At 45.5% G+C, this 72,089-nt stretch overlaps 2 protein-coding genes across 2 annotated transcripts; one reads left to right on the top strand and one right to left on the bottom strand.

Annotated features, from left to right (window-relative positions):
* Window positions 1-15,318: 15,318 nt before the first annotated feature.
* On the top strand, window positions 15,319-40,919 carry LOC141126744 (uncharacterized). Its single transcript, XM_073612708.1, has 2 exons — window positions 15,319-15,430; window positions 38,507-40,919. Exon 2 carries the CDS (start codon window positions 38,530-38,532, stop codon window positions 39,655-39,657), a length of 1,128 nt encoding a protein of 375 aa, XP_073468809.1. The 5' UTR covers window positions 15,319-15,430; window positions 38,507-38,529; the 3' UTR covers window positions 39,658-40,919.
* HPX (hemopexin) lies at window positions 40,600-67,054 on the bottom strand. The gene is made up of 10 exons (XM_073612707.1): window positions 66,897-67,054; window positions 60,419-60,489; window positions 58,192-58,269; window positions 57,787-57,929; window positions 56,973-57,126; window positions 52,643-52,858; window positions 52,333-52,449; window positions 50,257-50,387; window positions 42,871-43,024; window positions 40,600-40,952 (listed from the first exon to the last, which is right to left on the bottom strand). Exons 1-10 carry the CDS (start codon window positions 66,986-66,988, stop codon window positions 40,735-40,737), a joined length of 1,374 nt encoding a protein of 457 aa, XP_073468808.1. The 5' UTR covers window positions 66,989-67,054; the 3' UTR covers window positions 40,600-40,734.
* Window positions 67,055-72,089: the final 5,035 nt, after the last annotated feature.

Here is a 72,089-nt window from a genome sequence, read left to right as displayed (position 1 = left end):
TGTGGCACCAGCACCAATGCCTAAGGCCCAATTTTTCAGCCCTTGTTTAACAGGGGCGTGTAATTACAATTTTTGATGCAATACTTTGCAGCAGGGCTCGTTCCTGCATTCCAACTAGAGTGTCTGTGAGGGGTTGCATTGTTGTGGCACCAGCACCAGTGCCTAAGGCCTAATTTTTCAGCTCCTGTTCAACAGGGGCATGTAATTACAATTCTTGATCTAATATTTCACAGCAGAGCCCTGTGAGGGCTTACAGTGTTGTGGCCACAGCAACACCTAAGGCCCAAATTTCTGCTGAGTATATAGGGCAGGACCCTACTTTCAAACAACTAACTTACAAACAACTCCTACTTGCAAACGGAAGGAGACAACAGGAAGTGAGAATAAATCTACCCCTAGGAAGGGAAATTCTCTCCTGTAAGAGTTAATATGGGAAAAACATTTCTCCTTTCCACTGATGCTTTCCAATCCATTGGGACAAAAAGTGAGGTGAAATCTTCTGAAGAGGAGGAAAGACAGCAAAACAAATGTCACAGGGGTGATAACCCTTCCCTATGTTTTCCAAAAAGCTTAAAAAAGATTTTTTGGCTGGAGCTAAACACGTTAAAAATGTACCCGTTCAAAATTACAAAGAGATTCTACTTAACAACAAACCTACAGCCTGTATACTGCTGTTCAGAGTATATAGGGCCTGGTGGCCCCACGCCTTTCCTTATTTTAATTTGGGTGCGGGGTTCCCCTTAATATCCATACAAGACCCAAAGGGCCTGGTAATGGACTGGGGGGTACCCATGCCGTTTGTCTCACTGATTTTCATCCATATTGCCAGGACCCGACATTACATTAAACCCGCAAGCAGTTTTAAATGAGATTTTTTCCTTTAAAAATGACATTTGGTGCAGGGACTGTTCTAAACACGGGAAACACGCGTCACTTTACAGGCATACTATAGACACCCCTCAGGTACGATATTTAAAGGAATATTTCACTTTTTTTTTTTTTTACTTTAAGCATCATTAAAATCACTGCTCCCGAAAAAACGTCCGTTTTTAAAAGTTTTTTTTGCATTGATACATGTCCCCTGGGGTAGGACCCGGGTCCCCAAACCCTTTTTAGGACAATACCATGCAAATTAGCCTTTAAAATGAGCACTTTTGATTTCGAACGTTCGAGTCCCATAGACGTCAATGGGGTTCTAACGTTCGTGCGAACTTTCGGTCCGTTCGCAGGTTCTGGTGCGAACTGAACCGGGGGGTGTTCGGCTCATCCCTAGTAGAGGGCTGGATCCTGTAGTCAGCAGGGAGGTGCACTGTAGTCCCGTAGCAGGATGCAGACAGCAGGGAGGTGCACTGTAGTCCCGTAGCAGGATGCAGACAGCAGGGAGGTGCACTGTAGTCCCGTAGCAGGATGCAGACAGCAGGGAGGTGCACTGTAGTCCCGTAGCAGGATGCAGACAGCAGAGAGGTGCCGTCAAGCCGGGTCAAGGTACTGGCGGGCAGATCAGGTACAGAAGGGCAAACCAAGAGAATAGTCAGAGCCCAAGCCGAGATCGGGGCAGGCAGCAAACAGGTAAGTCAGGAACAAGCCAAGTAGATACTGGATTCAGGAAAACTGGTAACAAGGCAGCAGGGGTATCAGGAAACGCTGTAGACAGCAAGGAGGCAAGGCATCAGTCTCTTTAAATAATCCCCTGTTGGCGCCAAGCATTTCACAAGGGGCGCACGTGCGCTCCCGCGCGTGCCTGTGCGCCACTATTCGCGCTACTGCGCATGCGTGTGTGCCGAACGGCTTTCCTATGCACAGGAATCTTCCTAGTAACAGGACGTCTGTTGGGAGGGATTTCCTGACATTGCCCCCCTCCAAAGGGCAGCCTCCGGATGCCCAACTGGGCCAATTTATTGGGGTGGGATCTTTTAAAGGCTAAGATTAGTCTTTTGGCATAAATATTAGTCTCTGGTTCCCAGGAGTTCCCCTCAGGGCCGTAACCCTTCCATTTCACCAGGTACTGAACCTGATTACGTCTCCTCTGGCAATCTATGATGGATTCAACCTCAAATTCTTCCTCGCCATTAATAAGTATAGGCTCAGGAGGACCAGTGTTTCGGTTAAGGAAGGGATCTGGGACTGAAGGTTTAAGTAAAGTCACGTGAAAGATTGGATGTACACGGAAGGACTCTGGTAACTTCAACTCATACGCCACACTGTTAATTTTCCTCAACACTGGGAAGGGACCCACAAACTTAGGGCCCAATTTCTTGGATGGACATGCCAGTTTCAGGTTCAGGGTGGACAACCAGACTTGGTCTCCAGGTTTCAGGTCAAGCTCCCCTCTTTTCTTTCTGTCAAACGTTTCCTTGTTATGCTCTTGGGTCTTTGCCATAGTCTCTTGAAGTAGCTTGTTGTTTGTGCTGAAGAAATTCAAGGTTTCTTGGGCTGCAGGTACTGCACACTCTGGAATGTTATTGGACAAAAACAAAGGATGGAACCCATAGTTCGCAAAAAATGGAGACTGGTTGGTTGCAGAATGGACAGAATTATTGTAGGCGAACTCAGCAAGAGGTAGCAGAGGCACCCAGTCATCTTGAGAGAAACAAGAATAGCATCGCAAGTACTGTTCAAGGGTCTGATTAGTTCGTTCAGTTTGACCATTAGTCTGGGGATGGTAGGCAGAAGAGAAGGAGAGGTCAATCTTCAGAGCTCCACACAGGGCTTTCCAGAATTTGGATGTAAATTGTACCCCCCGATCAGATACAATGTTAGCAGGTATACCATGGAGCCTTACAATGTCTTTAATAAAAATCTTTGCAGTTTCAGAGGCAGATGGGGTACCCTTCATAGACAGGAAGTGAGCCATTTTAGAAAGTCTGTCAACCACTACGAAGATAGTGGTGAAATCCTCTGATGGTGGTAATTCCACAATGAAATCCATGGAGATCATCCTCCATGGTCTTTCTGGTACGGGTAGAGGCCTTAACAGTCCCCAAGCCTTGGTCTTGCTGCCCTTGTTCTGGATGCAGGTAATACATCCTTCAACATAACGTCTGCAATCCTTTTGTAGCTGAGGCCACCAGAACATGCACTGCAGGAGTTCGGAAGTCTTGTGTATCCCGAAGTGGCCAGCTAGTTCGTGGTCATGGCAAGACTTGAGGATGGCAACCCGTGTCTGTTGTGGCACAAAAATTTTGTCCTTGTACCAAAGTAGATCATCTTTCCACTGTAAAGTGACGTCTGTTGGATGGGGAGCCAATGAGGAAGCTTGCTTGATTTGGGAGAGCAGATCTTCCTGAAGCATGATAAAATTTCCAGGAGCAAGGATGGTATCTGGAGGAGAAGGAACTTCAGGTTCGCTGAACATTCGAGAAAGTGCATCTGGTTTAGTATTCTTAGATCCCGGCCTGTAAGTGATGTGAAAGGCGAATCTAGTGAAGAAGAGTGCCCATCTGGCCTGTCGTAGTTTCAATCTCTTGGCAACTTTCAAGTACTCTAAGTTCTTGTGATCAGTGTACACCAGAATAGGATGGGCCACTCCTTCCAAGAGATAGCGCCATTCTTCTAGCGCAGCCTTGATTGCAAGTAGCTCCCTGTTCCCGACATCGTAATTTTTTTCAGCCTCGGGTAGCCTGCGGGAGAAGAATGCCACTGGGTGTAATAGAGCCTTGGATCCTTGTCTCTGTGAAAGAACTGCCCCTACTGCTATCTTGGAAGCATCCACTTCCAGTATGTAAGGTAAGGCTGGGTCAGGTCTGGTGCAAGGATTTTTGACACCCTAGGCGAAACCTAATTTTGCCACCCCCTCGGCTCCACCTCTGACTCCACCCCCTTTACCCTGCCCATGTATACCCCACTTTTTTAATGAAGCGCCCATCAAATGCAGCCTCACCAGTGCCCATCAAATGCAGCCTCACCAGCGCCCATCAATGTAGCCTACCAGTGCCCATCAATGAATGTTTGCTTGCTTCCATTCATTCGGGAGTCGGGACACAGACAAAGTCCTCCACCACTGCTGTGCCTCTGACACTATGTGCGAATGCTGATGCTGAGACTTGGTTTCTTTCTGCAAAGAGAAGAGAGTAGGAACACCAGTGGCCAGGCGCCCTAGGCAGCAGTGCGCCCTAGGCGGCTGCCTAGTTTGCCTAGTGGTCGCACCGGCCCTGGGCTGAGTCAGGATGTTTTAAGACGGAGGTGATACGAACTGTTCTTTCAAAGAAGTGAAGGCTGCTTGAGCTTCAGGAGACCATTGGAAACGGGTGCCTTGCCGAGTAAGACTTGTGATGGGGGAGATGATAGAAGAAAATCCTTTGATAAACTTGCGATAAAAATTTGCAAACCCCACAAATCGCTGGACTCCCCTCTTATCAGTCGGGGCTGGCCAATCCAGGATGGCAGAGACCTTCTGTGGATCCATCTTGATACCATCTATAGAAATGATTAGGTCCAGAAACTGGATGCTTTGGCATCCAAACTCACACTTCTCAGGTTTTGCATTCAAGCCGTGCTGGCGAAGGCGGGTTAGAACTTTTCGACGTGCTCCCAATGGGTAGACAGTGAGGAGGAAAAGATCAAGATGTCATCCCGGTATACTATGATGAACAAGTCAAGGTAGTCTCTAAAAATATTGTTAACAAAATGCTGGAAGGTGGCAGGAGCATTACATAAACCAAAGGGCATGACAAGATACTCAAAATGTCCGAAGCGGGTGCAGAAGGCTGTTTTCCATTCATCTCCGCTTCAAATCTGGACTAGGTTGTAGGCTCCGCGAAGGTCCAATTTGGTAAAGATGGATGCAGTTCCGAGTCACTGGAAGAGTTCAGGTACCAAGGGTAGAGGGTACAGATTCTTAATTGTAATCTTATTAAGGTCCCGATAATCTACGCAGGGGCGTAGAGAGTGGTCTTTCTTTTCTACGAAGAAAATCCCTGCTCCTGCTGGGGAGGTAGAAGGGCGTATAAACCCTTTTTTCAGATTGTCATCTATGTATTCTTTAAGAGTTCCAAGCTCGAGTTCGGTTAAGGGAAAAATTCTCCCAAAGGGAATTTCTGCTCCGGGGAGCAATTCAATCGTAAGGTCTATGGGGTGGCAGTGTCTCTGCCCCTTTCTTGCTGAACACATCCAGAAAGTTATGGTATGCCCTGGGAACTGCTTGGCAGGCTTCAGCATCGGTCTCCAGACACAGCAAAGAAGACGGGACGTTGTTAGTTTCCTGTAAACAATATTGATAGCAATAGGGGGAATGAAAACTGATTTTTCCAGTAGACCAGTCAATTTGTGGATTATGTGCCTTGAGCCAGGGCATTCCCAGTATGATGGGAAACAAGGGAGATTCAATGATGTCAAGACAGAGTAGTTCTTGGTGGTTGCCCGAAATGGTGGTCTTGAGAGGAACTGTTTCTTGTGTTACGGGCCCAGATTTTATAGCCGATCCGTCGGCCAGGTGTACAGACAGTCCCTGTGCTCTGGGTTGTAGAGGAATGCGGAGTTTGCGGGCAAAAGACAAGTCCACGAACCCAGGCTCCGGAATCAATGTTGGCGGTTGCTTGCGTATTCCCTTCTGGAAGCTGTAGAGAGATGGGGACAGACAAATGAGTAGCATTATCAAACACAGCAGGTGAAGAAGTAGAGGAGAGAGTAAAGTGCTTACGGGTCTTTGCGGGACAAGTCCTCACATAGTGTCCAGATTCTCCGCAATAAAGGCAAAGGTTATTCGCCCGCCGGCATTGACGTTCCTCCGGAGTCAGAGAGGGACGGATCAGGCCTAGCTGCATTGGTTCAGTGGAATCAGCAGAAGCGTGGACGGGAGGCTGTGGTACACGTGGAAGCATCCAGACTGGGCGAGCGGGGCCAGCAGTCCGTTCAGCTCTTCGTTCTCTTAGACGCCTGTCTATCTGGATGGCGAGGTTGATAAGAACTTCCAGTGTCGCCGGAATGCCAACCCGGGCCAACTCATCCTTTAGTGGCTCGGAGAGCCCCATGCGGAACTGGTGACATTGTTCCAGTTTGTGTCGGAACTCCAACGCTTGAACTCAGATACATAGTCCTCTGCCGCCCTACGGCCTTGCTGGAGAGAAAATAGAGCTGCTTCTGCGGTAGCTACTTGTTGCGGGTCCTCATAGAGAAGGGCCATGGCTTGGAAGAAAGTGTTCAGTTGGTTAAGGCAGCCATTATTTTGTTCCAGGAGTCGATGGGCCCATGCCTGGGGTTCCCCCAGCAGGATGGAAATGACGAACCCCACCTTAGTGGTTTCTAATGAAAAAGTTCTGGGTTGCAGTGCAAAGAAAAGTTCACAGGCATTACGGAATGCTCTAAACCTGCTGCGGTCCCCGGAGAATCTTTCTGGTGTGGGAACCTTAGGTTCTGGAGGCAACATTACTGCTGAAGGACCCGGGGAAGTACCTGGAGCTGAGGTAGAGAGAACTTGAACACGTTCTTCCAGACGTTTGTAACCGTCTTGCAGATCTTTAACAGCTTGTGTAAGTCCAGCCAGGTGATGGCATAAGTCTTCCATAGGCGACGTTCCCTGCGTGGGCTCGGACATGGCTGTCCGGTACTGTCACGTACCTGGTTGATGGAGCAGAGAACGGCCTGTCGTATACCTCTGACTCTGGAACCCCTGGAAGTGTGAACAGGGGCTCGGGAGCGCAAAAGGGCACAAGTGCCTGACTGGAACACTGGAGTAGAGAGCTGGATCCTGTAGTCAGCAGGGAGGTGCACTGTAGTCCTGTAGCAGGATGCAGACAGCAGGGAGGTGCGTTGTAGTCCCATAGCAGGATGCAGACAGCAGGGAGGTGCGCTGTAGTCCTGTAGCAGGATGCAGACAGCAGGGAGGTGCACTGTAGTCCCGTAGCAGGATGCAGACAGCAGGGAGGTGCACTGTAGTCCCGTAGCAGGATGCAGACAGCAGGGAAGTGCACTGTAGTCCCGTAGCAGGATGCAGACAGCAGGGAGGTGCACTGTAGTCCCGTAGCAGGATGCAGACAGCAGGGAGGTGCACTGTAGTCCCGTAGCAGGATGCAGACAGCAGGGAGGTGCACTGAAGTCCCGTAGCAGGATGCAGACAGCAGGGAGGTGCACTGTAGTCCCGTAGCAGGATGCAGACAGCAGGGAGGTGCAGACAAGCCGGGTCAAGGTACTGGCGGGCAGATCAGGTACAGAAGGGAAAAGCAAGAGAATAGTCAGAGTCCAAGCCGAGATCGGGGCAGGCAGCAAACAGGTAAGTCAGGAACAAGCCAAGTAGATATTGGATTCAGGAAAACTGGTAACAAGGCAGCAGGGGTCTCAGGAAATGCTGTAGACCGGACAGCAAGGAGGCAAGGCATCAGTCTCTTTAAACAATCCCCTGTTGGCACCAAGCGCTGTCACAAGGGGCGCGCGCGCGCTCCCGCGCATGCCTGTGCGCCGCTATTCGCGCTACTGCGCGTGCGCCGGACGGCTTTCCTATGCACAGGAATCTTCCTAGTAACAGGATGTCTGTTGGGAGGGATTTCCTGACAGACGCACAGTTGAGAGGACTGGGGAGACACACCTGAGAGGACTGATAGAGAGCAGTCTGAGATGGGCGCAGAACCAGGTGAGAGAACTGTGGAAGCATGAGCAGAGAAGAGAGGCAGTTGCAGCCAGGAGGGCTGGTAGGGTCTGAAGATATGGTACTGGGCTCAGTAGCCACATGGACAGCTAGCACTAAAGAACTATCTTATTTCTGTTGCTACACTAAAAGGGGGCCCGTGGTCCCTGCCTTCTAAGGGCATCTACCTTGGGCCTGGCTGAGCCAGTGTCAGGTCTACCAAATCAGTGCTAGCTGGTCTGGAGAGCAGAAGAGAGGAAGCAATGTGCAGGAGGAGTATGGAGTGATACTCAGAAGAGAGGAAGTGATGTGCCAGGAGGAGTATGGAGTGATACTCAGAAGAGAGGAAGTGATGTACAGGAGGAGTATGAAGTGATACTCAGAAGAGAGGAAGTGATGTACAGGAGGAGTATGGAGTTATTTTTAGAAGATAGGAAGCGATGTGCAGGAGGAATATAGAGTGATCCTCAGAACAGAGGAAGCAATAGGGATAAAACTTTTTCGCGGAAGGGAGTTTAATAAGACACGTAGCCACTCACTTAAATTAGAAGAAAAGAAAAAGCGGTTTAACCTGCGTAGAGGGTTCTTTACTTAGCAGCCCTCATGAGGGTACCGCTACAACCGCTTTAGGCTCCTTTCACACTTAGGAGATTTGAAGCAGGTGGAATCGCCATGTTTCTGCCTGTGTCTCCAGAATGTGGGGCGTGTTTTGCGATGTCATTATTTGTTAATGACACCCCAATTGCGGTGCAATTTTGCTGCGGTTAACGCAGGATAAATCGCGTTGCAATCACAGCAAAATCGCAATGCGCAAAGCTTGGTCACTCAAAAAGAAACAGAAGCTTCTTTTGGGGTGACAAAGTCATACATTGCGATTTTGCCACGATTGCAGCTAGATTTATCGCACGCCAACAACGGCAAAATTGCCCCACGATTGGAGTGGCATCAACAAGTAATGGCATTGCAAATGCGCCCCACGTTGTGCGATTCTGGAATTGCGGGTAGATTTGCAGTAATTCCGCCCGCGATTCAAAATGTGGTGTGAATGGAGCCTTAAGGACTTGGAACTCTCAGTCCCTTAGAAAGTAGCACAAAGTGTTGTAGGCTGCATACCGGAGTATCTCCAACGCCACTTTAGACACTGCTCCCAGGTCTACTGCCTGCTGGAACTACCAGCCCACCTGGCTGCTTTGAAGATCTCCCGGGGCAAGGGAAAGGACCTTGTTAACGAACCATTGTGGGATGTTTATTTGTTTATGTTAACTGTTCATTAGATATTCTGTTAGATGTACTGCTGATATTACTGTTTAAAGTTTGCATTGTTTCGGATAATGCGATCAAACTCTTATCTGATTTTGTGTGGTGTATATTATGTGTGAACTTACAATAAAGGGTCAGTTCCTGTTTGCACCTAATGCCCCGTACATACGATCGGAAATTCCGCCAGCAAAAGTCTGATGTGAGCTTTTAGTCAGAAATTCCGACCGTGTGCATGCTCCATCAGACTTTTGCTGGCGGAATTTCCGCCAGCAAAAGATTAAGAGCAGGTTCTCTATTTTTCCGTTGGAAAAAGTTCCTATTGGAAATTCTGTTCGTCTGTATGCAATTCCGACGCGCAAAAAAACATGCATGCTCAGAATCATCGCTTCGTATGGAACTTCCCTTTTCTAGTGCTGTCGTACGCATTGTACGTCACCGTGTTCTTGACGGTCGAAAGTTCCGAGAACTTTTGTGTGACCATGTGTATGCAAGCCAAGCTTGAGTGGAATTCTGTCGGAAAAACCATCCAAGGTTTTTCAGATGAAAATTCCGATCGTGTGTGCAGGGCATAAGCTAGTATTGTCTAGTTCTTGGGTGCAATTCTCAGCTATATTACCTTGTTCCTTGTTCTAGAGTAGATGAAGCTGTATCTTGGTGGAAGCACCCAGGCAGGGTGCCAGGCGATCTGTCACAGTGGTCTTGTCATATAGTTTTGGTAAATCTTAAACTGATAGTACAGAGATTGTACAGTCAGATTGTAACATATATGCTGATCCTAAAGCTCACCACACATACACACACGCACGTTACAATCTAAATTTACATCATCTTTAGATCTACCAACAAGTATGTAGTACTAGGGTCTACCTGACTGGATATAAATTGTTTGGATAGATTAGAAAGGTCCTCTTATTCCATAGTTTTGGTAGATTGCACGGTCAAATTGCAATGTGTATAATGAGTCTATACCCGACCATGCACTATACAATCTGATTGTAAAGTATCTTTTATATCTACCAACAACTATGTAGTACAAGAGCCTGCCTGGTTGGATACTAATTGAAAGGATTGTGCAGGATTGTCCTCATAATATACAACGATCAGTCATAACTTTATGACCACTCACGGGCAGTGAGTGAATAACATGAATTACCTTGTTAAAATGACATCTGAAAGACAGTGGGATATATTAGGCAGCAAGTAAACATGTTGTTCCTGCAGTAAATGTGTTGAAAGCAGAAAAAAATGTTCATTTCAGTTTGTTGTGTATGGGGCTGTGTAGCCATAAACAAGTCATGCTGACCCGTGTCCACAGCCAAAAGCACCTACAATGGGCATGTGAGCATCAGAACTGGACCATAGAGCAATAGAAAAGGTGGACTGGTCTGATGAATAACATTTTCTTTTAAATCATGTGTATGGTCAGGTGTGTGTGTCACTTACCTGGAGAAAAGAAGGCACCAGGATGCAGTATGGGAAGAAGGCAAGCCGGTGGAGGCAGTGTGATGTTTTGGGCAATGTTCTGCTTTCAAACCTTGTGTTTGATCTTTCATGTGGATGTCACTTGACACTTACCACCTACCTAAACACTGTTGGTGACTAAATACACCCCTTCATGGAAATGCTTTTTCTTGATGGCAGCCGCCTCTTTCAGCAGGATAATGTGCCCTGCCGCATTGCAAAAATGGTTCATGAATGGTTTGAGGAACATAATAAGTTCACAGAGGTGACTTGGCCTATAAATTCTTCAGATCTCAATCCAATCGAGCATCTGGGGGATGGGCTGGGAAAACAAGTCTGACCAATGGAGGCCTCACCCCACAACTTACAGGACTTAAAGGATCTGCTACTGGCGGCTTGGTGCCAAACACCACAGCACATCTTCAGAGGTCTAGTGGAGTCCATGCCTCATTGGGTCAGGGATGTTTTGGTGGCAAAAGAGGGGCCTCTTCAATATTAAATGGGTGTTCATAATGCAATGGCTGATGAGACCTTTATGACCAAGTCCAGGATTGGGTGAAATATGTTAAAAGGGGTGTGGTCTGGGCAGAGGATAAGCTGAAGCCCGTTTTGAAGTCTTATGCCGCGTACACACGAGCGGAATGTCCGACAGAAAAAGTCAGACGGAAGTTTTTCATCGTATATTCCGATCGTGTATATGCCTCATCTGACTATTTTTTTTAGAAAATTCTGACGGACCTAGAAATAGAACATGTTCTAAATATTTCCGACGGAACCAATTCCTATCGGGAAAACCGCTCGTCTGTACGCTGTTCCGACGGACCAAAAACGATGCATGCTCTGAAGCAAGTACGAGACGGAAGCTATTGGCTACTGGCTATTGAACTTCCTTTTTCTAGTCCCGTCGTACGTGTTGTACGTCACCGCGTTCTGGACGGTCGGACTTTGGTCGGACTTTGGTTTGACCGTGTGTAGGCAAGACCACTTGAATGGAGTTCCGTCGGAGTTCCGTCTGAGAAACTTTCAGAGTTTATTCTGATGGCAAAACCGGTCGTGTGTACAGGGCATTAGAATAGGGTGTGCGTTCCTATCTTCTGCTTGTTCTCTATGGCTGATTGGTGTCATTTTGGTAAAACTAAAGCCAGAATAATGTACAAAAAATCCCGCTTTCAATGAGATTGTGCGATAATCTGATTGTTAAATACAATACAAATACACTACAACACATTACATCACTTCCAGATTTTTACTGTGTCATACGAGAATTTTTGTACTTTAATAACCTATTCATTTTCGATGTGGAGTTTAACATCCAATAAAAAAACGGACGATCATTCGTCTGATAATCTCATCATGTGTACTAGGCTTAAAGGAGCTTGTCTAGAGATTGCATAGTGTGTGTCCATCCCTAAACGTGAGTACTGCTCAGTAGAGCATTCAGCTGCTGCATATTGCAGCCTGCCATAGACTTTGACGGTCTGCAGGCAGCACATGTGATTCCCGGACGCACTAAAACGCTGGGATTGCATCCACACAGGTTAAACGCCCACCATTCATGGGGCCTTATGTGTTTGGCTAGACATGATGAGATATCAATGTTCAGAAGCAGCCCACACTTGTAAACTGGTCACTGATAAGGCTGCAAACAACAACCTTCATAGAACATGGCCATGGAGTACGGTGCTGTTGGACACGCTGCATGCTCAAGGTGACAGTGAAGAGTTAAGATTAGAGTGTAATCTCCTCCACACTACAGGCAGGTTATCTTGTTGGCTTTGGCTGGTGCCAAGTGACATTGAGTACAAAGTCAGCACCGAGCACTTCCCCTTACTACACATTCACAACTTGTACACGAAGGCTAGGTTCACATTCATGTGATGCAGAAACACATACAAAATCACACATGTTCCTGCCATGCACAGAAAAGGCACATCCTTATTGCAGGTGCATGGCAGTGCCATTAATGCTTAAAGGCATCACAACGCACTTTGCTGACATGTGTGCAAATTTGCGAGCCAAAACACATTCTACAAAGTGTCATATACTGGATTGAGTACCGAACGATTAACAACCAGTGTCCTACTAGGGCTTCTCAACCTTTTAAAGTCAATGTCAAGGCACCCCAGTCTAAAATGTAAAAGCTGTAAATGCACTTATCAGTGGGAACACTGAGCCTGGGACAATGCACACAACCTCCATGATGAAATTAACTTCACATCAGAAGGCCCCTTAACATCAGAGGTCCCTCCATCACATCAGAGGTCCATCCATCACATCAGAGGTCTTCCTATCACATCAGCTGGCCTCCATTACATCAGAGGTCTTCCCATCCCTTCACGGTCCTCCAGTCACATCAGAGGTTCCCTCATCACATCAGAGGACCATCGATCACATCAAAGGTTCCCCTCTCACATCAGTGGTCCTCCATCACATCAGAGGTCCCCCCACATCACATCAGAGGTCCCCCATCACGTCAGAGGTCCCCCCTTCACATCAAAGGTTCCCCCATAATATCAGAGATCCTTCCATTACATCACAGGTCATTCCATCACATCAGAGGTTCCTCCATTACATCAGGGGTCCTTCCATCACATCAGAGGTTCCCGCATCACATCAGGGATACTTCTATTACATCAGAAGTTTCCTCATTACATCAGAGCCTCCCCCTCCCATCACATCAGAGGTCCTTCCATCACATCAGCAGTTCCTATCACATGAGAGGTCCCCTCATCATATCAGATATTCCCACTTGACATCAGAGATACCCCCATCACATAGGAATCTTTCCATCACATCAAAGGTTCCCCCATCACATCAAAGGTTCTCCCATAGCACCAGACATACTTGCCTCACATCAGAGGTCTTTCCATTATATTAGAGGTCATTTTATCACATTAGAGGTTCAGCCATCATATTGGAGGTCCCATCATCTCATGAGATGTTTCACATCACATCAGAGCCCATCATGACATTGTGTGTCCTGCCCTAAAGTGTCTGTTATGGTGTTGGCAGCCAGCCCATTCACACTATGGGAAATCATGATATTTATCCAGGGCAAATTGTGGGTCTAAACGGCCCCCCAAACATCACCCCAGTTGAGGAACACTTTACTAGGGAATAAGGATAATGGAATTTCTTATACTCAAGTCTGTGTTGCAGTGCGCAAACACCATTAGCAAACTAAAAAGTGCATATGAATGCACAAAAAAGGTCTTTTAGGGTGTGTCTATTAGTCCACACCGAAGAGGAAGGACCCTTCCCTGACCCCCTGGGGACCGAGGCCCCTGAAGGGGGTAACGCAAACTCAGGTCCACCTATCCAAAAGGCCTGGGGGACCCCACTCCTCATGATGATCCTGAAGCCGATCAACGAGTAGGTGAGGGGCTTTCCCAAAGACAGATCCCCCAGGGCAGGAGAGGAAGGAACCTGTCCACACGCCCTCCCCTTGACTTCACGGTAGGAGAATTACAATAAGTATGTGCTAATTGCTAGGGAATTTTCCTGACCTAACTTCATGGCAGCATACGAATGTAAGTATCTACCCTCATTCCTACCTCATGGGACCTCACTCCCATAAACATGGCTAATCCAAGCATTCCATAACTAGCCTACTCATCACACTGGGAGGGCATTCTATGTTGCCATGGAGTTAGGCCAGGAAAGGAAAATAAAGGTATGTATTTTATAAGGAACATCATGGCAGCATACAAATTGCTCTTCAGCTTTACTTTTTCTTCTTCTCATCCTTGTTCATGGCAAGTTATTTCCCATTCATATGCTGCCATGGTGTTAGGAAAATACTGTATATCCCAAGACCCATAAAAGCAACCGGTTACTCATACAGACACTATGGAGTAGACTTTTTACTGCTATTTTATGCCTATGAGTACATTTAGACCCTTGGCAGGTAACAGTAAAGTCCCAAGAGTTCTAAGTATGTGTCTGTTAACTCAACACTCAGCCCAAAACTTAGGGGCCTGCAGGATCTCTCATAGTCCGGCCCTGTCTGTTTTGCATTGCTCCCAGGGTTCACTTGGCTGTTCAACATTCTACCAGCACAAGGTAGCGGGAGTCAGTGAGATCCTCTTGTATCATTATCCCAGCTTGAAGAGAGGTCTGGGCTAAACATGTCAGGTCAATGTGCATCCAGATAGATTACCATCTTACTGTTTTATTACTGTATGCCTATGGGGACATTTAGAACCTTGGCTCGCCAGCGTAAAGTCCCAAGAAGTCTTAGTATGTGTCTGTTGACTCCATGCTCAACCCAAAACTTGGGGGCCTGCAGGATCTCTCTTGATTTGGTCCTGTCTGTTTTCCATTGCTCCAAGGGTCACTTGGCTGTGCAACATTCCACCAACAAACAGTGGTGGTGGTTCCGTCAGATCCCCATGGTGCATGGATCCAGTTCTCAAATTTTTCCTACAAAACTTATTTTTTCCATTTTTTTTTACTGGCTATCCTGTATCATTGCCTCAGCCTAAAAAAACATCCAGATGGGCCTCCATCTTAGTGTTATCCTATGCCTATGAGGCTATGAGTATATTGAGACCCTTGGCAGGCCAAAGTAAAGGCCCAAGTGTTCTAAGTATGTGTGTTGACTCAATGCTCTGCCCAAAACTTAGAAGCTTGCAGGATATCTCTTAGCCTGATCCCATTTGTTTTTCATTACTCCATGAAGGGTCACTTGGCCATGCAACATTCCACCAACATAAGGTGCTGGTGGTTGGTGGGTGCCTGATGTTGCATAGACCCAATTTTTAAATTTTCCATCCAAAACATATTTTTCCAAGTTTACTGGCTATCTTGTATCATCATTCCAGCCTGAAGAGAGGTCTGGATTGAACATGTCAAGGGAAGGGTCAATGTGCATCCAGATGGGTCACCTTCCTGTAGACTGGAAGTGGACCTTTACAGAGAGAAGGACCCATATAAAAGTATGACAAGGACAGTACCATATCCTGTGACTTTGTAGTGTCCTCCCCATTAGCTGAACATTGTGTGTCCCTGGGGCCACCATGGCCAATTGGAGCACAGGCTATTATTTGTGGCTGGTCACATGATACAGAGCTCTGATAAGATACAGATAAGAGTCAATCAGAGCTTAGAACAAGTCACAGAAGAGAGAAGGACGGACCTCTTACAATACAGGTACAAAGTGTCCAATACATTTTAACAATATAATACTATATCATATAATAATTTATATAATATAATAATAAGACTTCACTTGCAGAATGTTATAGGACTTATAGAGACGAGGACAGGGGATGTGTGATTGGAAATGTAGAGTGTATGTGAATTATTATAATTAAGACCATGTATTAAGACTGTATGTATTATGTTTGTAATGTATGTACCATAACAAAAAGCTATATTATAAACCAAAATAGAACATAACACAATATAACAATGCATAACATAATATATTAAAATGTATCATAGTGTCCAATTGATATAGCTCTGACATGTATCGCAGTGCTTTACAGAGAACATTGAGCCAGTCACATCAGTTTCCGTTCCAGAGGAGCTTACACTTTAATGTAACCCCCCCCCCAGTCACACACTATTATTAGTATACATTTATATAGCTCTGACATATACTGCAGTGCTGTACAGAGAACACTGAGCCACTCACACCAGTCTTCGTACCAAAGGAGCTTACACTCTAATGCCCCCCTCCCCCACACAGTCATACACTATTATTATTATACATTTATATAGCTCTGACATATACCACAGTGCTGTACAGAGAGCACTGAGCCAGTCACAACAGTGTTTGTACCAAAGAAGGTTACACTTTAATGCCCCACCACAGTCACACACTATTATTATACATTTATACAGCTCTGACATATACCGCAGTGCTGTACAGAGAACACTGAGCTAGTCACATCAGTTTCTGTTCCAGGGGAGCTTACACTCTAATGCCCCACCACAGTCACACACTATTATTATACATTTATATAGCTCTAACATATACCGCAGTGCTGTACAGAGAACACTGAGCTAGTCACATCAGTTTCTGTTCCAGGGGAGCTTACACTCTAATGCCCCACCACAGTCACACACTATTATTATACATTTATATAGCTCTAACATATACCGCAGTGCTGTACAGAGAACACTGAGCCAGTCACATCAGTTTCTGTTCCAGAGGAGCTTACACTCTAATGTCCACCCACAGTCACACACTATTATTATACATTTATATAGCTCTGACATATACCATAGTGCTGTACAGAGAACACCAAGCCAATCGCATAAATATCTGATCAAAGGAGCTTACACTCTAATGCCCCCCCCCCCCCCCCGCCCACACAGTCACATATTATTATTATTATTATACATTTATATAGCTCTGACATATACCGCAGTGCTGTACAGAGAACACTAAGCCAATCACATCAGTCTCTGTACCAAAGGAGCTGTACCCACAGTCACAAATGATTATTATTATACATTTATATAGCTCTGACATATACCACAGTGCTGTACAGAGAACATTGAAGCGTTAGAAGTATTTTTGATGTGGTCATATGTATTAAGCGATCTGATTCATTTTTATACATGCAGCAGTGAAAGTACTCGTCATGTGAGATGGTTTGCCCAGCTATCACTCCTCCCTGGTGTCTGTATGTAGGGTGTAGGCTGTACCAGTGAGACGTACTGTATGTGGGACATATGTTGAGAATTGCGCACAATGCGCTCATTTTATCACAGGGGAATTTCCTGGTCAGGTGGAGGTCACAGGGACACTGAGGTGACACATCATTTCCTTTCCTGTTATATAACACACAATTCCTAGTGGAACCAACAGTTTACTCTTAAGCTGGCTACACATTATACAATCTTTTTTGTTCAATTTCCTTTAGGTGTACCTTCAACGTTGTAGTGCAAGGACAGGCCTGATTGCATACAATTTGAAAGTGTTTAGGTGTGACCTCCTATTATATGGTTTTGGTAACTCTAAAGGAAAATTGTATAAAAGAGAGAGAATATTTTGCTTATCATCTAATAAGGATAAAGCATCACATCCCTTGAAGGATAATTAGAAATTTGAAGATGTATTTAGGATTTTTAAGGTGCAAAAGTATAACAAAATCATTTATAAAAAATGAGCTTTCTGTTTGGGTCGAACATTGGCTATTCGCCCGTTCGTTGAAAACCAAACATTATGGGCCGTTCGCGCCAAATTTGAGCAGCGCATAACGGCCCATAATGCACTGCGGGAGTGTACACAGTACCGTGCACCCCTAGTGCAGTTGCTACTACTTTCCTGGTGGTGTACACAATACACACAGTGCACCCATAGTTGTTGTTAAACTTTTGTTGGTGTACACAGTACCGTGCACCCCTAGTGCAGTTGCTACTACTTATCTGGTGGTGTACACAGTACACAATATATGCAGTACACCCATAGTTCTTATTACACTTCTGTTGGTGTACACAGTACTGTGCACCCCTAGTGCACTTGCTACTACTTTTCTGGTGATGTACACAGTACACAATACAGTGTAGTGTGGTTTTGCTAAATAAAATTTACAGCATGTCCAGAAGGCCATCAAGGAGAGGCAGACACTCACAGGCCACTAAAAGAGGGCAAGCAGGCTCTGTGTCTACAGTCATCAGGGCTGGTCATGGACACGGTGCATCCTCAGCACGTGGCCGTGGGGCACGCTAGTCCTTTTTTTCTGCATCTGGCTGTGTTATGGAGCCACAACATGCAGAACAGTTGGTGGAATGGATAACAAAGCCCTCCTCATCCTCCGTCACCCAGGCTCAGAGTAGTTTGCCTGCCAATGCAGCTGCCAAAGCGGCCTATTCCATCCGCTCCATGTCAACAGTGACTCCTTCTCTAGCCCCACCATCATGCACGGAGGAGTCCCCCGAACTATTCGACCACAGTGTCGGGTACATGCTGCAGGAGGATGCGCAGTGATTTGAAGGCTCCAATGATGGTACCTAGGTTGAGGAAGGGAGTAACGTGAGCCTAGAGAGAGGGGGTGCCCAAGAAGGTCAAGAAACTGGCAGTCATGTCAAGTGATACTGCCAAGTTTGCTCCAGTGACGATGAGGGAGGGGATGATGAGGTCACTGACTCTACTCGGGTGCCTGATAGAAGAGAGGAGGAGGAGTCACATCTCATAGTAGGTGAGGTTGAAAAAAGACACAAGTCCATCAAGTCCAACCTATGTGTGTGATTATGTGTCAGTATTGCATTGTATATCCCTGTATGTTGTGGTCATTCAAGTGCTTATCTAATAGTTTCTTGAAGCTATCAATGCTCCCCGCTGAGACCACCGCCTGTGGAAGGGAATTCCACATCCTTGCAGCTCTTACAGTAAAGAACCCTCTACATAGTTTAAGGTTAAACCTCTTTTCTTCTAATTTTAATGAGTGGCCACGAGTCTTGTTAAACTCTCTTCTGCGAAAAAGTTCTATCCCTATTGTGGGGTCACCAGTCCGGTATTTGTAAATTGAAATCATATCCCCTCTCAAGCGTCTCTTCTCCAGAGAGAATAAGTTCAGTGCTCGCAACCTTTCCTCATAACTAAGATCCTCCAGACCCTTTATTAGCTTTGTTGCCCTTCTTTGTACTCGCTCCATTTCCAGTACATCCTTCCGGAGGACTGGTGCCCAGAACTGGACCCCATACTCTAGGTGCGGCCGTACCAGAGTCTTGTAGAGTGGGAGAATTATCGTTTTATCTCTGGAGTTGATCCCCCTTTTAATGCATGCCAATATTCTGTTTGCTTTGTTAGCAGCAGCTTGGTATTGCATGCCATTGCTGAGCCTATCATCTACTAGGACCCCCAGGTCCTTTTCCATCCTAGATTCCCCCAGAGGTTCTCCCCCCAGTGTATAGATTGCATTCATATTTTTGCCACCCAAATGCATTATTTTACATTTTTCTACCTTGAACCTCATTTGCCATGTAGTTGCCCACCCCATTAATTTGTTCAGGTCTTTTTGCAAGGTTTCCACATCCTGCGGAGAAGTTATTTCCCTGCTTAGCTTAGTATCGTCTGCAAATACAGAGATTGAACTGTTTATCCCATCCTCCAGATCGTTTATGAACAAATTAAATAGGATTGGTCCCAGCACAGAACCCTGGGGAACCCCACTACCCACCCCTGACCATTCCGAGTACTCCCCATTTATCACCACCCTCTGAACTCGCCCTTGTAGTCAGTTTTCAATCCATGTACTCACCCTATGGTCCATGCCAACGGACCTTATCTTGTACAGTAAACGTTTATGGGGAACTGTGTCAAATGCTTTTGCAAAATCCAGATACACCACGTCTACGGACCTTCCTTTATCTAGATGGCAACTCACCTCCTCATAGAAGGTTAATAGATTGGTTTGGCACGAACGATTCTTCATGAATCCATGCTGATTACTGCTAATGATACCGTTCTTATTACTAAAATCTTGTATATAGTCCCTTATCATCCCCTCCAAGAGTTTACATACTATTGATGTTAGGCTAACTGGCCTGTAATTCCCAGGGATGTATTTTGGGCCCTTTTTAAATATTGGTGCTACATTGGCTTTTCTCCAATCAGCTGGTACCATTCCATTCAGTAGACTATCTGTAGAAATTAGGAACAACGGTCTGGCAATCACTTGACTGAGTTCCCTAAGTACCCTCGGATGCAAGCCATCTGGTCCCGGTGATTTATTAATGTTAAGTTTCTCAAGTCTAATTTTAATTCTGTCCTCTGTTAACCATGGAGGTGCTTCCTGTGTTGTGTCATGAGGATAAACACTGCAGTTTTGGTTACTGAAGCCCCCCGATTCACTCGTGAAGACTGAGGAGAAGAATAAATTCAATACCTTTGCCATCTCCCCATCCTTTGTAACCAGATGTCCTTCCTCATTCTTTATGGGGCCAATATGGTCTGTCCTCCCTTTTTTACTGTTTACATACTTAAAGAATTTCTTGGGATTTTTTTTGCTCTCCTCCGCTATGTGTCTTTCATGTTCTATCTTAGCTGTCCTAATTGCACCCTTACATTTCCTGTTGCATTCTTTATAAAGTCTGAATGCTGAGGATGATCCCTCAACCTTGTATTTTTTGAAGGCCTTCTCTTTTGCTTTTATATGCATTTTTACATACAGCCATCCAGGACTTTTGTTCGCTCTTTTAAATTTATTACCCAATGGGATACATTGGCTAATGCCCTTATTTAATATGCTCTTAAAGAAAACCCATCTCTCCTCCGTATTCTTTGTTCCTAATATTTTATCCCAATTTATGCCTTTTAGCAAGGTTTGTAGTTTAGGGAAGTTGGCTCTTTTGAAATTCAGTGTCTTTGTATTCCCTTTGTGTTTCCTGTTTGTGTGATTTATACTGAAACTAATTGACCTGTGATCGCTGTTACCTAAATTGCCCCGTATTTCCACATCCGTGATCAGGTCTGTATTGTTGGTAATCAGTAGATCCAGTAGTGTTTTATTTCTAGTTGGTGCGTCTACCATCTGACCCATAAAATTGTCCTGCAAGACATTAAGGAACTGGCGAGCCTTAAATGAATGCGCGGTTCCCTCCGCCCAGTCTATGTCTGGATAATTAAAATCTCCCATTATGATAACACTTCCCATCCTTGCTGCTAATCCAATTTGTGATAGGAGATCCGTCTCCACTTCCTCCCTCAGGTTAGGGGGCCTATAGCATACTCCCAGTATTATTTTCCCCTTAGCTTCATTCCTTTGGAGCTCTACCCATAAGGATTCCGCCTCCCCTCTAGCTCCCTCAGTGATGTCATCTCTCACATTCACTTGTACATTATTCTTGATATATAGGCATACCCCTCCCCCTTTTTTACCCTCTCTATCCTTGCGGTATAGGGTATACCCTTGAATGTTTGCCAGCCAATCATGAGAGCTGTTGAACCAGGTCTCTGAAATTCCCACAAAATCCAAATCCTCCTCGTACAACAGTATCTCTAGTTCACCCATCTTGTCCGCCATGCTCCTGGCATTGGTGAACATGCCATATAGTTTAGACCGGTCACATATTGTCCTCGTATTGGGTGTTTCGAGATTGCAACTAGGACTTGCTACTATACTCACCTTGTGTTTTTGTGCTTTGGTTAACCTACCACTAATGCCCCCAATACTACCCTCTGGAACATCTTCCGCGCTGGCTATCTCTGCCTCTGGACCCTCCCCCCCATCGCCTAGTTTAAAAACCCCTCTAACTTTTTGGCCATCTTCATTCCCAGCAGATCTGCACCCTCCTCATTTAGGTGCAGTCCGTCCCTTCTATAGTACTGGTTACCGACTGAGAAATCGGCCCAGTCCTCCAGGAACCCAAACCCCTCCTTACTACACCAGCTCTTCAGCCACTTGTTTACTTCCCTAATCTCCCTCTTCCTTTCTGGTGTGGCTCGATGTACCGGTAGTATTCCTGAGAATACTACCTTGGAGGTCCTTTTCCTCAATTTAGCTCCTAAGTCCCTAAAATCGTTCTTTAGGACACTCCATCTGCCTCTGACTTTGTCATTGGCGCCAACGTGCACCATGACAGCCGGGTCTTCCCCAGCCCCTCCCAGTAATCTGTCCACAAGATCCGTGATGTGCCGAACCCGAGCGCCCGGTAGACAACATACTGTTCGGCACTTCAGGTCTTGGTTACAGATTGCCCTCTCTGTCCTTCTAAGAATTGAGTCCCCTACCACCAGAATCTGTCTTTCCTTTCCCTTTGCTGCCCCCCCACTCTCACTGGAGGAGTTCTTCCCCCGGCAGCTAGGAGAGTCCCTCAGCTCCAGCAGTGCTGGTCCCTGACTGGTTTCACCAATATCACTCAAAGTAGCGTACTTATTGGGATGCTCCAGTCCTGGATCCGCCTCCCTGGCACTTCCCCCTCTACCCCTCCTGACTAGGGATGAGCTTCGAGTTCGAGTCGAACTCATGTTCGACTCGAACATTGGCTGTTCGCAAGTTCGCCGAACAGCGAACAATTTGGGGTGTTCGAGGCAAATTCGAATGCCGAGGAACACCCTTTAAAAGTCTATGGGAGAAATCAAAAGTGCTAATTTTAAAGGCTAATATGCAAGTTATTGTCATAAAAAGTGTTTGGGGACCCAGGTCCTGCCCCAGGGGACATGGATCAATGCAAAAAAAGTTTTAAAAACGGCCGTTTTTTCAGGAGCAGTGATTTTAATAATGCTTAAAGTCAAACAATAAAAGTGTAATATCCCTTTAAATTTCGTACCTGGGGGGTGTCTATAGTATGCCTGTAAAGGGGCGCATGTTTCCTGTGTTTAGAACAGTCTGACAGCAAAATGACATTTTGAAGGAAAAAACTCATTTAAAACTACCCGCGGCTATTGCATTGCCGATAATACACATAGAAGTTCATTGATAAAAACGGCATGGGAATTCCCCAAAGGGGAACCCCGAACCAAAATTAAAAAAAAAAAAATGACGTGGGAGTCCCCCTAAATTCCATACCAGGCCCTTCAGGTCTGATATGGATATTAAGGGGAACCCCGTCCAAAATTAAAAAAAAAAAATGACGTGGGGTTCCCCCTAAATTCCATACCAGACCCTTCAGGTCTGGTATGGATTTTAAGGGGAACCCCGCGCCAAAAAAAAAAAAAAAAAACGGCGTGGGGTCCCCCCAAAAATCCATACCAGACCCTTATCCGAGCATGCAACCTGGCAGGCCGCAGGAAAAGAGGGGGGGACGAGAGTACGGCCCCCCCCCTCCTGAACCGTACCAGGCCACATGCCCTCAACATTGGGAGGGTGCTTTGGGGTAGCCCCCCAAAACACCTTGTCCCCATGTTGATGAGGACAAGGGCCTCATCCCCACAACCCTGGCCGGTGGTTGTGGGGGTCTGCGGGCGGGGGACTTATCGGAATCTGGAAGCCCCCTTTAACAAGGGGACCCCCAGATCCCGGCCCCCCCCCCTGTGTGAAATGGTAAGGGGGTACAAAAGTACCCCTACCATTTCACTAAAAAACTGTCAAAAATGTTAAAAATGACAAGAGACAGTTTTTGACAATTCCTTTATTTAAATACTTCTTCTTTCTTCTATCTTCCTTCATCTTCTGGTTCTTCTGGTTCTTCTGGCTCTTCTTCCGGCGTTCTCGTCCAGCATCTCCTCCGCGGCGTCTTCTATCTTCTTCTCCTCGGGCCGCTCCGCACCCATGGCATGGGGGGAGGCTCCCGCTCTTCTTCTCTTCTCTTGTCATTTTTAACATTTTTGACAGTTTTTTAGTGAAATGGTAGGGATACAAAACCCTTACCATTTCACACAGGGGGGGGGGGCCGGGATCTGGGGGTCCCCTTGTTAAAGGGGGCTTCCAGATTCCGATAAGCCCCCCGCCCGCAGACCCCCATAACCACCGGCCAGGGTTGTGTGGATGAGGCCCTTGTCCTCATCAACATGGGGACAAGGTGTTTTGGGGGGCTACCCCAAAGCACCCTCCCAATGTTGAGGGCATGTGGCCTGGTACGGTTCAGGAGGGAGGGGGGGCCGCACTCTCGTCCCCCCCTCTTTTCCTGCGGCCTGCCAGGTTGCGTGCTCGGATAAGGGTCTGGTATGGATTTTTGGGGGGACCCCACGCCGTTTTTTTTTTTTTTTTTGGCGCGGGGTTCCCCTTAAAATCCATACCAGACCTGAAGGGCCTGGTATGGAATTTAGGGGGACTCCCACGTCATTTTTTTTTTTTAATTTTGGTTCGGGGTTCCCCTTTGGGGAATTCCCATGCCGTTTTTATCAATGAACTTCTATGTGTATTGTCGGCAATGCAATAGCCGCGGGTAGTTTTAAATGAGTTTTTTCCTTCAAAATGTCATTTTGCTGTCAGACTGTTCTAAACACAGGAAACATGCGCCCCTTTACAGGCATACTATAGACACCCCCCAGGTACGAAATTTAAAGGGATATTACACTTTTATTGTTTGACTTTAAGCATTATTAAAATCACTGCTCCTGAAAAAACGGCCGTTTTTAAAACTTTTTTTTGCATTGATCCATGTCCCCTGGGGCAGGACCCAGGTCCCCAAACACTTTTTATGACAATAACTTGCATATTAGCCTTTAAAATTAGCACTTTTGATTATTCATGTTCGTGTCCCATAGACTTTAACGGTGTTCGCGTGTTCGAACAAACTTTTTTCCTGTTCGCATGTTCTGGTGCGAACCGAACAGGGGGGTGTTCGGCTCATCCCTACTCCTGACTGTCACCCATCTACTCTTTGCTAGTGCCAGCACCTCTTTGTCTCCACCTGCCTCTGTGCTGGCCCCTGCCGGCACCTGCCTGCCGTGTATCTCCAACGAGGCAGGATGCCCCCCAGGGAGCAGCTTAAGGGCAGCCACCTTATTACATTACACCGCAGAGCTAAGCAGGTGCAGGGCGCTGCTGACTCCCCACATATTTTGAAAAGCAGATCGCACCGTTGCTGTTTGCAACATATGTCTGAATCGTATCAAGCGTGGCCAAAACAGCAGCCGCTTGGACACCACATGCTTGACCAGACATATGACGATCTCCCATGCAGTCCATTGGCAACACCACTTAAAAGACCCACATCAAATAACAAGGTGGACCTCTCCTTGTGCCTCATCAGCTGGGATCTCCAACCCCACTATACCTCCAGCCCTCTCAGAAACCTGCACTGAGAGGAATGGAGGTATGAAAAAGATCTGAACAAATTAATGGGGTGGGCAACTACATGGCAAATGAGGTTCAATGTAGAAAAATGTAAAATAATGCATTTGGGTGGCAAAAATATGAATGCAATCTATACACTCGGGGGAGAACCTCTGGGGGAATCTAGGATGGAAAGGGACCTGGGGGTCCTAGTAGATGATAGGCTTATCAATGGCATGCAATGCCAAGCTGCTGATAACAAAGCAAACAGAATATTGGTATGCATTAAAAAGGGGATCAACTCCAGGGATAAAACGACAATTCTCCCACTCTACAAGACTCTGGTCCGGCCGCACCTAGAGTATGGGGTCCAGTTCTGGGCACCAGTCCTCAGGAAGGATGTACTGGAAATGGAGCGAGTACAAAGAAGGGCAAGAAAGCTAATAAAGGGTTTGGAGGATCTTAGTTATGAGGAAAGATTGCGAGCACTGAACTTATTCTCTCTGGAGAAGAAACGCTTGAGAGGGGATATGATTTCAATATACAAATACCGTACTGGTGACACCACAATAGAAATAAAACTTTTTCGCAGAAGAGAGTTTAATAAGACTCGTGGCCACTCATTAAAATTAGAAGAAAAGAGGGTTAACCTTAAACTATGTAGAGGGTTCTTTACTGTAAGAGCAGCAAGGATGTGGAATTCCCTTCCACAGGCAGTGGTCTCAGTGGGGAGCATCGATAGCTTCAAAAAACTATTAGATAAGCACCTGAATGACCGCAACATACAGGGATATACAATGTAATACTGACACATAATCACACATAGGTTGGACTTGATGGACTTGTGTCTTTTTTCAACCTCACCTACTATAAAATAGGTGTCCCAAGTACTTGCGGCCAATCTGCTAGCAGTACACCAACATCGGATTTTACCAGGCAAATTTCCCTACCCCAGTTGCTAAACCTTCAAAAGAAGTTCGCTCCCAGCCATCCACATGCTCAGCGTCTGAATGCTAGCTTGGCCAAATTGCTAGCACTGCAACTGCTGCCTTTTCAGCTGGTAGACTCTGCCCCCTTTTGTGAATTTGTGGAATGTGCTGTACCTCCGTTGCAGGTTCCAAAATGCCATTTCTTTTCACGGAAGGCCATTCCAGCTCTCTACCGGCATGTGGAAGGCAATGATTTTGTCTTGTTGGACAGGGCGGTCAGCAGTAAGGTGTATATTACCGCAGACTCATGGTCTAGCAGGCATGGGCAGGGATGTTACCTTTCCTTCATGGCGCACTGGGTAACTCTGCTGGCAGCTGGGAAGGATGCAGGACAGGGTTCAGTATTGTTGGAGCTTGTTCCGCCACCACACCTCCAAAATGCTATTGGTGATTCTGCCACAGCTCCCTCCTCCACCACCTCCTCTTCTTCTTCCTCTATGGCCTCTTCCTCTGCAGATTTCTCCTCTGAACCAGCATTGCTCCGTAGGCATTCAAGGGGCTACGCGAGCACTCAGGCAAAAAGATGCAATGCAGTGCTTGAGTTGGTCTGCTTAGGGGACAGGAGCCACACTGGGGCAGAGATTCTGTCAGCTCTGCAGAGGCAGGCTCAGAGGTGGTTGACACCACGCCAGCTTCAGCCAGAAATGGTTGTATGCGACAATGGCACCAACCTCCTCTCTGCCCTCCAACAGGGACACTTGACCCATGTTCCCTGTTTAGTTCACGTCCTGGATTTGGTGGTGCAGCAGTTCTTGAGCAGGTACCCTAGCTTACAGGATCTCCTGAGGCAGGCCAGGAAAGTCTGTGGTCAAAGAGAATACAATCTGCCCTAGAACCACCTCATTTGTGACATGCCCACCAGGTGGAACTCAACGTTGGCAATGCTGCAGCGGCTGCACATGCAGCAGAGGGCCATCAATGAGTACCTGTGTGAGAATGGCACCAGGACAGGGTCAGGGGAGCTTGGCTTTTTTTCGCCACGCCAGTGGATACTGATCAAGGATGCCATGAGGATGGTGAGCAGTGACAGTGCAGGATGGTGAGCAGTGACAGTGCATGCATCAGTGATACTGTCCCTCTTGTTTTCCCGTTGGAGCCCACACTTCGTGGAATAATGGACAGGACACTTGATGCAGAACAGCGGGAGGAAGAGGACTTTCTTACCTCTCAAGGCCCCCTTTATCCAGATACTAGTATTCCTGCAGGCTCGCTGATCACACAGGAAGAAGAAGAGAAGGAGGATTGTGTCAGCATGGAGGTGGAGGATAACACTAAGCATCAGCAGCAGTCTTCAAGGGATCGTTTGCAGTCCCAGAAACCCATGGAGTTGTACGTGGCTGGGAGGAGGTGGTTGAGGATCATGTGATCCTTAGTGAGCCAGAGGACTCAGGATCGAATGCCTCTGCAAACTTACGCTGCATGGCTTTACTGATCCTAAAAAGCCTGCAAAAGGACCCTAGTATTCATGGTATCAAGGAGAGGGATCATTACTGGCTGGCAACCCTTCTTGATCCACATTACAAGGCTAAGGTTGCAGAACTTATCCAGCCTTCGCAGAGGGAGCAGACGATGAAACATCTTCGGGAGGCCTTGCAGAAAGGTTTGTGCAATGCGTTTCCAGAGCCTGGGAGGTTACAATTTCCTGGTGCTGGACAATGTGTTGCTGAGGCTTCATTCAGTCACAGAAAGAGTGGTGGAGAAGGTGGCCGGCTGACCGATGCCTTCAGACAATTCTTCAGTCTTCAGTGCCCAGGTCTGATCAGTTCCAGTAACCATCGCCAGTGTCTGAATTACATGGTGAAGGAATATCTAGGGGCAAGATCAAACTAGGAGATCTTTCCACCAGAGCATCCACTGGGTTATTGGGTCTTGAGGATGGACCACTGGCCACAGCTCGCTCAATATGCAATTGAGCTACTGGCCTGTCCTGCATCCAGCGTTCTTTCTGAACGCACATTCAGTGCTGCTGGAGGCTTTGTAACCGATCACAGATTGCGCCTGTCCACAAACTCTGTTGATCGGCTCACATTAATAAAAATGAATTAGTCTTGGATCACCAGCTACCAAGCACCTTATGCTGATGTAACCAATTGATTTTTCTATGGATGTGGGATCCCTTGAAGACTGCATATGCTGAGTGACTATGCTATTATGCTAAGTGACTATCCTATTCCTCTCAATCTTCATGATGATAGCTTCTAGGAATATTTTCGGTTCAGGGCACCACCACCACTACCTAAGGCCCAATTTTTCTGCCCCTGTTTAACAGGGGCATGTAATTACAATTTTTGTTATAATATTTCACAGCAGGGCCTGTTCCTGCGCTCAACAAAAGTATCTGTGAGGCTTTACAGTGCTGTGCCACCACCACCACCGCCTAGGGCCCAATTTTTATGCCCCTGTTTAACAGGGGTGCGTAATTACAATTTTTAAACTAATATTTCACAACAGGGCCTGTTCCTGCGCTATACAAAAGTATCTGTGAGGCTTTACAGTGTTGTGCCACCACCACCACCGCCTAAGGCCCAATTTGTATGTCCCTGTTTAACAGGGATGCGTAATTACAATTCTTGATATAATATTTCACAGCAGGGCCCGTTCCGGGGCCCGAGTAACTGTGAGGGCTTACAGTGTTCTGGTACAACCAACACCTAAGGCCCAATTTTCAGCAGAGTGTATAGGGCAGGCCGTATAGTATATACAGGCGGTCTCCTATTTTCAAACATCCGACTTACAAACGACTCCTACTTACAAATGGAGGGAGACAACAGGAAGCGAGAGGAAATATACCCCTAGGAAGGGAAATTCTCTCCTGTAAGAGTTAATATGGGAAAAAGGTGTCTCCACTGATGCTTTATCACTAATCCTTGTTTCCCTAATAACAGAAATTTTCTAAATCCAATTGTCATTGGGACAGAAAGTGAGGTGAAATCTTCTGAACAGGGGCACAGACAGCAAAACAAATGTTACAGGGGTGATGATAACCCTTCCCTATGTTATCCAAAAAGCTTAAAAATAGATTTTTTGGCTGGAGCTACACTTACAAAATGTTCCTGTTCCAAATTACAAACAGATTCAACTTAAGAACAAACCTACAGTCCCTATCTTGTATGTAACCTGGGGACCGCATGTATACTGCTGATGTTCAGAGTATATAGGGCCTGGGGGCCCAACGCCTTTTTTTTTTTTCATTTGGGTGCGGGGTTCCCCTTAATATCCATACCAGACCCAAAGGGCCTGGTAATGGCTGGGGGGGCAACATTACATTAGAGCCGCAAGCAGTTTTGAATTACTTTTATTCCTTTAAAAATGTAATTTTGGGGGCGCATGCGCTGTGCGAACCGAGGAGGAAGCAAGGGCTGAGAGCTCCGTGAGCCACGGAGACTAACGGCACTTCCCCGGATCAACACAGGTTTTCTACCCAATTCATCCCCGCACCCCCGGCGGAACACTCAGCGCATGACAGGAACTAAAAATCGCTGTGGAAAACCGGCCCAAAAATCACTAACAACCTATCTGCTGAGAGAGAAAGAGAGAAACATGCAGGCCCAAGATGGCGCCCGGAAGACACAGTCACAGGCACATTCTCCTACAGCAGCCTCTTCACCACCACACTCCCAGGGAGACAGTGAGTACACTCTGCAGCTTACTAAGGCTGATCTGGGTGAGAGTCTAACTTTAATGTATGACAAGATTGCCCAGAAATTTCAATCTGAGCTTCACAAATCTACTAACACACTGTCCTGAGATCGCAGCATTAGGCAGTAGAACTGACTTACTGGAGACTAAACATGACAAGCTCTCCCTAGTGTACTCTGATCTCAGAAAGGAGCATGAGTCCCTGTCTGAAACAGTCCTGCAACTCCAAGCCCACATTGAGGACCTCGACAACAGGAACCGTCGCAACAATCTTAGGGTGCGAGGAGTGCCGGAATCGGTCACTGATCTACTACCCACTGTACAGAAGATATTTCAATCTCTCTTGCCGGACTCTCCGTTGTCGGCCTTTTCCTGTGACAGGATTCATAGAGCCCTTCGTCCTCTCCCTCCTCCAGAGAAACCGCCAAGAGACATAGTGCTTTGCCTTAAGGATTTCTTGATTAAAGAGGAAATTCTCAGAGCCTCAAGAAACACCCCTAATATTCGCCTTGAAGGCACTCCGATTCAAATCTTCCAGGATATCTCCCCTACCGCCCTAGATAAGCGCAGGAGGATGAAAGAGGTTACTTCGGTCCTTCAATCGGCCAGTATTCGTTACCGCTGGGGCTTCCCATTCAAGCTTCAAGTGCCCCATAATGGCACGACCTACACAGTGACCACGCTAGCAGAAGGAAAGGAATTGCTGGTGAAGTTGGGCCTCCTTGATGCGGCTTCCCTGCCCAGACTACCTTCCACCCCACGCCACTCAGCTATTTGGGCAACCCCTCCACCCAGAAGAGACCGCCGAGATCAACGCCGTGACTGACAGCAATGCTCATTTTTATTCCTTTTTTTTCCCTCTACCCTTTTTTCTTTTTGTTTTTCTCCCTCAAGGTAGCGAATTATGAACATCTCCCAACATGCCCAGAGGAATTAGGACTCTCCTGGCTCATTACGGATTTCCAGTTGCGTCCGCCTGATTGTCCCTACACTCTTCAACATTGGGGGCTGGCTGGCTCTCCGTCTGTTTAGTGACGTCTGAGCTGGTTGACTTCCCACAGGTAAACTCTTCCGACAAATGCACGTTTGTACGGATGACACGGACACAAACAATCAGAGTGTTGGACCTTTTGGTCCGAATGAACAATTCTTTTTGGGTTTATGGGATGTCTTTCTCCATGACCCCCCTGAGCGATGTTTGGCCATTTTTTGGCCTGGTTTTCAGGTTTCTAGTTTTTTTGTTACTCTTTGTTTCTGGTTTTATTTTTTTGCTTTTTTTTGTGTTATACTTATCAGATGGCTCCGTCATAGTGATATATGTGTTACTAACTCAGATTGATGATGCACACACTCCTGCGGAATTGTGCGCCATGGCTGTGTCACACCTTTGGAAGGGTTGTATTGTTGTTTGGCTGCTCCCTCTCGGCCTGGACCCCTTATTGATCCTAACTGTCCCACCATTAATATATTATGGGTGTTAGAATAATTTCCCATAATGTAAAAGGGTTCAATACCCCTCAAAAGCGGAGAAAAGCATTTAAAATGTATAAATCTCTTGGAGCGGATGTTATCCTACTTCAGGAGACTCATTTCTCCAGAGACAATCACCCATCATACTTTGATAAAACTTTTAATCAAAGCTACTTCACCACATATGGGTCCAGGTCTAGAGGGGCGGCCATCTTTATTAAGAACTCTGTGATGTTTCAGGTTCAACAAATCTATAAACATCCTAATAGTCGATTTGTTATAGTTCAGGGTTCCATCCAGAATAAGCAACTAACCTTAGCCTCAGTGTATGCCTCAAATGCCTCACAGGCTTCATTCTTTAAAGAATTCTTCCAGACCCTAGATAGGTTCCACTCCCCTCATATGTTAATTGGAGGTGATTTTAACTTAGTGGCCCACTCAGGACTTGATAGAAGCCGAACATGCCCAACCTCTAAGGCCTTCCCCAAATCCCTTCAACATTCCCTGAAGTCCTCTCAACTTATAGATGTTTGGAGAGCCCACAATATCGGCTCCAGGGAATACACTTTCTATTCCCACCCTCATGATAGTTACTCCCGCCTGAATTATATTTTCTGCACCCCCCCTCTGACAGTGAAATCTACTGCAGCTAACATACACATTTGCCCCTGGTCAGACCACCACATTGTATCTACCCATATCTCTTGTTTAGGCCTCCCAAATACAGCCAGATCCTGGCGCCTTAACGACGCACTACTCACGGATCCGATGATCATTGCACAGTTGCTCGAACGCCTCAAAGAATATTTTAGGCTCAATAATGTGGAGAATATTTCTCCCATTTCCCTTTGGGCAGCCCATAAAGCTGTGATGAGGGGCCACTTGATTGAAATTTCTACGACTCAAAAACACCAAAAACAACAGGATACTCATAAACTCACCCTAGAATTAGAACAACTCTACCATAGACACACTCAGACCCCTTCGCAGGAGTTGCTCCTTCAGATCACTGAAAAAAGGAGGGCCCTAGATGACATACTCTCAGGTCATGTTGAGAAATCTCTTAGATGGTCTAAAGCTCGTTTCCTCCTTTATAGTAACTCCGCTTCCACAATATTTGCACGAAAGCTCAAACAGTCCACCCAACCGACTCACCTCTACAAATTAAAAGATCATCACGGTAACCTCACCTCTCATCCCAAACATGTTCTAAAAATTTTCTCCTCCTTCTATCAGAAACTTTTTTCTGGCCCAGACCCTTCACCTCCTCCTCCCATGCAGTCTTGGCTGGATACTCTCTCGCTTCCTCGGCTTTCAGAGGAGCAATTGGGTATCCTTAATGCCCCCTGCTCATCAGAAGAAGTCGCCTCTATTATTTCCTCTCTTAAACCCTCCAAATCCCCAGGCCCTGATGGATTCTCTGCCGTTTACTATAAAAAATTTGCTGAACCCCTACTTCCCACACTGACTAATATGTATAACCACATTCTCAAAGGAAAGCGTTTCCCGGAAGAAATGCTGTTAGCAAACATGTCCCTCATTCCCAAACCCGGTAAAGACCATACCCTCCCCCAAAATTTCCGCCCCATTTCTGTTATAAATAATTACCTTAAAATATTCGGGAGGATTTTGGCAGACAGACTGGCTAAAGTTATAACGACCCTGATATCACCCGATCAAACCGGCTTTATCCCCTCGAGGCAGATCACAGATAATATCCGTTTAGCCACCAATATACTACAGGACGTCCATATGAACACAAACCAAGTACTACTTTTGAGTTTAGACATAAACAAAGCATTTGATAGTGTCCTCTGGACATATCTAGACACAGTGCTATCCAAATTTGGTTTTAGTGGGGCATTTATACATGGCTTTAAAGCCCTTTACCATAACCCGAAGACCCATATTAAGCTTCCGGGTTGTAACTCAGACTATTTTTCCCTGAGATGTGGTACTAGACAGGGGTGTCCATTATCCCCGCTTTTGTTTGCGCTAGCCATGGAGCTCCTGTCTAGATCCATCTCTAATGACCCAAACATTAAGGGTTACACGAAAGGGGATCAAGAGTTTAAACTTAGCCTCTACGCAGACGACATACTTTTATTTATTTCAGACCCTCTACTCTCCCTCCCCAACCTCATGTCCTCCCTTCCACAAACTAACGGGCCTGGGAGTCAACCCCTCCAAGTGTTCAGCTCTACCAATTCATCTCCCACAACTTTTATTGACCACTCTTAAAGATAAATTTAAATTCTCATGGAATCACGCCTCCATATAATATCTAGGTATTAAACTAGCCCCCTCTTTGAAACAGTTATATTCCTTGAATTATCCTCCAGCCTTTTCTAATGTCAAACACCTTTTAAATCAATGGTCCTCATATCGTATATCATTTTTAGGGAGAATTCAGGCAGTGAAATGAATATCCTCCCCAAACTCCTGTTCCTCTTTAGATCCCTACCCCTATATGTTTCTCGCTCAGTTATACAGAGGATTCAAACAGATTTGCTTAGATTTATATGGCAAAATAAAAAAATGCGAATGGGACGTATACAGATGTTTAGAGCTTAGGTGAGGGGAGGCTTGGGATGCCCAGATCTGTGGAAGTATTTCCTGGCATCACGTCTTATTCAATTGGCGCAGTGGCATACCATCCCTGCCTCTATACCATGGCTACAATTTGAGCAGATCTCGGTGACTCCATACTACCTACCGGGCCTTCTCTGTTCCCGCTCAATTTCCCCTAGAGATGTCACCCCATTAAATAATATAGTTGGCCAATCACTTTATTTATGGTCTCTCTATCGTAAAAAATTTAAGTTACAATCAGACGTGACCCTTTTATCTTCCTTTTTAGGGGAACCCTCATTCCCCCCAGCCTTTTCCTCTAAATCACCATTCCTTAAGTGGACGGCAAGGGGCCTGGTGAACCTTGAATATCTGCTGCAGAATGCCTCCTTCTGTTCCTACGCTCACCTGCAGCAGACATACGATATGGGCAGATTCGAGTTTCACCAATACCTGCAAATTCGACACTTCTACTCGGCACTTATGGCGGGCGGAGTGGAGATGTCGAAGACTCCATTTGAACTCCTGTGTGGGGAAGCTGCGAGGGATAAGGGGACCATCTCTGTACTTTATCGATACCTCAATGATTATAACTCCCCTCAAAAATCCACAGCAATGGAGGCATGGGAGGTATAGATGGCCCAAGAGGTTCCTGCTGAGGACTGGCAAGATATGATAGACAACATGCACAAATGTACACGCTCTGTGTCAATTAGGGAAACGGTACTCAAACTTCACACTGGGTGGTACTACACCCCAGAGCGTCTCCATAGAATATATCCCCTGGTTTCTGGCACATGTTTTAGAGGATGCCAGGACAGGGGTACGTTGTTACACACGTTCTGGGGTTGTAAAGCCTTAGACGTCATTTGGCACAAGACTACATCTCTCATAACGCTTCTCTCCGGAGTATCACTTACATTGACTTGCCAAATGTGTTTACTGTTTGCAGAGCTTCCAGCTGTTCCCCTTCCCATACAAAAATTAATCCACACACTTTTTAGTGCGATCCAATGGGCAATAGCAATGAACTGGAAATGCCCCCACGTTTCTTGGTCGCAGGTAATTTCTCGTATGGAGTCCATCAGGACTATGGAAAGAATACACCATACTCTCCTGGACTCCATGCACATATTTGACCGAAAGTGGAATATATGGACAGCCCATCTGCTTAGTGACAGCCTAGATGATCCCTCGGTGCCCGCTGCGGACTCCCATTAAACCAGATTATACTCCTACTTGATAGAACCTATTTGTGCGATGCCTCAAGTGCTCAATAGCATTTATGCTATTAGTATTACTGAAAATAACACCCTTGTTGTTTGATGACATATTCAATTTACTAGAAGTGCACATTTGTCACAACTGTAAGCTCCCTTTTTCTTTTATTTGATTGTCTTTTCATTTCCTTTTTTGTTTTGTTACTTCTGTTTTTATGGGCTTATTTTGTATTTTTATGAGAATTGTTATTTGCACTATGTGTGATATGCCATTTAACTGAGATGGGCTTTATGGCCACCATAATTTTTGTCACCACTTTGCCTGTACACCCAGATGTTATATTTTCCTACAATAAAAACGTTTGTAAACAAAAAAATTTAATTTTGTGCAGGGACTGTTCTAAGCATGGGAAACATGCGCCACTTTTCAGGCATACTATAGTCACCCCCCAGGCACAATATTTAAAGGAATATTTCACTTTTATTGTTTCACTTTAAGCATTATTAAAATCACTGCTCCTGAAAAAATGGCCATTTTTAAAACTTTTTTTTGCATTGATCCATGTCCCCTGGGGCAGGACCCGGGTCCCCAAACACTTTTTATGACAATAACTAGATTTTTCACGTTCGAGTCCCATAGACTTTAACGGTGTTCACGTGTTTGCACAAATTTTTTGCCTGTTTGCATGTTCTGCCGCAAACCAAACCGGGGGGGGTGTTCGGCTCATCCCTAAAAACAGACATAGAAAATGTAAGCATTGATATTACAGTACTAATACATATGCTGACTGATTTCATCTCAAATGTGTACTGTATTATGAGTATTATGAGAATATGAGTACTGTATTAGTACTGTAATATCAATGCTTACATTTTCTATGTCTGTTTTTAATGTTCTAATAAATTTCTACTTTTTATAAATGATTTTGTTATAATTTTTCACCTTAAAAATCCCAAATACATCTTCAAATTTTGAAAATTGTATAAAGTTTAGCCAGCTTTAGAGAGGTTGCTGTAACATTAACCTGAAATCAGTTGTTTGACGTGATTTTTTTTTTTGTTTGTTTACTGTTCCACATTTTTTAGCTGTATTTCATACCCAGCATTGTGGTTTCTAGTTCTACTAGCAGTCTATTATGAAGATCGCTACAAGAGATTACTGAGTTTAAAATTAAATAGAAATATTTATTTAAAAAATGTGCACAGCTACTTGTTCCGTGAAACTGCATGTGCATTTCTTCTGTGTGAAATCGAATGTTATTAGGTTTTTTTTTTTTTTCCAACTGAAATGTTATTTACTCTTTCTCTGCGGATGAAATGTTAGTAATTCTTACTGAATAGAGTCACTCAATACCGCATTATGGCCACTAGATGGAGCTGATAATCATAAAAAAGTATTTATTTCCTTTGTCGATTGTCAGCTCCATCTAGTGGCCACAATGTCGTATTTTCCTGATTCATGCTATACTTTTGAATGAAGAGCATCCAACCTGGAAAGAAAGTAGCCTAATATTATACAATTTTGCCTTCTTCAGCCAGAAAAAGATGTAGGTTCTATCTCACTTGCTGCAGCTTCCAATGCACACTATGAGAAGTTCACAGTGTGCAATGAAATCAGAGTAAGCTATTTCAGTTAAGGTTTAGGTGTAAGGTTACGGGAGATAAATGATTGGTGATCAGGTCACAAAAGGTTCTAGAAATTCATTATTTCGCTTTGAATTGATTGCCCTATATTGTTTAGATTTTTTTATATTTATATAAGACTGCCTCTGAGACCAGCAAGGGCACTTTCATGGGATAGGGTCATGGTACTTATGGGAATTAATCCTGATGTTAGTGAAATTTGGTCCCTGGTACCAAAGTGAAACTAGTTGCAGAGGGGCACATTTACAGTAGGAGGGAGTTCTATGTAAGATAACAGCAGACATGTTGTGCTGCCTACTTTTTTTTATTTTAAAGCCTAATTCAGGGCAGTGATAAAATAATTTAAACTGTACCCCTACTCCCAGCTAATAAAGAATACACTACTTATTTTATTCTGCAGTCTCACATAGGCCGATGGTCCAGTTGCTTCTCTCCAGCATTAAAATGTGGGTGTGCACTCCTACTTCATCACATAAAATACAGGACCAGCAGCCATGGGATGTGGGGCATGGAGCAATTTCCATTATTTTATCACTGCTTGAGTTAGGCTTTAAGATTGGCCTCACTCTTATGCATTATGGTAACACATGGGTGCCGCACTCACCGCTACATCAGCAGCTGGTATTCCAAATGCTGGTCTTAAAGCTGCACCCAACAACACACCAACCCATCAACAGCGACAGACAGGTAGACTTCAGTACATTCTACTTTTTTTGCCATTTTATTGGCTTAATTGTCTTAGAGCAGATACCCCACAAAAGCAGCAAAAATTCCTCCACACAGAAGAACTGTCCAAGAATTCTTAATGCCCAGACAGGAATTATCTTCCAGGTTCTTAGACCTCTGTCACAGAGGAGCTTAGATTCTGTAGGTTTCACTGACCTTTGAGACAGGTCAGCTTTAGCTTCTTTAGGACTCTGCAATAGGTTAACTTTGTTTCTTAAGCCTCTACCATGGGTCAGCTTTAGGTTCTTTAGGCCTCTCCAACAGGTCAACTTAGATTCTGTTTCTGTTAGATGGTTTCTTATGCCTTTACCACATAGATTAGAAAGGGCGGGGTCACCAGGTGGCCCCACCCCCCGTTATTTAAGAACCGTCAGAAGAGGAGAAGCGTCACACAGCGGGAGCCTCCCTCCATGCCATCATGGATGCGGATCGGCCGAAAAGAAGATGAAGAGAAGAAGATGAAGAGAAGAGCGGGAGCCTCCCTCAGCTCAGCTTAGATTCTATAGGCCCAGATGGGTGGCTACATTTAAGTTACTTAGGCCTCTACAACAGGTCAGCTTTAGGTTCTTTAGGCCTCCGCCACATCTTAGTTTAGATTCTGTAGGCCCAGATGGGTGGTTACATTCCAGTTTCTTAGTCCTCTACCACAGGCCAGCTTAGATTCTGTAGGTTGTCTTGACTTCTGCTACAGGTCAGATTTAGATTCTTAGGCCTCTGCCATAAGTCAACTTAAATTCCATAAGCACAGAAAGGTGGCTACATTCCTGTTTCTTAGGCCTCTACCACAGATCAGTTTCAGACTCTTTAGGCCTCTGCCGCAGGCCAGCTTGGATTGGTTAGGTCAAGACTGGTAGGTAATAAAACAATTTTTTTTCTGACTCTTGCTTTCTCCACCACCAGCCAAAGCCTGGGAGACGAGGATTGGAGGAACCTTCTACACAGTTCCTCTTCCTCCCCCAGTGATTGGTCAAGGCAGAATAAATATTCATAACCCAATAGATTATAACTTCTCACTCTATGTACTGGAGAACACTTAACAACAGCAGGCAGAACCAATCAATTAAATTTAGTTAGGGACACCCCAGTTTAACGCAGGGCCCCTACATGGGGCAAATATTTAAAAATTTCAACCCAACGAAAATATAAATTAGATGGTAATGCATGTTATGTGTTATAGTGCACATAGGGGCAGCTTTTCAAACATTGAAGTGTGTTGACAGCTCATTCAGAATGAATTGGATGCATTAATGCAACACACCTCAAAGCTCAAAAACAGATGTGAAGGTGCCCTGAATGGCCTTAGACATTGCTGAATTAGTATTTGATTATACTCTTTGTCTTCTTCCCATACAGATTTCACACACTGTGCTTCTCTGATGGCGGTCTTTGCGAAGGCATGGGAGTCAGTGGGCTTCCTCCAGTCAGTGAACTCGGTGGTCCTGGGACTCATTGCTCAGATCAATGAGACCGCTACTGCCGATGAAATAGAGTTTGTCAAGAAGACCCTTGAGTCCATCGACCGGCAGCTGGCTGCAGGCAAGGGGTTAATGAGAGACTCAGATGTCACCAAATGTGAAGATAGCATCACGGTGGTGTACCAGCAGCTGGCTACTGTGATCCGGGCAGGCAAACTGTACAAAGACAAAGAGAAGGAGGTCTTCCTGCAATACGTAACTGATTACAAGATTGACCGCCAGCTCAACGCCCTCTATAACCGCCTGCTGGGCATCTCCGTGCTGGCAGACCAGGTGACCCTCCTGCAGCAGGTGATACGAGACAACCACCCACGTCGCTGGCAGATGATTGCCTTCTGCCAGCAGGTCAACTTTGTCCTAGCTACAGGTCTCTTGTGCCTTTTTGTTAATGGTTCTCTGACCGGGCGAGATACCCAGGTCATGATGGGCAGATGGACAGACAAAATGGCCGCTCTTTATAAAAGAATGGAAGACACTTCCAGAGACTGTGCCTCCTACTTCAAGTCCCAAGCCCAGGAAGACGTGGAAAAGTACCTACCACTAAATGAGGCCTTGCCGGATGATGAAAAAGCCTCTGCCATACACAAACTGATGGAGAAGAATTATGATTGGCTGCGCTGGGCAGTAATGGTCTCCCACCCACAAACCGATAAGGCAGTTGGGGTCCTGGTCCATGGGAACTACATCTCAGTAAGTGGGGAATGTGGCACACAGGTGGTCCTGAGCTACAGCGAGAGCCCTGTCTCTCTAGACAAGGGGAAGATCAATAAGCTCATTGGGGAACTGGAGTGGAAACTCCCAAACCCACCACCTGATATCTATGCCAACATTGAGGCTGATCCCAGCTATGCCAAACAGTACCTGGCTGAGCGCATGCTGAAGAAACTGAAGACCGGTCTGGGCAGTGGAGTCACCATTCATACAGTGCCAGGGAAACTAGATATGGCAGGAAATTTCCCCCAAGCCTCCTATGTCCTCTATGAGTATAAGCACCGCATGGCAACTGGCACTGTTTGTATCTTTGGCTGAGTGATGTATAGTAAAGCCGTCCGAAAGTTTCAGTTTTGGTTGGAAGTGGGGGTTCGGAAAAAGTGAGGGTGAGGTGTAAGTGCCCTCAAATCTTATCTTTTAACTCTACAAAAGAGTACAGCAGGAAGAATGAGACTTATATTATCATCACAGCTGTGGTTGGGGAAGTATAGAGAGCTCCAAAAGGGAGAGTTGGTTTATTACTACTATTACTATGGCCAGTATCTGCATATGATGAATTAGTACAGTCTTATTTTCTCCTGGTTTCTAGAGTGTCCTGGATAACCAGTCTTCATGTACCATATATGTCACGTGACTGTCTGAGATGTCATAAAATGGAAACAACACAAAGCTGTGTATCTACTATGTATCGTGCATGTGTGTAACAATCCAATAAAATTAGCGTAAAAATCTTTTCATGGCATTTTATTGCATTATGGCAGACTACTGCATGAGCTAAATCTTTGTTATTACAGGAACTGTTATAACAGGGAAACAGTCAATGCTCACTGATTATGGGGAAGAAGACAAAAAATTCCTAGCTGAAACCCTCAGGAAGAGAGATTAACACAGGGATCAACGTAGAAATTAGGTTTAGTGCCTAAATCCTAACTCTGGGCAATTTTTTTAAATAGTTCCCCCACCTCTGGCTGTATTATTCACCTCCACTGCAATGCTGTTCTTCTTCACACTAATTCCTTCTCACCACAAGATGTCCTCAGTCCTCTGCAATGGTGTAATGATGCAGAGAGTGGTGCATATGTTATGATGAGGACCACCCACCATCAGAAATGCCCCCTTCAGTCTGCAGCAGACTTCAGGTAACAAGCAGACAGTGGTTCTAGAGTGTGTTAGTGTTTTTTACATCATTATTATTATACATTTTTTTCTTGCAATTAGAAGTAAAGGCTCTTGCCAATAAATAAACACTATAGACAATACTTTATTTTTTTTTTAATTTTATTAGTAATAAAACTACTGTTGGATGTCTGGTTATTGCAGTTAAATAATCAGATAACAACTCCATATGTTCTGTGTGTAGATCTGTGACGGGTGATGTGGGCTCCTTGTTCTCCTCTAGCAGTCCAAAAAGTAGGAGGCGATGTTCCCGGCGGCAGGGGCCTCTGTGGCAGCCAGTAGCTCCTCCACATCCTTGTAGTGGTAATAGGAAGGACCATGGAAGATGTACAGTCCATGAGCATTACACATTGCACTGTCCACCTCCGAGTGAATGATTGTTTTGGCTGCTCCAGACTGCTTCCGAGTGTTCAGGTCCACCAGGAACATTCTGTTGCCTGCAGAAGAGAGAAGGTGAGCTCCCACACCAAGCCTGTCCCATCACCATGAATGACCAGAGCCTCACTGAAGCACTACCAGTCCCCATCAATGATTAGGTCCTTACTGGATCGTTACCAGTCCCCCATCAATGATTAGATCCCTACTGAATCACTACCAGTTCCTATTAATATTTAGATTCATACTGCATCACTACCAGTCCCTATCAATGACTAGATGCTTACTGAATCACTACCAGTCCTCATCAATGATTAGATCCTTACTAGATGGATATCAGTCCCCATCAATTTTTAGATCTTTACTGGATCACTACCAATCCCCATTGATGATTAGATCCCTACTGGATCACTACCAGTCCCCATCAATGATTAGATCCTTACTGGATCACTACCAGTTCCCATCAATAATGAGATCCTTACTGGATCGCTACCAGTTCCCATCAATTACCAGATCATTGGTAGATCACAATAGGTCCCCATCAATGATTAGACCCTTACTGGATAACTATAAGCCCTCATCAATTATTAGATCTGTACTGAATCTTTACAAGTCCCCATCAATAATTAGATCCTCACCAATGACACAGGTCACCATGAGTATTGAATCCTTACTAGATAACTATAAGTTCCCATCAGTGAATAGACCCTTACTGGATAACTACAAATAAATAACCATCAAAAATCCTTACAGAATCACTGCAAGTCCCCATCAACGATTACATCCTTACTGGATCACCAAGAGTCCCTGTCAATGATTACCGTATATCTTTACTGGATTGCTACCAGTTCCAATCAATTACTAGATCCTTAGTAGAACACTACCAGTCCCTATCAGTGATTAGATTCTTAATGGATTGCTCACAAACAAAACAGTCCATCGCGCTCAACCCAGTCACCTATACAGGTAAATGAGTGACACAGATGCTCAGACTAGCGGCTCTGTAGGCACAATTAAACAGTGAAAGTCCAACAAGGCTGGCACATGGCAGGATCTTACAAACATATCCAGACACGCATGACCAGAATCTTACTTACAGGCCTGGTAGAGACACTCTGGTGGTGTCCATATTAATGATTAGGGCAATTGGGAAGTAGAGGTTTTAATTTCAGAAGAGGTGGCATTGCTTCTTCTAGAGCTGCTATTTTATTCTGCACCTATTAGTATGCTCTGCTTCTTTAAACTTTTTGTTTCTTATTTCAGACACATAAGCCTCGTACACATGATCGGATTTTCCGAGGGGAATTGTGTGTTGACAGACTGTTGGCCTAAAATCCGACCGTTTGTACGCTCCATCGGACAACTGTTGTTGAATTTTCCGCGGACAAATGTTGGATGGCAGGCTTATAAATTTTCCGCGGACAACGGTCTGTTGTCAGATTTTTCGATCGTGTGTACACAAGTCCAAAGTACAAACACGCATGCCCGGAATCAATGCTCACCAAACACAACATTAGCAGAAGGTGCCCAAAGGGTGGTGCTAAAGACCTGAAAAGCCATATAGTATGTCACTACGTTCATGTTTGTTGACTGGCAATTGTGTGTCGTTTGTATGCAAGACAAGTTCCTGGCCAACACCCTTCGGACAAAAGTCTGACGTTTGTCTGGGGAAAATCCGATCGCGTGTACGAGGCTTTAGATGAATGAGGCTTATTGTGATTTGCCCCAGGTGCTGCCCTTCCCACATCTACCTACAGTATGCTAGGATTTCAAATATCCACGTTACTGCTGGGGAATGATGTTTAATGTTCAGTACGGGCAAATTAGCAATAGAGAATGAACAATCTAATGTACATAAAATAAATAACTGATAAATGTCTCTTAGTTTACTGAGATATTTTGCAGGAAGCATGTAAAGACAATGCCACCTGTGTACACATAGAGCACCTCTCTGCCCAGTGTTTGCAATGAGACACTTACCTCTAATGAGATATAAGTCACTGGAATGGGGGCAGGTGAAGGCGGCATCCACTGCTGTGATCCCTGGGACCTCCCACTCCTCCTGGATGGACTTTGGATATCCAGCAACTGGGATGTAGATCTGATCAGTTGAGTAGATGTTCACTTGTGACCCCTGGGGGGAGGGAAGATGAAGATAGGAATTCACATGACAGATCAAAGCTTTAGACATATAGAAGGCTGAATGTTTGCAGTTGAGGTTATGCAAGCTTACAAATTCAAAACACATTATTGTTTTTTTTAGATGGGTATTATAACTGATAAGGAAACAAATGCCTTTTAAAAGCTTGAACATTTTTAGCTAGCTCATATAAAATAGTCAATGTTAGAGCGATGTTAGGGTGAATGAAGGAGTCCAACAAAGGGAGGTGAGGGGGAGTCCATGGGGTAAATGAAGGAGTCCAACAAAGGGAGGTGAGGAAGAGTCCATGAGAGGAATGAAGGAGTTCAAAATCAGGAGGTGAGAATGAGTCCATGGGGTGAATGAAAAAGTTCAACATGGAAAGGTGAGGAGGAGTCCATGGAGTGAATGAAGTCCAACATGGGGAAGTAAGGTGGTATCCATGAGGAGAATGAAGGATTCCAACAAAGGATAATGAGAGGAGTCCATAAGGTGAATGAAGGAGCCCAAAGAGGAAGGGGAGGAAGAGTCAATGGGGTGAATGAAGGAATCCAACAAAGGCAGGTGAGAAGGACCAAGGGAAAAGGCAACATTCTGACAAACTGGATAGATGGAAAAGGATGAGACTGACAAAAGGATGAATGGAGAATTGTCTTCACTATAAGTGATCCAAATCAGGGGAGGACTGGGAACCTTTGGCCTGGGGGGGCAAACACGGCCAACTGGCTCTATCTAGGTAGGGACAGATTTCTGTGCGTTGAAGAACATCTACCGAGCAAAGGTTGACATGGTGACTCATTGATTGATGGGCATAGTGAAGGAAGGTGTTTCTTAAAGCGGGATTCCGGCCAGCGAAAAAATTTTTTCAAAGTCAGCAGCTACAAACACTGTAGCTGCTGACTTTAAATAAGTAGACTTACCTGTCCTGGGTGCCCGCGATGTCGGCCGCCCGAGGCCCACCCGTCCCTCGGCTCTCAGGTCCCGGCACGGAGCCTTGCGGCTTAACTGCCAGTTTCCTACTGCGCACGCGCGAGTGGCGCGGCGCTCTGTGGATGGCCCCATGGTTTTCTGGGAACACACACAGTTCCCAGAAGGCAACGGGGCTGCTCACCGAGGAACAGAACACGCCGCGGAATAGGAAGAGGCAGATTAGGAAGACTGCCTAGCAACAAGGGTTCAGGTAAGTTTACATTTTTTTTTTCAAATGTTTTTTTTTTATTTTTTTAGGATTTTTGGTGCAATTTTTTTTTCAGGGTGGCCCTCCACTTTAAGGCCATGGTTTGTAGTGGTGCACCTTCACACCTCAGAGCATCAGCTGTCCTGTATCTCTCATAACAGGTCATGTGACATCTTAGAGCCGCAAAGTAAGATGGTGCTGGAAAAGTTGCACATCAATATGCTATGATCGCAGATTTCAATAGGGAACAGGTACCTGTAGTTATATATTGCCCAACGTGTGTCAATGGCTAATCAACGGGTCCCACTCTGATCAATGTTTAACTTGAAAAATATCCTCACTCAGGGCTATCAGCCCAACTTTAGTATTGGCTCATGGGGCAAATACTTCTGAGTCCAGTCCTTCTATAATCAAAACATGCATGCAGCACCCTCTAGATTGCTACTAGTGTGAATGCAGTAAAATGTACATTCTTACTCATGTTTAAAACCTGTGAGTCTTAATCTGGGTCAGGGTTATTATAGTTCAGGGCTGGATGACTCTTGCAAGCCGCTCTCTGGTGCCTCCCCCTGGTTTTGGAAAGTTGGAGAACATTCCGGAAGCTGAAGGGTGGAGTCTATGAGTGTTGTTTTGCATATGTAGGGGAGCTTAGTCGATCCCCAGGCAGTGGGCCTGGCAGAGGACTAAGTGAGCCCTTCAGTGGCGGCTGGTGCTCCAAATTTTTTTGGGGGCGCAAACAAACTGAAAAATTCTGAAAAAAAAAACATCAATCGCAGCCACTGTCATCAAAATGCAGCCACTGTGTTATCAATCGCAGCCACTGCCATCAAAATACAGCCACTTTGTCATCAAAAACGCAGCCACTGTGTCATCAAAAACGCATCCACTGTGTCATCAAAAACGCATCCACTGTGTCATCAAAACGCAGCCACTGTGTCATCAAAACGCAGCCACTGTGTCATCAAAAACGCATCCACTGTGTCATCAAAAACGCATCCACTGTGTCATCAAAACGCAGCCACTGTGTCATCAAAAATGCATCCACTGTGTCATCAAAAACGCATCCACTGTGTCATCAAAACACATCCACTGTGTCATCAAAACACATCCACTGTGTCATTAAAAACGCATTCACTGTGTCATCAAAAACGCATTCACTGTGTCATCAAAAACGCATCCACTGTGTCATAAAAAATGCATCCACTGTGTCATCAAAAACGCAGCCACTGTGTCATCAAAAACGCAGCCACTGTGTCATCAAAAACGCAGCCACTGTGTCATCAAAAACGCATTCACTGTGTCATCAAAAACGCATCCACTGTGTCATCAAAACACATCCACTGTGTCATCAAAACACATCCACTGTGTCATCAAAAACGCATTCACTGTGTCATCAAAAACGCAGCCACTGTGTCATCAAAAACGCAGCCACTGTGTCATCAAAAACGCATCCACTGTGTCATAAAAAACGCATCCACTGTGTCATAAAAAATGCATCCACTGTGTCATCAAAAACGCAGCCACTGTGTCCACTGATCCCAGAAACCATGATTGTCTCCTTAATAGCAGCCAGCATCTCTTTGAACAAGGGGGAAGGGGGGCAAGTTATCAAAGAAAGATAGTCACAGTGATTTGGGGGGCTGGGAGAGGATGCTTTATGTGCTAGGGGCCACTTTGGGAGCAGAGAGGATTTGTGCTGGGGGGGGTCTAATTTTATATTCAACCCCCCTTCTAGCACAAATCCTCTCTGCTCCCAAAGTGGCCCCTAGCACATAAAGCATCCTCTCCCAGCCCCCCAAATCACTATGATTATCTTTCTTTGATAACTTGCCCCTCACGTCCTGTGTATGTGTCCATTCTCCTCCCCCTCCCCCCCTGTCTGTGTATAGGTGTCTTCAGTCGACTCGTGTGTTAGTGAGACAGGAGTGGGGGGGGGGATGGGGAAGAGAGGGACAGATACAGATGCAGCTGTGCTGTGCTGTGCTGTGCTGGAGCTCACCCTCCTTGCCAGACAGCAACCCATCCCTCATATGGCTCTTACCTTCCTCCTGCAGCTCCACTCAGCCGAAGAACGGAGCTGCCGACGTCACTTCCGGCTCTCGTCTGTTTCACGAAAGCCGGAAGTGACCTCAAGATTTGAAAAGCAATGCTCCCGCCCATAGAATCACACTGATTCTACGGGCGGAAGCTAATCGGCGTTTTCGTTTGCGCCACAAGGTGGGTTAAAAGCCCGCAAATGAAGCGCCACGTCTGCAATCTCGTGATTGCATTGACATGGCGCTTCCCATAGTGCACTGGCGTCCGGCGCCACAGTGCACTTTGTTAAAGGACTTTTTTTTTTTTTTGTTTTGTTTTGTTCTTAAAGGGGCCGTTTAAAAAAAATTTTTTTTTTTTTTAATTTTTTTTTTTTTTTGACTACAGGAGGGGGGGGGGGGGGGGGGCGGCGCCCTGGCGCCCCCTATGGACGGGCCGCCACTGGAGCCCTTAAATATGAATATGTCAAGCCAGCGAGGGAGTTTGGTTAAAGATGAAAATGAGTGCTGAGTGGACTGTCGTGGCCCCTCTGCCTCTGGCCTGGGCTCAGGTGCTGGCCTGGGAGGATCCTGACAACAGGACAACCTTGGAAGGAGTCTTTCCTGAAGGAGGACAATGTGGGTACTACAGCACTGTGCAGGGACTTACAAGGGGAGGGAATGCCACATGTAGCAGGTTTCTCTAGAAGATAGCCATGTGCTTATATCTTCCCTAACCTTGCCCTGGGAGATCTCCGGAGCAGTCAGTCAGGTAGACTGGTGAAGAGAGTCAGTCAGGTAGACTGGCTAAAAAGTGGGCTGATGGAGAAGCAGCCAGGTGGACTAGCACTTCCTGCAGTGGTAGACCTGGGATCAGTGTCTACAAGAGAGTTGGAGGTACTCCAGGATTCAGTTTAAAACACATTATGCTGCTTCCTAAAGGAACTGAGAGTGCCTAGCCTGTAAGGCTCCATTCACACTAATATTTTTCATGCTTTTCCATTCACATGTTTTTTCATGCTTTTTGAAGAAACGCATTTCATTTTTTTTTTTAACATGGGTTCCTATGGAACTTGTTCACATCAATGCATTTCTGCGCCTCTGCGTTTTTGGAAAGGGCCAAGGACAACGATTTTACCGCGATTTGTGTTTTTTTGGCTTTACGTTCACTTTATGTAGCTGGTTGCTAAGGAGCGGGCCAGGAACCCAGCCATTGTGTTCTTAACATACGATGAGTTATTAGCTGTCAGCGGGCTTCCCCGCTGAATGTAAAAAAAATAAGATTTGCTGGCTAAAAATTTTTTTTTTTTTTAATGGTGTGGAGCCCCCCAAAATCCATACCAGACCCTTATCCAAGCATGTAGTCTGGCAGGTCAGGAAAGGGAGGGGACGAGTGAGCGCCCCCACTCCAAAGCACCTTGCCCCCATGTTAATGGGGACAAGGGCCTCTTCCCCACAACTCTGGCCGGTGGTTGTGGGGGTCTGCGGGTGGGGGGCTTATGAGAATCCAGAAGCCCCCTTTAACAAGGCCCCCCATGTTGTACCCCTACCCATTCACCAAAAAAAGGAGTGTAGTATGACAAAAGACAAGAGACAATTTCTGACAAGTCCTTTATTAAAAATGTCTTCTTCTTCCCCCGCTTCTTCATCTGGTCTTCTCCTTCCCCCGCTTCTTCCTTTGGCCTTCTTCTTTCTCCAGTGTTCTTCTTCCTCTGCCTCCGCTCCCCTCACTGACTCACTGAAAAAAAAAATGGACCTACTCCGACGCTGCGATGGGCGGATGAAGACATTCAGAGATTCCGCCCCCTTGTGATGTCACCGCCCAGGGCTGCGCTCCGCCAATCTGTCTACTTCAGTGTCGTACATTTCATATTTCTTCAGTGAGACCCCGCCCCTTGTGACATCACAGACACATCATGCCCCAGGTGGTGACATCACTATAGTCTTTTGTCACACTACACTACCTTTTTTGGTGAATGGGAAGGGGTACAATGTACCCCATACTCATTCACTGGGGGGGAGGCGGAATATGAGTGCCCCCTTGTTAACAGGGGCTTCTAGTTTCTGATAAGCCCCCCCGCCCACAGACCTGCACAACCACCGGCCAGGGTTGTGGGGAAGAGGCCCTTGACCCCAAGGCAGAGCCCCCCCCATGCTGAGGGCATGCTTGCTTGTCCCCTTCCTTTCCTGACTGGCTGGGCTACATGCTCAGATAAGGGTCTGGTATGGATTTTGGGGGGGACCACCACAATGCCAATCAGGGCCCAGCAGTAACACCTGTCAGTACCTCATCATCGGTGCTGCCCATCAGTGCCATCTATTAGTATCAATCAGTGCCACTTGTCAGTGCCACCTATCAGTGCCAATCAGTGCTGCCTATCAGTATCCATCGGTGCCGCCGGTCAGTGCCCATCAGTGCCGCCTGTCAGTGCCCATTTTTTTTTTCAAAAATGTTGGTCTTTTTTAGTTTGTTTAGCAAAAAATAAAAAACCCAGAGGTGATCAAATACCACCAAAAGAAAGCTCTATTTGTGGGAAGAAAATGATAAAAATTTAGGTACAATGTTGTATGACCGCGCAGTTGTCATTCAAAGTGTGACAACGCTGAAAGATGAAAATTGTCCTGGGCAGGAAGGGGCGAAAGTGCCTGGTATTGAAGTGGTTAAGGAAGTGGCAGCCGGCTTCCCAACCCGCTTCTTAGCAACCGGCTATATACAGTAAATGTAAAAAAAAAAAAAAAAAAAAACAATTTGTGGTTAAAACGTGATTAAAAAAACACGGAAAGCACAGCAAAAAGCACTGCAGAAATGCTCAAAAGCAACATGCATAGATGTGAAATCGAGCCTATGGGGCTGTTGCTGATCTAACAGAGACTGTTAGCTACTAAAAGAGGAATTAATCCGAGCTGTACAGACCAAGGAAGAGAAATCAATTGGAGTTGTACAGAGTAAGAGAGATGAATCAACTGGAGCTGTATATAGGGAGGAAGTCATTCCTGGTTTTGTTGCTATCAAGTTGGGCATCCCATAATTCCTATACCCATGCAAATTATTACCCTGGAATAAACCTAAAAACAAAGCTTCCTTGTGTCTGTGAAAGTGTGGAACTTACTTGTGGCCTGGCTGTGCAGCAGTGGGGAACCCTGTCATCTGCAACCCCTATGGGGGTAGTGCTACACACAAAAGGCACCATAAATATTAAATCTGTACTGTCTCTCAACAAAATTTAGGAGCCAAATAAGACAACTACATGACTTTGTGTTGAATGGTTAGCATTGTACAGCTGCTTGCATGTTGGATTAACTTTTTGTGGTAATGGAAGGATGGTGGAATGTGGAATGGATGGTGCCAAAGGAAGGGTGGAAGCAGGTTTTTCTCTCACTGAAGAAAAGTTAGAAGGATATATTAAAAGCCACACATTGGTCACTGGTCAAAATTGAACTTTTGGTTGAAAAGAAATGATCAGTAGCTTCATTCAGGAGACTCTTCCTCTACCCAGTTGCTACCTTCATTTCTCAAACTCCCAGTAGAGGAGCAGACCTCATGACATGTAGTGGTTCAGAGTTCATGCACCTTCTCACTGGGTGTCCAGCTTGTCCTTCTGCAATGAATTTCCGGAGATCTCCAGGTGGAAATGGACATTGGCCAATCAGTTCACGTCAATCTCCATATTCTGGGCACCTGTGATGGCACCGTGGAGACTCTACTCTTTATATGCACAGGACACCACTGGAAATTCAATATTCTTTCATGAAATGAAGCTGGAATCTTAGTCACATGATAGCCATTGAGTACAAGACCTGAACACACTGCATGGCAGTGGTCATGTGGCCTTGAGCCCAACCTGAGTTAATGGAGAAGTATTCCATAGGTACAGTTGTTGGAATGGGGACTAAATTAAGCGTTAGACAGGGTCAGCAGCACTCTGGAGAAGATATGCATTGAAAGGAGAATTTTACTAAAGGTACAGTTGTCCTTTAACCATATTGGTTGAAGAACTTTGACCTGCTGACATTTGATAGAGGACACTCAGACTCACCTGCATAAAGTACATATGGTTCCTGTATGAGAAAGCAGCATCCACCACTCCTTCCAGGGTCCTCCATGTGTGACTAAGAGGCCATGCATGCCAGCCGTCCTTACTGGTGTCCAGGCGGAAGTAAAAGCCACCTGCGAAGAGGGAGAAGATACTGTGTCATTAAACCTCTACACCAATCACAAAAAGGATCTATGAACATATAACAAAAATATATTTCTGTGCTTTCTCCCTCTGCTGATTGTTATCAGTTAGTATTTTTTCCAGCTTTTTTATGAACCACAGAACACCTCCACCCAATGTCATGGAGAAGAAGAGAGGGAGAGGTGTCTTGAAGTGAATTTATTACACTTTTGTTCTTAGGTTTAAATATGCTTTAAGAAAAACACATCTTACACCTAAATCATGATATCTCTCACTCAAGACAGGAGACCTCTAGAAATCTACTCTCATTCATACAGGAAGCCACTAGTGATCTACTCTCACTCAGAACAGGAGACCTTTAGTGATCTACTCTCATTCTTGACAGGAGACCACTAGTACTCCACTCTTTCTCAGGACAGGGGTTCTCTAGTGATCCACCATCATTTAAGATTAGCAACCTTAGCAACCTCTAGTGGTCTACTCTCATTAGGACAGGAGACCTCTAGTGATCTACTCTCATTCAAGAGAGAAGACCTCTAATGATCTAATTTCACTCAGGACAGGACCCCCCTAAGTTATCTACTCTGATTCAAGACAGGAGACCTCTAGTTATCTACTTTCATTCAGGGCATGAGACCTCTAGTGATCTACTCTTACTCAGGGTGGGGGACCTCTGGTGATCTGCTCCCGCCCAAGATAGCAGACCTCTATTTACAGTATATTTAGGGGCAAGATATCACTAGTAATGTGCTCACACTCAGGGCAGGAGACCTCTAGTGATCTACTCTCACTCGTGAGTTAGGTCACAATACTTCTCCTGATTTACTCTCACTTAGGACTCAAGACCTCTGCTGATCCAAGGCAATCTAGTGAGCAGCTTTTACTAGTGACAATCTAGTGGTCTACTTTCACTCAGGACAGGGGGACTCTATCTATTTTCAGGGCAAAATACTGCTAGTAATGCACTCCCACTAAGGAGATGAGGCCTCTAGTATTCTACACCCACTAAGGACAGGAGACCTCTAGTGATCAACTTCCACTAAGGAGAGGGGTCCTCTAGTGATCTACTTCCACTAACTAAGGACAGAAGACCTCTAGTGATATACACCCACTAAGGAGATGAGACCTCTATTGATCTACACCCACTAAGGACAGGAGAACTCTAGTGATCTACACCCACTAAGGATAGAAGACCTCTAGTGATCTACACCCACTAAGGACAGGAGATCTCTAGTGACCTCATCTCAGTCAGGATTTATTACACAAGGCTTCTCGTGATCTACTCTCACTTAGGACAGGCGACCTCTAGTGATCCAGGGCAATCTAGTGACCAGCTTTTACTCAGGACAGGAGACTTCTAGCGTTTCAGGACAATCTAGTGGTCCACTTTTACTCAGGACAGGGGGCCTCTACCTATTTTCAGGGCAAAATACTGCTAATAATGTGCTCCACTAAGGAGATTAGGCCTCTAGTAATCTACACCCACTAAGGACAGGAGACCTCCTAGTGATCAATTCCCACTAAGGACAGGAGACCTCTAGTGATCTATGCCCACTGAGGACCTCTAGTGATCTATGCCCACTGAGGACATCTAGTGATCTATTCCCACTGCGAACTAGAGATCTCTAGTGATATATGCCCACTGAGGACAGGAGACCTAGTGAGCTACACCCATTAAGGAGAGAAGACCTTTAGTGATCTACTCCCAGTAAGGAGAGAAGACCTTTAGTGATCTACTCCCAGTAAGTGATCTAATCTCACTCAGGACAGAGCACCTGTTGATCTATACCCACTCAGGACAGGAGACCTCTACAAATGTTCAGAGCTAGGTACCATAAGTAATGCACTCCCACTCAGACAGAAGATGTCTAGTGATCCAGGATAAAGTATATTTAATGATCTACTGATACCCAGCACAGGTAAGAGAGATCTCACCTCGGAAGGCGTACGTTCGGGACTTGTCATCTGAGCTTAAAGCTTCGAACGGACGATTGCTGCAGCGATTTACAAGGGACATATGGGTAGCATTCTGCCGGACAGTATGTGCATGTCCTGTTGGAAGAGAAGCAGACAAGAGGTGAGAGGTGCCATCTTGGTGGGGGTCATGACTCTGTACTGTCTGCTTACTTTAGCAACAGATAGAACTAAATTATTCAGAGCTGATCCATGGAGAGCCTGGCATAAAAGAAAAGGACAGGTTTAAACAAGATAATTTTGGATACTCTTAATCTTCTCCTTATCTCACCTCTGCCAGGGCATCGCACAAAATAGTCTCGCGTGTCCAATGGTCGGGGAGATAGCCGCTCTCCAGTCACTGGATCGAATCTGGTGAAGTTGATGCCATTGAAGCAGTAATATTTCTCCATCCATCTGACAGCCGCTGTACAAGGTCCCAGATTGGCCCAGGTCTTCTGTTTCACAGCCGGGTCCTCCTTAGAGCTGTATACATAGACCTTGCCATCTGGTCAAGAGGCAAGAGAGAGCATCAGCGCCACTCCCGTCACTGATAAATATACACTATCACATTGCTAAGGAAGAAACTAACTAAATGTGACAGATAATAATTACAGTTGACTACATAAAATGTTTGTCCATCCAAAAATGAAAATTAGTTATAGGTGTAGCCCACTGGACCTTCTTACTGGCTGCCCAGATTTTCCTTGCATTCCCTCTTGTCTTGAACACTCCCAACAGCAAGATCTCCCTGCCAAAATTGCTGACTTTGTTCTTGTCTACCTGAGAGATTTGTGTATCTCCGCCCACTTGTTCTTTATGTTATGAAATAAAAATTTCATTAGAGATAGTTGGATCCCTGGATAATGAGCACAGCAGGTGTAAAGACCTAAAAATTCAGTGCAGTGATGGTGGGAACCCTTCATAATGGGCACAGCAGGTGTATAGAATCAGGAACCCAGCACTGGGATGGTGGGAACTACTCATAATGGGCACAGCAGGTGTACAGACCCAGGAACTCAGCACAGGGATGGTGGGAACCCCTCATAATGGAAACAACAGATGTATAGGCCTAGGAATTCAGTACAGTGATGGTGGATGCCCCTCAAAATGGGCACAACAGGTGTGCAGACCCAGGAACTCAGCACAAAGATTTCACCACTAAAGTCCCTGAGACATGAAAGGAATTGACAACTGGTTAAATACGTTGTAATGTGTTTTGGTAATTTATTTTCATTTTTGTATGTTAAGAAATAAAGGGTTGTCTTTATGTATTGAAAAACATCAAGCTATATATTCAAGAAAGAGGGAAGTCGGGAGGGGATTATCACGGTGCTTACAAATAATAATGGAAACCATATATATAAAATTGTATACATTTAATATGAACATGATTAAAAACCAAATAGAACAGTTTGTTGAATTTTGTTTAACATTTACATTATGGTGGTCATGTGAAGGAAATTCCGGTTTTATGGTAAACAAAATTCAACAAACTGTTCTGTTTGTTTTTTAATCATGTTCATATTAAATGTATACAATTTTATATATACAGTTTCTATTATTATTTGTAAGCACCGTGATAATCCCCTCCCAACTCCCCCCTTTCCTGAATATTTGATTTCTTGGGATGAGGTGTTAGATACTAGGTGTCTACCTTAGTCGGATACAATTTTACAAAATCAAGCTACCGTATTTATCGGCATATAACACGCACTTTTTTCCCCTTAAAATCAGGGGAAAGTCGCAGGTGCGTGTTATACGCCGATCCCCTGAGCTGCACAACTCAAAAATCGCCGACCGCGATTTGAAAATGGCGCCGCCGGCACCGAAATACACAGAGCCGGTCCTCGGCTCTTTCCGGCGGCTCTCGTTCATTTTCGGCTCCACTCGTAGTCCCGAGCGGAGCTATCCGAACCTACTCGGCTAGGTTCGGATAGCTCCGCTCGGGACTACGAGTGGAGCCGAAAGTGAACGAGAGCCGCCGGAAAGAGCCGAGGACTGGCTCTGTGTATTTCGGCGCCGGCGGCGCCATTTTCAAATCGCGGTCGGCGATTTTGAAGACAGGGGATCGAAGGCTGCACTAGGCAAGGCTGCACTGGGCGAGGCTGCACTGGGAGAGGCTGCACTGGGGGAGGCTGCACTGGGAGAGGCTGCACTGGGAGAGGCTGCACTGGGGGAGGCTGCACTGGGGGAGGCTGCACTGGGGAAGGCTGCACTGGGGAAGGCTGCACTGACATGGCTGCACTGACGAGGCTGCACTGACATGGCTGCACTGACATGGCTGCACTGACAAGGCTGCACTGACATGGCTGCACTGACAAGGCTGCACTGGGGAAGGCTGCACTGAGAAGGCTGCAATGATGGGCATTTAAATGTAAGTTTTTTTCCCTTCAACTTCCCTCCTAAAAATTTTTTTTCCTTAAAATTCCCTCCTAAATTGTGGTGCGTGTTATACGCCGGTTTGTGTTATACGCCGATAAATACGGTATTTATCTGCCAAATTGTTTTTATTACAATTTTTTCTTTTATCTGATGATCAATAAAATATTTTTGTAAGTTTTTAACAATTTTTTGGTTTAGTTGATGTCTAAAAAATACCCGTTTTCCTTAAACAGTGTCGGGGATGTAGCACCATGGCATTGGTCAGACACATTTTTTGGAAAGGTAGAGACAGAATTTTATTGTTCCCAGGTATCTGTTATAGTTACATAGTCACATAGTTACTGTGCATAGTTAGGTTGAAAAAAGACACAAGTCCATCTAGTTTAACAAAAAAAAAATACAATTCCATGTACACAATCCAGTTGATCCAGAGGAAGGCGAAAAAACCCAGCAAAGCATGATCCAATGGGGATGAGGAGACAGGGAGATGTCCTGTAGCCCTGACAAACATCTGGTTCTATGGCAAAAATGCTGCTCCTGCACAGAAACGGTACTGTGAGTGCTAACACCCTAGGTGGGTTACCGGCAGGAAGTGCTGGGACAAGGTCTTTTAAAGCCCAGGGCACACATGTCAAACTGACCCCCCCCCCTTAGGATGTATGTCAGCAAAAATCAACCCCCCCAACAAAAGAAAAAAACAAGCACTAATCTGCATGCTTACCCCCTAAAATGTCACATCCTCCTAGTACAAATATGCCCCCCCTGCTGAAATCCCAGCTCCCAGCACAAATTCCCCCCCCAGCTCAAATACTCTCTCCCCAAATCCCCCCAGAACAAATCCTTTCCCCCAAAAAATTACCCTACCTGCACAAATCCTCTACCCCGCAAAATTTGCCTCCTAACACAAATCCTCTCCCTGTCACTCCAGACTCCCCTCCCAGCACAAATTCCCCCCCCCCCCAATTTCACCTCCTAGCACAAATCCTTCCGCCCAAATTTTTCCTCCTAGCACAAATACCCCCCCCAATTATCCCTACTAGCACAAATTCCCCTCGCCCCTCCAGCACAAAATCCCTCCCCCTCTATCATATCAGCTCTTCTAGCACAAACACCCTAAATCCCCCCTCCTAGCGCAGATACTTCTCCTGCATCCTCCCTCCCAACACAAATCTCCTCCACCCAATCCCCTTGCTACACCCCCCCCCACACACACACACACACACTTCACACGCAGGGCCGGTGCTACCACTAGGCAAACTAGGCAGCCACCTAGGGTGCCCGGCCACTGGTGTTCATACTCTCTTCTCTCTACAGCAAGCAGCTAATTCTCAGCATCAGCAGGCTACCGCCACTCCGTTTGCACACATTTTCAAAGGTGCAGCAGCGGCGGAGGACTGTATCTGGGTCCCGACTCCTGAATGAATGGAAGCCAACAAACATTGATTGATGGGAAGGTAGGCTGCATTGATGGGCGCTGGTGGGGCTGCATTTAATGGGCGCTGGTGAGGCTGCATTTAATGGGCACTGGTGAGGCTGCATTTAATGGGCACTGGTGAGACTGCATTTGATGGGCGCTGGTGAGGCTGCATTAATGGGCGCGGCTGCATTGATGGGCGCTGGTGAGGCCGCATTTCATGGGCGCTGGTGAGGCCGCATTTGATGAGCGCTGGTTAGGCCGCATTTGATGGGCGCTGGTTAGGCCGCATTTGATGAGCGCTGGTGAGACCGCATTTGATGGGCGCTGGTGAGACCGCATTTGATGGGCACTGGTGAGGCCGCATTTGATGGGCACTGGTGAGGCCGCATTTGATGGGCGTTGGTTAGGTCGCATTTGATGGGTGCTGGTGAGGCTGCATTTGATGGGCGCTGGTGAAGCTGGATTTGATGGGCGCTTCACTAAAAAGGTGGGGTTTACATGGGCAGGGAAAGGGGGTGGAGTCAGGGGTGGAGCCAATGGGGGGCGGGAAAATTAGGTTTCGCTTAGGGTGTCAAAAATCCTTCCACCAGCCCTGTTCACATGATACCACAGTGCCCAAGGCATCCACCCCTTCTGTCTACCTCTTGTCTAAGGATCACCAGGTGAAAATAAAAGCTGAAAAAGCCTGAAAAAGTAAAACTCATGCAGCCACCACATCTAAGGACTGGTAAGCTGCAATATATGACATTTTTGTTGTCTGGTTTAGATACACTTAAAAAATCATCTAAAATCCTCAGCTGCTCCACATCGTTGTTCTCACCTTTGAAAAATAAGACACTGTCCGTCCTGCATTCCCCCTTGTGACATTCTACCGCAGCGTCCAGATCGTCTGGAATTCCTGGAAACTCCTCACTAATGAGCCGCGGAAAGCCAGCCACCAGTTTTCCTTCAAAGTAACTCCAAACCTTTGAGCCCTGCAAGACACAGAGAGGAGCACCAACATATTGGGGGGATTAGAAAGAAAGCTTGAGGGTAGAATGTGTGACATTTCCATGATATTCCCACACCCCCTTATCAGGAAGTCTTCAGGGATTGTAGGGGCTGAACTGCACCACAAACCTTGGATGGTGTGTGAAAGGGTAAGAACCCCTGACGGCTTTTTATTTTGGTCTCTGTCCCTGCTGAGAAGATCCACTCTCTCTAACTGTCCTAAAAGCTGAGGTTTAATCTGATTATATTTGACCTTTCCTGGTTCCTAGGTTTTAGCTAGAAATACACAACCTTTATATTTAAAAAAAAATACTGCATGGATGTCAAATGCATTCGCTCAACTGTAATTCATTGTTCCCATGTTTTGTCTAATATAATTATTTCCGATGATTGTAAGTGCAGTATTGTCCTGAAATAGCTCAATCAGGGAAATACCCCATTATGGCCACTGGATGGAGCTGATGATTATAGGATCCAAGATGAAAATAAACCGGTATGTGAGGGTGCAGTATATCAGGGATGTGCCAGTCCTGTCCCTGGGATGGGGAGTCAGATTGTGGTATGTAGAGAGAGAAGGGATGTGTTCTAGAGTGAGTGCCGTAGCATACAGGCTGTGTGGAGTGTGCTGCGGTGTCCAAGCTCACCTTGAACAGGTAAATTCTTTGATGCTCCAGAGGGTGCTCTTGGTTGTGGTTGCGAAATGCGGCATCTATAGGTCCAGTCAAGCTCTGCCAAGTCTCATTTATCCACTTTGCAGGACCATGAAATCCCAACCACACAAAGTCATCTGCAGGAAATTCGGCATGTCACACAATACACAAGCCTAGAAGTAATATATATGTATAATACATATATATATATATATATATATATATATATAAAATATATATATATATATTTATTTTTTTTTATTTATTTTTTTTCATTTCAATAGCTCAACAGTCCTTCAGCAGGGATGCTAACTGAATTCCACTTTACCCAGCTGATCTTATAGACAGCTCTGAGATGCCCCATGCTACCCAGCACATTGATGGGTGACAGTCAGTTACCTCTGAAATAATACATGACTCCTTTATCATCCAGTGCCATGGCACCAAATCCTTCATCCGTGCAGCGGTCGGCCAAACCTAGGGGAGGACACAGAGATCCAACAGTGAGGCCTAAGGTTGCATGTTTATGTTTATGTAACCACAATCTAAATACAATGTAACAACAATCTTCCCATGCTGTGCCGTAGACTCTTACCCAAACCCCAAATGATCCAACTGGCTTTTCACCAGTGAAGATCGTCATTGCCATCTGTAAGCTTCAGCACACATTGATAGAATAAAATTCATGTGATGTTCACCAATTTCCACTCACCATGTGTACAGGAGGAGCCACAGCCGAACATATTAAAGAGGAGTTCCACCCAGGGGGGCCATAAAAAAAAATAAATAAATAAAAGTCAGCAGCTACAAATACTGCAGCTGCTGACTTTTAATTGGACACTTACCTGTCCCTGGGTCCAGCGATGCGTGGGATCGAAGCCCTGCTCGTCTCCCCCTCCGTTCAGCGGCGCCGGCATTGCAACTGTGGGCGCCGGGCTGTGGCTTCACAGCCTGGCACCCACTGCGCATGCGCGAGCGGCGTCGCTCGCCGTGATTGGCCGCTCAGTCACCTGGGACCTGTAATGGGTCCCAGATGATTGACAGGAGGGAGGGAGCAGAGCGGAGCCCTTCCTGTGCCGAGGGGGAAGTGATGTCACCAGCCCAGGCTAAGGAAGGGGCAGACTACGAGGGACCACCTAGCAACAGGCATTTAGAGGTAAGTGAAAAAAAAAATATCCAAATGTTTTTTTGTTTTGTTTTTTAGGATTTTTTATGTATGTTTGTTTTTTTGGGTGGAACCCCACTTTAATTCCCCAAATGTATATAGTGCCATCCTATTCCACAATGCAGTACAGAGAAGGCTGAACCCCTTGAAAAAAGCTCTCCAGGGAATAGACATAGTGGAACCAGTTTGGTCAGATGCCAGTTAACCTATCGGAATGTTTCAGGTAGGAAACCAACAAACAAGGGGGGTGCTACAAACTCCATGCCGATAATGTTCTGGGTTTCAGTCAAACTGAGGACCCCAGCACTGTAAGGTAAGAGTGATAGGCTGGGCATACATCCCTGGCCTTGACTTTTCCAAAATGATTGCCCGATGCTTTCCAGGATCAAACTAAACACTTGTCAGGGCTGAGCTCAGCCCTTCCCTCTCTGAGCTGGCTGCTCAGCTGTTGGCTAATTGCCAGCTCTATCTCTTCACAGTTACTCAGCTGTTGATGATATCCTGCTCATCAATCCTGCCTACTTAAGCCGTCCAATACAGAGGATCTCTGCCTTCGCCTTGGTCAACATCACAGAAACGTTCTCCTGTGATCCTGTCCAAGACTTGCTTGGCTGACATACCTTCTGGCTCCAGATCCTGCTTGCTATTCCACTACATTGATCCCTGACTTCTGGCTTGGCTGACTATCCGTTCCGGTTACTGAACTTTGGCTATGTTTTGACTACGTTGGTTCTTTTTACTTTTATTATTAAACAATTGTGATTTAACTGTACTTCTGTCTCGGCCTGATTTCATGGTTTCTGACAACACTTTAAGTTCTATGTATAAAAAAACTTTCTGTGCAAATGTGACAAACATTCACCGTATTTTGTGTATTATGATTATTTCCTATGTTCATAAGAGCCATCTAGTGGCTCTAATGTGGTATTTTTCTTGATTGAGGTATTTCTGGAAAAAAAAAAAAACTGCATTATGGCCGATAGATGGCGCTTACAATTATTGGAAACAATCACAATTCGCTAAACACAGCGTTTTTTTGTTGGGGCTTTGCGAATGTTAGTCATATTCAAACAGCAAAGTTTTTATGCATCGATTCCTTCCAGAACGAAAAGTTTCCTGGAAAATAAAAGTGGTCAAAATATCTAAAATTGATTGTGCTTTGCTCTATGGGAGAAAAACGCTCAGAATTTTCCAAAGCAATCTAGCTGTGCTCATCTTCAATTCCTTCCTGCAGGTTGGCGATGGACTTGGCATTGAAAGTGATAGTCAATCAATAATTGCCGGATTCAGAATATGAACATGATCAATTCGTTGAATGATCAGATTGGTACACGTATGGCCGGTATTGGCTACCGAGCCACTCTAAGGTGGAAGCAATTCATGTACAGCAAACGTACAGCAAAATCACCCAACGATGACCCTGAAAATCATGCCTACCCATGTAAAGTCACCGAGACTTACCTGTGACGTTGTGGGCGGGGTCAGGAGAAGAAAACAAGTTGGTTCCAGTGTCATTGTGCCGGCCTTTTAATCTGGAATGAAAAGGTGATGTAATGGTTGGGTCATAATTGTACTGTGCACTTTCTACTTACATGCTTGAAGGAGTCTACACATGGTAAAACCTGACTGTACAATCTGTGTACAATTTTATTTACATTTTTCAATAGGGTGGTAAAGGTTTACAACTCCTGTTGGGTTTTTACTTCTATTCTGGACTCCATTACAGAGATTTCCTCCCACTTCCTGTAATGGTGACAACAATTTTTCCAGGAAGTGATGGAAAATCTGCAACAGGGACATGACAGAAATAAAAATCTGACAGGGGTTCTAGTCTTCCTCTGCTTTACTTAAACAAAATATTTCTGTCTGTGCTGCTATTGGAGAGATCCCCTGACTTCCTGTCTGGTAAAAAACTTTCAGTACAGGAAGCAAGGGGAAATCTCCCCAATGGCGGCCATAGACGTTTTGAGCATTGCCACGGCTGATGTCAGATGTGACAAAACGTGTAGGGAGGAGCCTTCTGTGATGTCATCACATCCCCAGAAGTTTACCGGAAGCCATTTTCTTATTGTTTGCAATTCAATTACAGTATTTTAAATGTTAGTACATTAAAAATATTCTTAACAAAATTGCCTTAATGGTTTTATGTTTGGCTTTTTTGCTCTCCTTTCCTGTATGTATTTGGAGGATGGAGGGGTTATCATGGACATTGATGCCATCTATTGGTACTGACGATTTCTGTCATACAGTATCTCACAAAAGTGAGTACACCCCATTTTTGTCAATATTTTATTATATCTTTTCATGCAACAACACTGAAGAAATGACACTTTTCTACAATGCAAAGTAGTGCGTGTACAGCTTGTATAACAGTGTAAATTTGCAGTTCCCTCAAAATAACTCAACACACAGCCATTAATGTCTAAACTGCTGGCAACAAAAGTGAGTACACCCCTAAGTGAAAGTGTCCAAATTGGGCCCAAAGTGTCAATATTTTGTGTGGCCATCATTATTTTCCAACGCTGCCTTAACCCTCTTGGGCATGGAGTTCACCAGAGCTTCACAGGTTGCTACTGGAGTCCTCTTCCACTCCTCCATAACAACATCACGGAGCTGGTTAGAGAACTTGCGCTCCTCCTCTTTCCATTTGAGGATGCCCCACAGATGCTCAATAGGGCTTAGATCTGGAGATATGTTTGGGCAGTCCATCAGCTTTGCTCTCAGTCTCTTTAGCAAGTCAGTGGTCACCTTGGAGATGTGTTTGGAGTCGTTATCATGTTGGAATACTGCCCTGTGGCCCAGCCTTCTCAAGGGAGGGGATCATGCTCTGCTTCACTATGTCGCAGTACATGTTGGCATTCATGGTTCCCTCAATTAACTGTAGCTTTCCAGTGCCAGCAACACTCAAACAGCCCCAGACCATGACACTCCCATCATCATGCTTGACTGTAAGCAAGACACATTTGTCTTTGTACTCCTCACCTGGTTGCCACTACACTACACACGCTTGACACCATCTGAACCAAATAAGTTTATCTTGGTCTCATCAGACCACAGGACATGGTTCCAGTAATCCATGTCCTTAGTCTGCTTGTCTTCAGCAAACTGTTTGCAGGCTTTCTTGTGCATCATCTTAAGAAGAGGCATCCTTCTGGGACGGCAGCCATGCAGACCAATTTGATGCAGTGTGCGGGGTATGGTCTGAGCACTGACAGGCTGACCCCACCCCCTCAACCTCTGCAGCAATGCTGGCAGCACTCATATGTCTATTTCCCAAAGACAACCTCTGGATATGGCGTTGAGCACGTTCACTCAACTTCTTTGGTCAACCATGGCAAGGACTGTTCTGAGTGGAACCTGTCCTGTTAAACCTCTGTATGGTCTTGGCCACCGTGCTGCAGCTCAGTTTCAGGTCTTGGCAATCTTCTTATAGCCTAGGCCATCTTTATGTAGAGCAACAATCATTTTTTCAGATCCTCAGAGAGTTCTTTGCCATTAGGTGCCATGTTGAACTTCCAGTGACCAGTATGACAGAGTGAGAGCGATAACACCAAATTTAACACACCTGCTCCCCATTCAAAGACCTTGTAACACTAATCAGTCACATGACACCGGGGTGGGAAAGTGGCTAATTTGGCCCAATTTGGATATTTTCACTTAGGGGTGTACTCACTTTTGTTACCAGCGGTTTAGACATTAATGGCTGTGTGTTGAGTTATTTTGAGGGGACAGCAAATTTACACTGTTATACAAGCTGTACACTCACTACTTTACATTGTAGCAAAGTGTCATTTCTTCAGTGTTGTCACATAAAAAGATAGAAGAAAATATTTACAAAAATGTGAGGGGTGTACTGTGAGATACTGTATCTAGCCATGCGTGGACCACCTAAGAGGGGATGCCTGTGAAATTATAATACTGATGCCTTCTCTTGAATTAGAGGGTTATTCTCATCTGGTATGCACATATTCGTGACATCTGGTGGAGGTTCTACTACTATCATTGGACACTCTTGCTCTAAAGATTCCCATAGTGTGGATGTGGTCACGTTCTTTTTCTTCTGGACACTGATTACTTTATTCACTTTGGACTCCATTAGTATTTCACATTTTATTGAGATTTTTTTATGTGGTATTGATATCTTTTTCACTATTTCGCAAATTTGTGCTATACAGTTTAGTTTGAATATTGTGGTAATATGAATTAGCGCAACGGTTTGTTATAACTAGACATGTGCAATTCGTTTAGTTACGTTTAGTTCATTTTTTAACGAATTTGGACAAATTTGTTAATTTGGAAATATCAGAATTTACGAATTTTCAAATTTCCGAATCTACGAAATTAAAAATTTTTGAAATTCGAAAATTTGGCTGTTATCCGAAGTTACGAATTATCCAAAATAACGAATGCCGTGTCTAAACTAATGGAACGTAACAAATTAATAATAATAAATAACAATAATAATAAAAATGTTTTATTATTATTATTATTTATAATTAATTTTTTCCGTTCCATTTGTTTAGATACGGCATTCGTTATTTCAGATAATTCGTAACTTCAGATAAATTTGTATTCGTTACGTTCACTAACAGCCAAATTTGAAAGGAAATTCTAATATCTATCTGTCAGTTTTTTAGGCGGACCTGAACGGACACTCCATGGAGGTCTATGGAGCGTCGGATGTCAGCGGTGACATGTCCGCTGACATCCGACCCGCTCCGATCCGAAAAAGTGTAACGGAGGAAAAACCTACTTTTCCATCCGTTTTCGGATCGGATCGGGTGACGATGGACTCTATGGTCCGTCATCATCCGATCCCCCATAGGGGAGAGCGGGGCTCTGACAGGTCCATCGCTGCACAGTGTGCAGCGATGGACCTGTCATCTTCCTGCTCAGCGGGGATCGGCGGAAAGTAGGGTTGCCACCTTTTCTTCAAGTCAAACACGAACACTTTAGCTGCCTGGGACACCTTTGAGTGCCCCAAAGAGAATAGTAATGCGGTGCGCATAACGTTCTGCAGTGAACAGTGGGCGTGGCCCAATTGCTCTTGCTGACATCATCGCCCTGCCCCCCCAGTAAAGCCGAACCTGCCCCCCATGAAAGGAGGAGAACCTGACCAAAAAGGCTAGGTCAGCCCCCCTCTCCTCTCTGTCAGCCCCCCTCTCCTCTCTGTCAGCCCCCTCTCCTCTCTGTCAGCCCCCCTCTCCTCTCTGTCAGCCCCCCTCTCCTCTCTGTCAGCCCCCATCTCCTCTCTGTCAGCCCCCCTCTCCTCTCTGTCAACCCCCCTCTCCTCTCTGTCAGCCCCCCTCTCCTCTCTGTCAGCCCCCTCTCTTCTCTGTCAGCCCCCTCTTCTCTCAGTCAGCCCCCTCTCCTCTCTGTCAGCCCCCTCCTCTCTGTCAGCCCCCTCTCCTCTCTGTCAGCCCCCTCTTCTCTCAGTCAGCCCTTTCTTCTCTCAGTCAGCCCCCTCTCCTCTCTGTCAGCCCCCTCTCCTCTCTGTCAGCCCCCTCTTCTCTCAGTCAGCCCCCTCTTCTCTCAGTCAGCCCCCTCTCCTCTCTGTCAGCCCCCTCTCCTCTCTGTCAGCCCCCTCTTCTCTCAGTCAGCCCCCTCTTCTCTCAGTCAGCCCCCCTCCTCTCTGTCAGCCCCCCTCCTCTCTGTCAGCCCCCTCTTCTCTCAGTCAGCCCCCCTCCTCTCTGTCAGCCCCCGCTCCTCTCTGCCAGCCCCCCTCCTCTCTGTCAGCCCCCCCCCTTTGTCAGCCCCCTCTCCTCTCTGTCAGCCCCCTCTCCTCTCTGTCAGCCCCCTCTCCTCTCTGTCAGCCCCCTCTCCTCTCTGTCAGCCCCCTCTCCTCTCTGTCAGCCCCCTCTCCTCTCTGTCAGCCCCCTCTTCTCTCAGTTAGCCCCCTCTCCTCTCAGTCAGCCCCCTCTCCTCTCTGTCAGCCCCCCTCCTCTCTGTCAGCCCCCTTCCTCTCTGTCAGCCCCCTCTCCTCTCTGTCAGCCCCCTCTCCTCTCTGTCAGCCCCCTCTCCTCTCAGTCAGCCCCCTCTCCTCTCTGTCAGCCCCCCTCCTCTCTGTCAGCCCCCTTCCTCTCTGTCAGCCCCCTTCCTCTCTGTCAGCCCTCTTCCTATCTGTCAGCCCCCCTTCTCTCTGTCAGCCCCCTCTCCTCTCTGTCAGCCCCCTCTCCTCTCCTCTCTGTCAGCCCCCTCTCCTCTCTGTCAGCCCCCTCTCCTCTCTGTCAGCCCCCCCTTCCCCTCTGTCAGCCCCCCTTCTCCTCTGTCAGTCCCCCTCCTCCTGTGTCAGCCCCCCTCCTCTGTCAGCCCATGCTTCCTCTCCCCTGTCCCCCCATACTACACCAGGAATCCTCCCCCCACCCACCAAAATTACACTGGGAGGCTCCCCACCAAACATTACACACTACATATACACATTACACACACCTGCTCTATATACACTATATTGTACATTACACACTCCTGCGCTGTATATATTCTATATTTTACATTACACACTCTGCGCTATATACACACTATATTGCACATTACACACTCTGCACTATATACACTATATTGTACAGTACACACTCTGCACTATATACACTATATTATACATTATACACTCTGCACTATATACACTATATTATACATTAAACACTCTCCACTATATACACTATATTGTACATTACACACACCTGCACTATATGCAATTGGCTACACCCACTGTTCACCACTGCGCGTGCCACATTAATACTCCCCTAGGGCACACAGAGGTGTCCCAGGTATTTTACAATCTCATAGTGTATTCTACAAAAGAAATGCCAAGCCCTGCTGAAGTGTTCGGGTTTGGCTCAAAGAAAAGGTGGCAACCCTATCTAGTGACCAATTTTTGGGGTGTTTTAAATTCTAACTCCACTTTTGTTGAGAAAAAAAACATTCCCCTCTGGGTGATCTCTGTACATTACAAGGATTTTGACAAACTTTGTTGCAGATTCCTTTTGTTATTCTGAAGGAAATCACTGTCTTTTTTTGTCTGTGTCCATTTGGGAAAGTGAGTCTAAAGGGAGTGGTTTCTTAATTATCAACCAGCTGCTGCACATGTAAAGCTATAATGAGGAAAATTGCAAGGCCTGCATCCCTTTAGGCCTGATTCACACTTGTGCAGGTTGCAGTTTGCATATTGCAGGTGTATTTTGCATTTTTCAATACACATCTTTAAACCATTGAAGTCTATGGAGTATCTAACAATGACATTTTTGTTGCAGGGGATGCCTGAAATCTGACTTGTGCAGACTTCTGGGAAAATCAGTGGTTAGTACACACTTTGTGTACAGAACACCTCCAGGTAGCCATATTGCATTGCATTTCACAGAAAATGACAGCATAATTTTTAAAAACATTCAATTACAACATGACTTGCATCGCAATTGTATATGCTATATTTTTTTTTATTTGCTATTTTTTTTCCCATGAAAGTGGAGTTACCCTTTAAGTATTCATACATTCATATTGCAGAGAATACAACTGGAGGACATTCAACTTTGCCCCATTAGCACAGGAATAATTTACATGCATTTTCAATGGATGAACAGCTACACAAATAAGATAAAAATATACCTTCTAGAGTGGAAAGTGACTGATTTCACAGCTGCAGGCAACTTTTCTAAGTAGAACAGATCATTGGCAGCAGGTTGGTGTTGAACCAAATTATAATTTTTTTACATCATATTGACCGCACAAGCAGGTTAGCGACTATGTATTTGCATTAACCATGGTTGCTTGTGTCCTAGAAGTCTGAAATATATACACACACCCACACACACCATTTTCAACATTCACCAATAAATCATCCATATGTGAAGGGTGACACACAGAGTACAGGAAGAGTTCACATAGCTGAGCTGGTACTGACACCCTATAGAATATTGCCCAAAGACTCACACAGTATACTCACAGTGGATAGGTGTCAGAGAGGCAGAGGAGGCTCAGGAGGGAGCACAGTGTGATGGGGACCCTCATGGTGACAGCAGCTGTGACTGTTCGCATATCGCTCAGAGGAATTTATACAGATCGATGTACATTGCACAATGTCTTCCTGGCAGCACCTGAGACGCAATCTCTGTCCCAAATTACTCAATCTGGGAAAACAAAACCCCATTGCCTCCCCCTGCCAGGCACACTGACATATTCTGGATCACTTCAATTAAAGGGAACCTGTCATCAAAGAAATATGAGGTCTGAACTCCTTCTGGAAAGGGTACAGTCTATGCACCAGAGGAGTTCTGACATATACCACAGTGCTGCTCAGAGAACACTGAGCCAGTCACATCAGTCTCTGCACCAGAGGAGCTTCTCTACCAGGTGGTGCTGTTGGCTCACTCTGCTTTGCTCTCACGTGTAGGAAACATCAAGCCTGGGCCTGTCCTGCAGGCTTCTTCCCCAACCACAATGCAGTGGGTGGGGGGAGACGAAGGTGGAGGCTCTCCAAAGGCACTGAGGCCTACACCATGTGCTCAAGCTGCAATGGATCCTGAGCCTGTCCCCATGCAAGGGGAGTCCTTATCAGCATTCCAGGATAAAGTGGTGAATAGACTTTGCTGTATTACCAAAGAGGAACAGACGCTTGCTGTCCTAAAAGCAGATTTCAGGAAAAATAAATCTCTGCACAGTAAGTCTGGGAGCAGTAGGAGGGAAAAGGCTAAGCTAAAGTCTCTGGAGGAGGCATTGAAGAAGCAGGAGGAGCTGGTTGCTTCTATAAAGGAAAGCAGCGGTGCATTTAGAGAAAAATATAAGAATGAGGAGAGATTCCAACAGATGGAGAGTGCCTGTGCCAGTACCATCCAGAGGGTGGATGCCAGAGCAACGGCAACAGTATGGATGGGGGGGGGTAAGGAATTGGCTTCACATGGTGGCCCCAGTACTACCCCTGTCTCAGGATCTGTTGCACTTGAGTCAGTATCTGACCCCCTCCCTCCCCAGCAGCCTGGGTCATCTCAGGAGGAGGTTGAGGAAAATGGCAGATTTCTGCAGGCCATTATGGAAATGAAATCTCCCTTGAGTGGCACGACTCATCAGATGAGAAGGAGGATGCCGTCCCTCAGCCTGTAAGGCTGTTTCAGCCTTTTTCAGCTGTTTCAGTTCAGCAAAATGCTAGTGAAGGATTGTTTGTTGAGAATATCTCTCCGTGTATGGATGCCATTCCTGTGATTGCTGCTACAGACAAAAAGACTGAATCTGTCAATGGATCCTTGCAGTCGGCAAGGAATGCAGGAGGAGATGGTGTCAATCCTGACAAAGAAGTTCTTGTTGTCTGTGAGAAGAAGGAGCAGGAGTCCCACATGGATGCTAAAATCGCAGAGCAAGAATGTCGCATGGACGCTAAAACAGCTGGTGTACCTAATAACAGGACTGCTGGTAATTGTGGTACTTGTGGGACTGTTGTGCTGGAGGGGAGGAGGGAGGATAGAGTGGTGGATGAATTGCCAAACCAGATTTCAGAGGTTCCTATGCAGCCAGTTAATATTCCTGTGCAGCCAGTTAATGTGTCATCTGTCCCAGTTAGGAATTATGCTAAGGCTGTGTCTGGACAAAGTCATGCTGCTGGTGGTGGAAGGGAGCCAGTTGTGTGACTTTCACCTAACGCACCTTCCATTAAATGCAGGAATGTGGTACAGCTCAGGTGGGAAGGAGGAGATATTCCACCTATCAGGAGGGTAGTTGTGGATAAGATCCTAGCCATGGGATTTAAGGCTGAGGATATTTATGCTCTTATCAGTCCGGCTGGTTCCTTTGAATATGATTTGTCATTTGTATGTCCAGAATCGCTGGATCTGTTTTGGGAGCGGTATGAGCATGTATATAGGGGCCAGCCGGACTGGAAGGAGCTTGTCCCCAAAGTTGTCTCACGTCAGCCCTTGATTAAGAATGTGACTATCCTGACTAGGAATGAGTCTATACCCCCTAAGGATTTATGGGTCTGGTTGAGGAGCTTTGGTGAAACGTTGTGTCCCCTAAAAAAGATTGTGGATGATAGAGGAATCTGGACAGGTGGGTGGTCGGTGTGATTGAGGTTGAGTGTGTGTGGGAATGTGGTCCAGCATTTGCCCTCCTCTGCCTTTATTAGTAGAGATAGGATTACTGTCTTCTACCCTGGTAAACGTAAGCTGTGCCATAAATGTGAAGTCAAGGGACATTTCTCCTCTAAATGTCCAGAACAGAAGTGTTCTTTGTGCCAGGAACTGGGGCATCTGGCAAGGGACTGTAACATAATTAAATGTAACTTGTGTGATAAGGTTGGTCACCCTTATAGCAGGTGCCCTGAGGCTTTGCGCAATAAGCCAGAGTAAGTGGAGGAATTCTTCCGTCCAGATAGAGAAGAGTCTGGGTTGGCAGAGGTTGTACCAGGGGATCCTGGTGTCTCTGTCCTGTCAGACTCTGTGTCTGTGAGGCAGTCTGTGGTGTCAGTGTCCCCCCAGTCTGTGGTCTCCCAGTCAGTGTCAGAAGGTGTGGTTGTCAAGTCTGTGTCTGCACCTATTGTTTCTCCTAGTGTAGTGAAGGCAGCGGAGGGTGCTGGACCAGAATGTATGGTGGTGCCAACTCCTCCTCCTTGGCATGGCAGAAGTGCAGCTGGAGGTCAGCAGACATTGAGGGGTGAAGTGAGAGATGGATTGGATGATGGTGGAGGGGGAGGTGGGAAGGGAATGAGGGTGGCTGGTGCAGAATGCAAGGTGAATGATGTGGAAGTCGGGGTGAATGATGTGGAGGGAGGGGTTAATGGGGGGGTTTTGGAATCGCATCCTGATGGCGATTAAACCTCAAAAGGTTTCTTAGCCTGGATTGTGTTTAAGTTGAGGTTTGGGGTTTGTAGGCTTTTTTTTGTTGTCATTAAAATATGTTTCTTATTATGTTATCTTGTCAGGAAACGGTTTTCTTTACTTGCTGATGTAAGCACGCTTGTTTTTGTTTAGTTGTTGTTTATTTTTGTGTAAATATGTTTTTATTAATAAGCTGTATGTTTGTATGATTTTTTAATTAAAAAAAAATTACGCTCTAATGTCACAAAATTTGCACCCTAGTGGATAATGCTCCCACAAGTCAAGTGCTGCAAGACTGTGCTAGCCCCTATCCCAGCAGGCTCATATAGAACAATGACTATTAATATTAGTATTGTGGTGTGCTGTTCCCCCCTCATATCAGCCCTATCCCCCCCCCCCCACACACACAGTGTTTGCGATATTGATCAGAGTTCCTGGCAATTGCCAGCATTGCACAATGACTGTATTTTTAATTTGGAAGCCGCTGACCTTTCCACCTGGGTGACTGCAATGTGGATTTTCCTCGCTGTTCCTCTCCGGGATGTTTTTGGCGTGTTTGGCTCTCAGTGTCGCAGCCAGGCACACAATGAACCCAGTTCATAAACTTTAATCTCCAGAATAACTTTAGTGATTAAAAGCTTTCCACATTACAGTCTGCCTGTCATCCATGCTGTAACTTTCTTATTTTCAGGATTAATAAAGGTCTTCTGCACCCTTTCCTACCCACCGACTATCATCAGTATCGTGAATATAGGCGTGACTGCGCTAACCTCAAATAAGTGAAAACAAAGCAGCTACAAAAAATGTGACAAACATATAAAGCATTAATAGTTATAATATTGTAGCGCTAACACAAATGCACTTATATTGGTATATAAGTGAAAATATATGAATAACAGATGTACAAAAGTGACGTGTACAAAAAATATATTAAAAAAGTGCAATAATTGAAGAAATCAATTAAGAAAGCCTGTACATCAACCACCAGTAGAATTAAAGATGAAATAAACTGGCACTGTCCGGCAGGCAGGACATCAGAAGTGGTACATCTTCAACAAAGGGGAAAAGTATATGTACTCTTACCAGAACAGGTGGACTCAAATGTCAGTGAAAAAGAGTCATAAAGGCGTGGGTGCCGAAATCAGCGGATAGACGGAACTCCAAAGGATCCAGAGCCTCTACACGTATATATAGGCATTTCCACCATATGTGTAATAGAGAACCTTCTCCATCAAAGCATCTCCAACAGTCAGAAGGTATGGTGGGGGAGATTTTGTGTAGTCTGGTAGGAGTTTTGTATCACTTAGAAAAGACTTTAAAGCCATTTTCTTGTGCTGACACATTAATTGATCCCTTATGAATATAGGTGTAGATATTTTCCCACTCTTCCTACGACAGGTCAATCGATAATTCTTTTTCCCAACTGCGAGTTGCTATGTTGGATTTAGGGTTGGAGGATAGGGTCAGAGAATAGGAGAGAGTATATATCTGAAATCACATGTCTTTGTGGTTCTGTTTTGGTACACAATATTTCAAAAGGCATGAGTTGTCTGGAGTATTCTGAGCGTTTGTGAGGATGGTTGAGAAAGTGTCTAATTTGGATATATGTCCACCGAAGGAAGGGTCGTTCAATCGTTTGTGTAGGTAAATTGGGAAGGGATAGAAAGGTGTCTCCAGAGAAGAAGTGTTCTGCGCGTATGTCGGTATGGGGCCAAAAATCTGCGAGGAATGTGTCCGATAGGCCAGCTGGGAATTCCGGATTGGGCGTCAGCGGACCTTGCGTGGAGGAGATGCGGTGAGTTTGGCATGCCTTCTGAAAGGTTTGCAAAGTGCTACCTATTAAGGGATGTTGTTTGCAGGCCAGAGGGACAATGTTTGGGGAGATCCAGGGTAGCTGTCGAACTGGGATTGAGGAGAATTTGTTTTAAATTTTAGTCCAGGCTTTCGTATGGGTGTGGACATTCCAGTCCACTATTCTCATCAGTTGACAAGCCCATTGGTATTTAGCAATGTCTGGGAGACCCATACCTCCTTTTAGATTGGCTAGGGTCATTCTTTCGAAACTGAGCCTAGGACGGTCCTTGCCTCATAGGAAGTCGCTACAGGCTCTACGATATGAGGTATAAAAGGCTTGTGGTAGTTTTATGGGGATTGTTTGTAAAACGTATAGTATTCTCGGGAGAGTGTTCATTATAAGTATGGAAGCCCTACCAAACCAAGAAAAGATTCCTGTCGACCATGCCTTTAGATCCTTCTGAATGCGTTGGAGGATAAGGAGATAGTTTTTAGAAAATAGGTCGGATAAATGGGATGGTAGATTGATCCCGAGATAA

This window comes from Aquarana catesbeiana, linkage group LG02 (assembly GCF_042186555.1).
Source record: "Aquarana catesbeiana isolate 2022-GZ linkage group LG02, ASM4218655v1, whole genome shotgun sequence".
NCBI classification, from domain to species: Eukaryota; Metazoa; Chordata; class Amphibia; order Anura; family Ranidae; genus Aquarana; species Aquarana catesbeiana.
Note: the sequence above shows the minus strand (reverse complement) of the source record. Positions and strands in the feature narration are given on the sequence as shown.

Bases quoted from the DNA above. Each gene is read 5' to 3' on its own strand.
- LOC141126744 (XM_073612708.1), top strand. From the start codon at position 38,530: ATGGCGGTCTTTGCGAAGGCATGGGAGTCAGTGGGCTTCCTCCAGTCA.
- HPX (XM_073612707.1), bottom strand. From the start codon at position 66,988: ATGCGAACAGTCACAGCTGCTGTCACCATGAGGGTCCCCATCACACTG. The intron at 58,270-60,418 runs GTAAGTCTCGGT...GTCCTCCCCTAG, and splicing joins CCCCGCCCACAACGTCACAG to GTTTGGCCGACCGCTGCACG. The intron at 52,859-56,972 runs GTGAGAACAACG...CCTCTTGACCAG, and splicing joins CAGTGTCTTATTTTTCAAAG to ATGGCAAGGTCTATGTATAC.